At 50.6% G+C, this 68,840-nt stretch overlaps 2 protein-coding genes and 1 non-coding gene across 5 annotated transcripts in view; all 3 read left to right on the top strand.

The window, feature by feature from the left end:
• The first annotated feature begins 12,622 nt into the window (after positions 1-12,622).
• Positions 12,623-59,341, top strand: DCTN1 (dynactin subunit 1). Of its 3 annotated transcripts, XM_063309685.1 has the most exons (30): positions 12,623-12,871; positions 14,462-14,540; positions 16,574-16,605; positions 19,714-19,734; positions 25,792-25,809; positions 36,766-36,786; positions 40,398-40,583; positions 41,930-42,127; positions 42,463-42,667; positions 48,456-48,534; positions 49,173-49,332; positions 49,446-49,550; positions 49,730-49,921; positions 50,375-50,491; positions 51,165-51,317; positions 52,099-52,259; positions 52,355-52,523; positions 52,696-52,764; positions 52,940-53,002; positions 53,079-53,228; positions 53,353-53,514; positions 54,021-54,152; positions 54,311-54,439; positions 54,599-54,741; positions 56,722-56,888; positions 58,080-58,213; positions 58,425-58,614; positions 58,699-58,775; positions 58,969-59,058; positions 59,163-59,341. In XM_063309685.1, the coding sequence occupies exons 1-30, from the start codon at positions 12,644-12,646 to the stop codon at positions 59,298-59,300; spliced, it is 3,768 nt and encodes a 1,255-aa protein (XP_063165755.1). In that variant the 5' UTR covers positions 12,623-12,643; the 3' UTR covers positions 59,301-59,341. The 3 variants fall into 3 exon arrangements, with proteins under 3 accessions (XP_063165755.1, XP_063165754.1, XP_063165753.1); XM_063309684.1 differs by lacking the exons at positions 19,714-19,734; positions 25,792-25,809; positions 36,766-36,786 and having other exon boundaries at positions 58,702-58,775; XM_063309683.1 differs by lacking the exons at positions 19,714-19,734; positions 25,792-25,809; positions 36,766-36,786.
• Positions 59,342-64,771: 5,430 nt separating this feature from the next.
• NOP56 (NOP56 ribonucleoprotein) overlaps positions 64,772-68,840 on the top strand; it is a 4,718-nt gene continuing 649 nt past the window's right edge. Inside the window, exons 1-10 of the mRNA XM_063309892.1 lie at positions 64,772-64,888; positions 64,966-65,170; positions 65,253-65,414; positions 65,496-65,694; positions 66,154-66,341; positions 66,766-66,917; positions 67,452-67,552; positions 67,733-67,881; positions 68,184-68,305; positions 68,485-68,631. Of these exons, the coding sequence (XP_063165962.1) occupies positions 64,886-64,888; positions 64,966-65,170; positions 65,253-65,414; positions 65,496-65,694; positions 66,154-66,341; positions 66,766-66,917; positions 67,452-67,552; positions 67,733-67,881; positions 68,184-68,305; positions 68,485-68,631 (1,428 nt within the window). The 5' untranslated portion in view covers positions 64,772-64,885. The remainder of the gene's footprint in view (positions 64,889-64,965; positions 65,171-65,252; positions 65,415-65,495; positions 65,695-66,153; positions 66,342-66,765; positions 66,918-67,451; positions 67,553-67,732; positions 67,882-68,183; positions 68,306-68,484; positions 68,632-68,840) is intronic.
• LOC134502483 (small nucleolar RNA SNORD57) lies at positions 68,342-68,410 on the top strand. Its single transcript, XR_010068447.1, has one exon. It is a non-coding gene; the product is annotated as a small nucleolar RNA SNORD57 (small nucleolar RNA).

Genomic DNA, 68,840 nt, shown 5'->3' with positions numbered 1-68,840 from the left:
ACCCTTAGTCCAGTTGTAACTTTCTAAAATCACAGTTTTAATCATCCTTTTTCTGTTTATTCCAAAAAAAGGTGTTTTTTAGTTCTTCAACTTGTAGTTAAGACTTTCTTTCACTAAGGATTGAGGGAAACTCATCTCGTGCTGTCAGACTTGTTGATCCAAAGCTTCCTAATAGCTGAAAAGCAGTTAACAAGCGATTTCCAAAAGTGATTAGAAAAGGAAGTATGTGAACTTAGTGTCCTTTCAAAGGCGCCAACCGCGGTTTGAGCAAGATGGCTCTTCCCTTGTCTCCCAGAGCCGTAAACCTGTCTTGTGGTCTGCTCGTGAGGAGCAACTGTCTGGAGCACTTGTGGGCAATCTCAAGTCCTCCCTCTGTCTAGAGAGGTTTCGAAGAGCCGGTCTACTTGCCAGCTCTTCATTCTGCCGTGATCGGCTCTGCTTTTCAGAGCTGTCTTCAGTCTACCATTTCTTCCCCGGAAGTCAAGTCAAGTATCTTTCCTAATGTATCCAGACCTGAGATACATCTAGGTAAAAGCCTACTTCCACTGTCTGAAGCACTCTTGTAGGGTAGTTTTTCACATCCTCTGCCGTTTCCTGGAAGTCTGCCTATCTGAGACGGTGTGCTCAAGGGGTGTGTGGCTTGGGCAGGCCGTATGCTCTGCTTTTTCCTGGCTCTGATCTCAGTGATGGATTCCAGTCAAACAAAGGAACAGAGGATGCTTTCTTTCAAATTAGCTGTCAGCTTCTTCCCAGAAGCCTTTTCTGCCCTTCTTTTGCCTGTACGATGCTTTTTCTTGAAAATCTTTTGTATTTGATTTATTGATATTCTGGTTCAGTTAAATTATGTGCAATGATTCCTTTCTCATCCTGGGACTGTTATTGATCACCTTTGGTTTAGATGGATAATGTCATGCTAAGGAAAGGAGAATATTAAATAAAATTGTAGAAGTCTCTTGGAGTAGCTGGCTATTCTGTGAGGAAGACTTAATTGAATCCAGAAGGATTAGCCCTGAAGGTTTCCTGTAAGGTTTCATGGCTTCTTGGGTAACATGGTACAAAATTATTCACATCCATGTCCATTGTACTATTAAATCCCTCCCCAGTCTCTGAAGCCATAATTCTGAAAAAGAAAATTCTAAAAAACGCGTCTGCAAATGAAATGGAAGCCAAGTCATATGCTGCCCTTCCTGTAAATATGCTGTAATGCCCTTTCTGGGTGGACTCTGGACACAGGATTGTTTCATCCTGACTTCTCTCTTGACTTAAGGGTGTGGAGGTGGGTCATTTATGTATTCGTTTTCTAAACTGCTGCAGTCCAACAACTCTCAGTGGTGCATTATGATAATTACAAACAATACATCAATTACAAAAATTGAAAACAATAACTTACAGGAATATTAATATGTCAACAGTATTCTCTCAATAAAATTTAATTTTAAAAGCTTCCAGAAGGACAATAATGTCAAGGCTAATCTAGCTTTTGGAAGGAGGCTCTTCCATAGTATTTATTTTTGCAATTTATATGCTGCTCAATTTTAAAAAGACTGTGAGCAACATGCAGTACCACAGAAGTAAAACAAGCGTTTAAAAGTAAAGAATAACCAGCGCCCCAAACCCAATGATCATCAAAGGCCAATTTTCCCAGTGGTGCTGTTATTGCTGATAAGACCACTTGGGTCTTAGATGAGGGATGCGAGGCTACTGTTTTCCCTGCAGTATGCTGTGAAATGATCCCAGTTCCTGCTGCCTCCTTTCTTGGCATTAAAGGCCAAGGAAAAAATGCTGGGGAAATTCAAGGCACCTTCCTAGTTGCATCTGGCCATTCTCGTGTTTACCTAGTGCAGAGGTGAACAAATTGTGGGGGGGCTATAAGTGGACCTCCCGATCCCTTGGAGGTCACCCTGGGCTGTGATGTCACTGAATAGTGTGTCACTGAACAGACTGATTTTTTTCAGAGTTTTTTTTTATTTTTTTGATAAGGTGGGCATGGCCCCAAATGGCATCATTGAGATTTGGTCACTTTGATTCCGAACATTAGCTGAGTCCATCTGCAGTGGCAGTTGGGGGGTGCTGATACAGCAGTATGTCTGGAGAGCATCATTACATAGGCCTTCGGTAGGGCATCATGCGACCCTCACATCATGTGTCTCTGAGGAGCTTGGCTGCTGTCTTTCGCAGCAGTTGCAGTCCCAGACCTCTACAAGAGTGGTCTCCCAAAGAGACTGCGGACCTGCTAATATTAGAAGGTGGCTTTACTTAGAGATATTTTGTAGAACCGGGAAGAAGGAGGAGGAGGAGGACTCTATCAGTGTAAATGTAAATAAGTGGATGTGGCCTAATTCTGCTTACAGTCTCCATTGTCTCCTTTCCTGTGCAAAGATTTGTTCTTTACTTTGCCAAAATGGTTGTATTAACTAGGACTGAATCCTACATTTTTTCTCTGTTCAAATATATTGATTCTGCTAAGCTTTGCCAAATTTTATCTCTTTGCTGTTACCAAGTTCTGCCTCCTTTTTCCTTTAAATATGCCATTCTGCTAAGTGTTGCAAAAGCTTGTCTATCTTTTGAGTAGTCTGGAGCATGGCGGTATAAACCTTGGCAGGCTCCCATCAGTACATAGACTCAGTTTTGCTGTGTAGCAACAAAGGCAGCAATGAAGGCTTGCTTTGTGGCCTCCCATCCTTGCATGTTCAGTTATATACCTAGCTAGACTCTTCTGGCTCATCAAGGCCGCCTTATAATCTACTTGGTACCCTGAATGATCCATGTAATGGATTTGCAAGGCATTTTGAGGATGAAAATTGTGTAGCCTTTTGCTGGCATGAATGTTACTTTTCATATGGGCCATGCTGAGTGTCCAGCGTACTGTCTGTTCTAATGGAACGGAGTAGCTTTTGGTTTGTAAGGCCTGAGAACATGGACAAAATACTTATGGCTGTCTGACCTATGATATGCTCTCCTGACCCCTGCCCATCTGGAGGTTGACCAGGAGGATCCAAGGAATAGAAAATGTGTCCTTTTGTGATAGAATACTCCTGTTGGTCTTAAAAGAGGCAGTGGCCATCCATGCCTGAAAAAACACTCAGTGGATCCCCTGCCTCTCTCACAAATGCTCATTTTTCTACCAAGTGCTTGAGAAAGTGGTGTACAGTGCAGACATTTTGGAGAAGACAAATTATGTCAGCATTTTAAATCTGAATTCAACCTAGTTTTGGACAGAGTCATCAGTGGTGATACATTAATTCCTGTGTAAGAGACAGAGGGAGTGTGATCTTGTTGATTCTGCTTGATCTCTCCATAATTTTTTATTCAATTGAACTAGTTCCTTCCTTTCTTGCAGGGTTGGTATGTCAAACCCTGCCCTTGTTGGACAGGAACAACCTACAGTAGCTGTTGCCATTGCCATAGCTCTGTGGAAGCAATCGCATTGGCTGCCCGTGAGCTATTGAGGAAGGATGTTGCCTACTCAAACAGTCGGTGGACAAGAGAGGTGGACCAACTACTGAGTCACATTAGAAGCAAGAAGGGTGGGCCTGTTGCTTAGGGAAGATCAAAAGTGAAGTTTGAACACCAGTCCGTGTGACTTAATGGATGTGTTGGTGTGGTTTCCTTGCCATTGCTTTCCCCCTGGATTTGTTTTAAAACTTAACAGTCAAATCTACAGCCACAAGGTTGCTAGCAGTCTCCTATCCAAATACTAAACAGATCCCGTTTGGTTTTCTGAGATCTGTCAAGGTTGGCTTGTTGCTTAGGGAAGATAGTGAAATGCTAATAGGTGACAGAAAAATGCACACTGGCTCATTGTTTTCCAGACTTTTTCTGGGGTAGACTGGAACCAGTGGCTGGAAATTACAGAGAAGTAGATTTTGACTCAGCATTCAGAGGTGCAGGTTCTCCATTGATAGAGGTACACAAGGTGGGCACAGTATTCAGTTGGGCCTAATGCAGTGATTCCTACATGGCAGACCCTCCACTGAGGAAGGACGTGTGAGTAAGGGAACTCTTTAATATTTTTTTAAAACTGATGCTACATTTTTTTGAGAATGGCTGGGGAAGGAGCTTGGATTTATCAGAAAACACAGAGAATCAGTTGTGGGAGAGAGAGAGATCCAGTGAGCTGGAGTGATTCAGGTGTGTGTGTGTGTGAGAGAGAGAGAGCATAACAGCTTTAAAGGAAGAAAGGAGGGCAGCCTGCCAGGCTAAGGGCATGGATGCTGCAATGGGATGATGTTGTAAACCCCAAGAACAGCTTGACAGAAGATCTAGAGGTGGAACACGGAAAGGTGGCAAAGAATAGCAGTTGCCTGATGTAGAGCATGGCCTTTAGAAGGTTTTATCTGGATGATCTCAGAATAGTCCCACCTCAAGACCTTATGCTGGAGAGAGTCTAAGAAGCATCCCAGCAAGCAGATGTGAGAGCTAGTGGAATCTGTTCACTGTTGGCTTTGCCTGGAGGACCTCTGAGATAGCCTTGCTTAATTGAGCAGGGGGAGGAGCGGAGCCGTCTTAAAACTCTAGTCCTGCTGGTTGTTTCCCAGAGGGGCATGGAGGTCTTATCTCTGGTGCCCCCCATCATGCCATCGTTGCTGTGTGCAGCAGTGGTAGATGCACTTCACAGGCTTCTAGTGTCTTGCAGGAGGCCTGCTGGGGATGCCTTGACAGGCCCGTCTGGTACCGCATGTCTTCAGAATAAGGCACATTTTCTGTGGAGCCTGAGCATTCTCCAGTTGGATATTCCCTTTTAATCTGCTGGGAGAAGCCCATCTCCCAGAAAACCTGGCAGAGAACAACTCTGGGGTGGTAGCTCGAATACCCTGCTGGTCAAAAGGGAGGCCGGGGCTGGGTGTGTGCTGTGCCCATGAGGAGAGGAGCTCAGAACTGAGATCCGGGCAGGACGTTTTTGTCATCCTGGCGGTTCTCTGGAACCTTCCGGGTGTGAATGGAGCTTCCTGCAGCTGAACCAGGGCTGCTATTTCCTGCACCATGCTGGCGTTTGGGTTGCTTCCAGGGCTGTGCTGTATGATTTGGTGGGTCTGTGTTCCTGCTCTGTCTTGCCAAGCGTCTCGCCTTGCCTTTCTGGGTTTCAGGGCAGAATGGTCTAGCATTAGGACCCAGCGGGCTGACAGGTTCTGTGACAAGAGTCTGGAGCAGCTCTAGCGCAGAGTGAGTCTCCCTCAGCTGGGCAGGATTTTTGTGTGTGGAGGCTCAGCGACCTCTCCCACGAAAAGGCTTCTTTCCCTCGGCCTCCCCCGGGTGTGCACTCAGAGCCCAGGGATGGCTGCTGCTTCTCTGACATAAGAGCAGGCAGGATTCCCCCTAGACTGGCCCCTGGCGATGAGCTGAGCCTGTCCTTTCCAGAGAAAATTAGGAGGAAAAAACATCAGCATGGCCCAGGTCAAGCGACACGCGTATGGCCAGGTGAGTGACAAGAAGGGGCCTGTGACCACTCGGCCCTGAGCTCCTGCTCGGTGCTGCTGCGGCTCTCCAGGTTGGGGAGGACTGCCAGCAGTTGGGTGGGTGACTGAGGAGAAAGAAACCATGTTTTCTTTGCTCGTCCCTTGCCATGCATTGTGTGTCCAGATCAGGGATGTGGAGTTGGCTGGTTGGGCTAATGATCTTTGCTGGAAAAGCCGTTGCAGCTGGGATTTGCCTCCAGTTTTCTCAGCAGTTGCTGCTTATATGAGGAGTCATCTGAGCATCTGGTGACTGTGCTTCACCCTTCACATTCTGAGTTCTTTCTCCCTGGTCTTCCTCTCCCCTGAGACTGAGATGGGCTGTGGATGGTCCTTGGGGACCCAGACTGCCACCCCACTGCAGTCTGGGCATCCCCTGCAAACTCAGAACTGACCTCGGTGGGGCCTTTCTCTTGAGGGTTTTTGCCATTTTGTTCTGACTCTCTTTCTCCACCCACCTCCAGAGGCAGTCAAAGGGGCTAGCTTGGCAATGTGATTTGAGCTGCTGGTGACTTGGGAGTAGTGAATAGCTCTCTCTCCCTCCTCTTTTGCAAACCCTGGAAGGAGAGGTGGCTCGAAGAGGACTGAACCATTCCCAGACTTTCCAGCTATGCCCTTCTTGCCACGGCTGCTCAGTGTGGCTTCACTGGTAGCCAGGCCAATTGTTCTTCGGTTTTCCTGTGGTTACAGAGCCTGATTAATTGAGGTCAGAATAAGTTATCTGACCGTTAGAATGCAAAATGGGTCTCTGAGAAGTCAGCTTCACAGATGTGGTCCTTTCCCTCCCCTCCTATCTGCCTCAGCGTATTCCTCCCTTTTGCCATTGTCCAGGTCTGAAGGTGGCCTCCCTGTTGGCTGTGCACCAAAGGCCTTAGCTTAGAGGTGAAGAGAGGTTTCTCATGCAGAAGGTCCCAATTTCAGTCCTTGGCCTCATCACCAAATAGGATGGCAAATGACACCAGACAACCATCGCTGGCCAGTACTGAGCTGTGGTGTGCCAATAGTTTGATTCAGGGTAAGGAAACCTTTCAGCAAAGCATATGCCTTTGCAGATGATTTTAGAACATGTAGACAGGTGGTGTTTTCAGGTATGGTGTCCTGGAAGAGATGGGCAACTGGAAAAGTGAAGGGTATCTTGATGTGGTGCTTCCTCTCCATTGTGGTTTTCCTTTCGATTTCTCTTAGAATAGGATGAGGCTGTGCGACTAGACACGTGATACTGAACAGCATTTGGATGGTTTGCTTGCGTTTGGATTTGGAAAAGTCAGCACAGATAGTAATGCCAGTAGCCGTAGCTCCTTCGTTTGGGCCCTCCCAAGGCAAAGTGATTGAACTTCCTGGCTTGGCCTGGCTAACACAGTAACTGAGATTCTCCGTTTGTGGTTGGTACCAGTTAGTCTGTTACAGAATTGGCATATGTCCTTGGGAGGAGGTAAGACTGACTTGTTTGGTTTACTTTCACAATTTATATCCTGCCTTTCTGATCACATACATACCCATCAGGCCATTCCCTTTTGGGGTAAACCGTGCTATATAACGCACAGAAAATGAGTGAGAACTAGTTAGCTAAAGAAATTCAAGGCAGGGGTTATGGGAAAAGAAAAGGAAATGCAACTAAATGTAGTTTGTACCAACACGCTTGCTTGCTTACCCCACATTCGTACACTTATTCATACTTCGCTTTTTGTTCTTTGTTCGGCTTCTCACAGTAGAAAATAAAACAGTCACTTAAAATCTCATTAGAACAGCAAAATCATTCTTCCGTTAACTCACGCTGAAAATGCCTGACTGAAGATGAAGGTCTTGGCTCTTTCCCTGAAGGGGGAAAGATTGGGGTCTTGAGTGCAACTCCTGAGGCTGCACATTCACTCAGGAGAAGGCCCAAAACTGGACCTATGAAAATGAGGGCAGCTCCTCTGTCCTGGATACCCAGAGAGGTGCCTGCTGTGGTAGGCAGGCCCCCAGCCGCTGGGACTGAGGGGTTTGAACTGACCGCTTCAGTTGCGCCCGGGAAAGAAGTGGTAGGCAGCGTAGACCTCCACTGCTGCGGTAGGTGCCGCTCCTTGTGCAGTGGTGAAATCAACGTAACCCAGGCACAGTCCGTGTTCCCTGGCCTGCCCCAGGAGCTCCTCGGCTTCCTTCTAGAATCTGTGGGCGCCTTGGCGGCTCCTTTTTCGGATGGCTTTGAGCGTTTGTCCCTCAGTTTGGAGGCTGGAGATACCAGCTTTGATCCCTTTATCTACACTTCCGCATTGGTTGCCTTTGAGCCCCACTTCGGCTCCTCTTCCCTGAAGCCTTGCTGCAGCAGCAGAAGCAAGGGCTCCTTCTCACACTTTGGATCATGCTTGGGTGAGACGGCAGCCCTCCCCATCCTGTCATCTGTTAATCATTGAGTCCTTTTCTTTCTGGAAAGGGAAGAGGGAACACAGCAGTCTTGTGGTCCTGGAGGGCTGGTGACGGGGCAGGGGAGCTTTCTTTTTCCTTTGCCTTGTCTTCCAGCCTATCCATGACTTCGGTTGGAGGGTCAAGGTGTGTTTAATCTGCAGTCAGTACTCCCATGAGATGTCAGTTTGCTCTGGCGTTTGGCGAGATATACCATCTTCTCCTCTACTATTGCTGCAGTTTGGGTTTTTGTGGCTTCAGACACAAATTCTAGTCTTGGGGTGTAAGAAGAGATGTTTATGAGACTGATCAAAGGCTGCAACAGCATATGGCTTCCAGGTGAAGCAGGCTGACTCTACTGGCCTGAAAAGCAATGGCTTCCTCCTGCCTTCTGCACAAGGGGGCTTTCAGCAGTAGAGACAAAAGCATTTCTGCTTCAGAAGAATGAAGGTTACTTGCATACTGAAAAAGGGCTCTGCACTGGTAGACCTGAGTGGCGGTTGCCATGATTTCTTTTATGCATTCAAGACCAGGAGGTTCACTTTTCCAGTTGCTTAGTTGATTTTACTGGGAAATTAGTTTTTGTGGATGTTTTTATGATGGGTTTTATTGGGTGTTATGTTACGTTGATTTTTTTAATAATTCTGATGCTGTAAGCTTCTCCTTGTTTGCTGATCCCAGGCTGGGCGAGTGGGTGTGGATATTCTGAGGAGTTCTGGAAGGTGAAGTGGGTGAAGAAACGCCTGGAGTGATGCTGCCAGAAAATGTGTGAGTGTGACCAGATGTGTGTGTAAGCTCAAATTCAAGCCTACACTGGCTGTAAAAGTGGCAAAGCACTTATTGCACCTGTGGAATGTCACCGTTAGAGCACCTCAGCCTCATTAGGGAAGGATGGGCTGGAAGATCTGCCTAGCGTATGTGGTGATTGTCGGACTGGTTGCACATCAGATCTGGTTTTTGTCTCAGGACACTGGCAATGTGATCTGGAATTGGGGACATTGTCATCAGTCCCTTCTTATGGACAGATCCCTGCCTGCTGACCTTGGAGTTTCCCAGGGCTGCCCCTTGCCACAGGGAGGAAGCACCTGTTGGTCCACCCCTGGTACCTGATGGACCCAGTTGAGTTCCAGAGGGAACTTGGGGTAGTTCCTGAAGCTCTGGTGCACAGTTCAGTCGAAGCCTAGTCGCAGCTTGGAACGAGCAAGTGGCAACAGCCTTGGATGGGGTTGCGCCTAGGCAGACTCTCCATGGGGCTGGATCCCAGGAGCGGCCCTGGCTCTAAGAGCGACTCCAGGAAATGGTGGCATAAGAGATGCCTAGAGTGCTGCTGGAGAAAAAGAAAGAAAGAAAGAAAATTCCCACTTCCAATACTTAAATTTAAAACATAGTAAGTCATAAAACAATAATGAAACTCAAACATACTATAATGGGGCAGAGTAGGGTTCTGCTTCTCTGAGACGGGTTACAGGTGTGGCACTCTGGGGTAGGGGAGCAGCTGTTATTATCCGGGAGTCTCGGGTGGCCTTTTGGGTCCCTGCCCAGACATGACCGGACGTGAGACCCTCTTTGTGAGGCTGGCCATCGGGATCAGCTGGGACTGCTGCTTGCTCGCCTTCCACTTGCACCCTGCCTTGAGGGGCAGCAAGCAGTCCCAGAACCATGCAACTCTGGGGCTGCTTGCCATGCCCCAGGAAGCCGCAGCCGCCCTCGCCACCTCTGAGATCCCCGTTGCCCTGCCCTGCCTCTGCTGCCCCAGCTCACCTGGCAATTTGCCAGCGGCTTCTGCAGGAACCGGCTTTCGCGAAGGGGTAATAATAGCCCCCAGCTCACCTTGTGCAAGAGGGAGCAAGAAGACCGCAAGGTGAGCTGGAGGCTATTATTGCCCCTTCGCGAAAGCCGGTTCCTGCAGAAGCCGCTCTGCAGGAACTGGCTTTGCGTGAAGCCAGCAAAAGCACGCCCCTTCGCTCAAAGGTGCCCCTTCATGCCCCTTCTTGCAAAGAAACACCTCTTGTTGTCCAGTGTTGGTGAAAACGCTGACATATCACCCAAAGCTTTGGGGTGTGTCATCTTTGAGGTGGTTCCAGGTGGTGGTGGCGAGAGGTCCAGCCCCAGGCCCCTGCAGTGGGGTCTCTCGCTGCTCCTGTTTAACATCTGCATGAAACAGCTGGGTGAGGTTACTTGACAGCAAGGGGTGGGGTATCTTCAGTGTGCTTATACATCTCCACCCCTGACTGGGCAGGTGATGCTGTTTTGGTGTGGACCCAGTGCCTGGAGGTTGTGAGAGTCTGGTTGGGGAGAAACCTGCTCCAACCCAACCCTAGCAAGACGGAGTGGCTTTGCTTTTTGGGGCTTCTCTGAGTCTGGTGGTGCATTATCTCTGACTCTCGACAGGGTAACAATTTGGGGGTCCTCCTGGACTCGCAGCTCCTGCTTGAGGAGCAGGTGGCAGCTGTAGCTAAGGGGGCCTTTGCACCAGTTGTGCCCATTCCTGGTCTGGGAGGTCTTGGTCATTTCCCTGTTGGACTGCTAGAATGCACAGTACACGGGGCTGCCCTTGAAGACCACCCACAAGTTAAAACTGGTACAGAGTGTGGTGGTGCACACAGTGTTGGGTGCCCCTCGGTTTGCCCATATCACACCACGGTTGCCTGAGCTACATTGGCTTGCAGTTTCTTTCCAGGTGCAATTCAAGGTGTGGTTGCTACCGTTAAAGCCCTGTGTGGCCTGGGGCCAGGTTATTTGCTGTGCCTCTCTGTGAGGGTATCTGCCCACCCCACCGGGTTGGATAGGGTGGGCACACTCCAGGTGCCATCCTTTAAATGCTGCCACTTAGTGGGACCTAGGAAGTGTACCTTTCCCATAGCAGCCCTGTCCTGTGGAACACCCCCCCCATCCAGCTCCCCCCCCCCCGCCTTGTGGAAAGGTGCAAAGTGCTGGTCTTTCCCCCAGGCGCTGGGAGAAGGTGAGGTTGGAGCCTGAGCATTACACTGTTGGAGGGACTGGAGGTGGTTGGTCAGGGACCAGGGTTTTGGTCTTACTGTCTTTGGGTTTTATGGCTGTTGTGAGCCGCCCAGAGTTGTGTTTCATACGAGTGGCCATATAAGTCTTTTAAATTCATAAATAATGAAATCAATAAGAACAAAATAAAGATAATAACCTTAACTGTCAGTCCAACTGGCACCTCCTTTCCACCTCATTCACCCTAAATCACCCACCCATTCTGTCCTGCAAGGCCTCCAGTATGCTAAGAGGACGGGGTTCAGCTGCTCCAGAGAGGTGGGGCCTCCTGTCGCATCCTCTCCCTCTCAAATCTGACTGGATGGCCTGGAGATAGCCACACCACCTGAGTGGTTGACTTTGGGCCCCTTTAATGTTTCATCAATTTGGATTTGGATTTAGATGCCTGCTGCCTTGAGATCTTTGGGGGGAGGAAGAGTAGGCCATGGCATAAATGGATTAATGTGAATTGTGCTTCTCCTGCTCTCTTTGTGGGGCTTCTAGGCTGGGCTGGGGCATTTTGACTGGGGTCATGTAGGTCTGTGATCACTGTATGAAATAAAAATCGGGCGGGGAGAACCACGTGTTTGCTGCTGGGCACAAACTCATCTGAAAGGATTTCAGTGTTGAAAACAACAGCATTTGTATGTGTGGGGCCTGGAGAGAGAGCAAGCCTATGACAAAGCTGTTCCCAAGCACCAGGCAGTGGCAGGCATGTTTGGGGGGGGGCATTTTGCTGCCCACTGATGTTTCCATAGAGAAATTGGTCTTCTTTTCAAATCTACAATCCTTTCCATGAGAAGGCATCATTTCAACGCCGTAACTAACTTAGCCTAGGGAACCAGCTGGGGGAAGGTTCTCTGCACAATTCATCTCTGTATCTCTGATTACACAGACCTTTTGGGGGTGCTGGAAAGCCATCGTTCTCCATATCCCCTTTGCTGGGCAACTGAAGCTCCACACTGGCTGAGACGCCCAGGTTCCTTCTTACGCCAGGGGCTTCTAACCTCTAGTCTGAGCTGGGCCACTCCTGAACGAGGACCAGTTGGGTTTTCAAACTGAATTGGATTTCGCCAACAGAACCTCTATTTTGTTTGGAGTGAACCCTGGTTTATTCCCTTCCTGGCAGCATTTGGCCACCCTCAGGAGCCCTGACCTCCTTGGTACCAGTCAAAACTGAGCGAGTGCCTGTTGATGAGCTCCAGCTACCAGACTCCAAAGGGCGTTTCCACTGAGGCTTCCTGTAGGTGCCCGACGGGGAGAGGAAAAACTAGAGTCCTAAAGGGCCAAATCAGTGTCAAGGATGAGCAGTTGTTTTGGGAATTCTCAACCAAAGAGGTCCAGAGAAGCTCCGGGCTGCCAGATATGTCAGAAGGATAAGCAGAACTTTTGCCTTCAATTTAATGGGAAATTGCTCATTTTCGTGTCTTTCTTGAAAGGGTGAGTTCCTGCTTTCTCCTCTGGCGCTGAATGTGGCTTTTGGTCTCAGAGTGGCTGGAAGTGCTTCATTATTGCCACTGCCTGAGTCAGCGGTTAAGGTCGGGACTGGTGCTGGGGAGGCCCAGGTTCTAGCCCCCCCCCCCCCAAGCCACTGTGGTTCACTGGTGACTTGGGGCCGGTCACTCTCCCTCAGCCCAGTCTACCTCACAGGATTGTTGTTGGGGGAAATAGGAGGGATCACTGTATATGTTGCCTTGAGCTCCCATAGGAAAGATGGTATAGAAGTCTGCTAGCCACAAATACATATGTAAGTGGCCAACCCATTTTTCCTCTTTTGCTGGCTCTTCTAGGTCTCAAGCACCAGTGCCAGGATGAGTGCAGAAGTGAGCGGCAAGCCCCTAAAAGTGGGCACCCGAGTGGAAGTGATTGGGAAGGGGCACCGTGGGACAGTGGCGTACGTGGGCGCTACCCTGTTTGCCACAGGGAAATGGGTGGGCGTCATCCTGGATGAAGCAAAAGGCAAAAATGATGGAACGGTGCAGGGGAGAAGATACTTCACTTGCGAGGAGAACCATGGCATCTTTGTGAGGCAGTCGCAGGTGAGCTTCCCCTCATGTGACCCTTGAGCATGGAGCATGTGCTTTCTCACCTTATGTAACAGCAGCGTCCAGGTCAAGAAGGAAGAGGGCAGGAGTGCAGGAGAATCCCCTCGTGTTCTTCTCTTGCCTTGAGGAAGCAGGGGGTCGTGGCAGAGCTCCAGTTTCCCCAAGAAACACCTTTCTTTTCTCATTCCAGGGCTCTTGCCTTGAAATGTGCTGCTGAAAGCTAGCTGCATAATTGCACTCTCAGATTTCCTGCCATAGAATCTCAATCATGTTTCATGAACTTCTGACATCCTGGTCAGGCACAAATTGGCATGATCTGATGCTTGCTGGGACTCTGAATTGTTCAGGATTTTGATTTTTATGCTTTCCATATACATTCAAGACAGCTAGCAATCTAAAATAAAAGTATCAGTCATTAAACCAAATGGAAACATATAACATTATTTTTAATTCAATTCCTTCAAAGACTTGGCTGCTGCATTCCTACAAAGAGTGCTGGATTAACTGTCTGTGGTTTCTCTTCGGTGTCCTCCCTGACTCTGATCCTGGTTCATTTCAGTCCCAAACATTCTGGTGCTTAATATGGAAGACCCAAATGCCATCCAGCCCATGGAGTTCAGTCCCCTGTTACTTTTGTGCGGCTTCTCCTCTGCAGTTTGTCCAAAACGATCCTAGGAGACCTCCATTATGCCCCCAGGGCTACTCTGGATGATCATCTGTCCCAATGCAATAATGGCAGCTTTCCTCCAAACCCTTTTCCTGCTGGAGCTGTACCAGGCAGCTGTGTGGGCTCCTCTTCCCCTTCACCCAGTGCTCTAGACTGGGTCCGAAAATAAGCGAGTTTTGGAATGGGTATCCTGTGGGTGTGGATCACAGAAACCAGAGTGAAGAACTGGTTGCTTCAAGTCCTCAAGCGGTCATCTGTGAATCGTACCACCACCTTCCTGCCTCTACTGCTGTGGGTTTCATGTGGCTTTCCTGTTCTTTGCATCTGCCCTCTTGGCCTAAGGAATCGGTTTGGCGGCAGCTCTGCCAAGTTGCATGGCATGCATGGAGGGTGGGCTGTAGGCTCTAAAAGGTTCCAAATGAGGCTGCGTGCAGGTGTATAACCCATGAGGAATTCACATGACTACTCAAAGAACTGCAGCCACAGGTAAGTAAGCAGTGGCTTTTAGAAGATGACTTGCCCCTGTAAGTCTAATCTCATTGACTGCAGATGGCATTTGTAAAACACAGCCAGTTTTACTTCTAGGAGTTGCCAGGTGCCAGTGGAAATCCGGGATTACCCATTGTGCCTTGGCTACCTAAACAAGCCCTCAGGGATCTTCCAGGGCCCCAAGAAGTGCAGCCCAAGCATGAGCCCCGGTGGCGCCATCCTCCCTCACCAGCTCCTGTGGCTCAACTTTGAAACTCTGTGTCAGTCAAGGGCAAGGGGCAGTTCTGAGAACACCTGCCTTGCGGGCGGAGTCAGCGCCACGCAGACAAAGCCTGTTTGCTCCATTGGGGCAGGATGCTGCGGGAGTAAAGACAAAGGAGGGGGCCGTTTTGTTCCCTTGTTACAGCACTCCTTTCCTTTCTCTCTAGATCCAGGTTTTTGAGGATGGCGCAGACACCACCTCCCCAGAAACTCCGGAGGCTTCAGCTGCAAGGGTCCCCAAGAGAGGTAGGGTCCTTCTGACCTTTGCCATCCCTGCCTTCTCCGGAGGGAGTTCCCCCCGTGGCAGCTGTGATTGACCTGATAACATTCCCTGCCTATTTATATTTGTTATTTATTATGAAAAATGTCTCTACTGCCCCAGCTTATTTACTTATTTAGAAAGCCTGGGTGGCTGCCCATCTTGTACATCGTAACTCTGAGCATTGCCGCTCAAAGCGATTTCCATAATGATAAAATAGAATGCCAGTGGAGATGACAAAGCTAAGTCCTTGTGAATTGGGGCCAGAGAAGGAGGCCCTTTGCCTCTCCCAGCAGCCGCCAAGCACGGTGCCTTCCTTTATCCGCAAGAGGAGCCTTTGAAGAGGAGCAGCAGAAGGGAGGAAGAGATCTCACCAAAGCTCTGGCTGTAAGTGGCCACCCTTCGTGCTGCTTGTGGTGGTCATTCTAGAAGCTCTCCAGATGCTCGTGGATCATGGTTCACGTTATCCCTGCTAGCCAGGGCTAGATGCAGAGGAGAGGGCACTCTACCGATCGGCTCAGTGGTGCCAGAACGTGGGCTGGTGGAGCTGGGCTCCTAAGGGGCCCACCCACTGGACTGGGAAAGCAGAGCCAAGGAAAGGGAGGTGTCCACTTCAGGCACAGAAATGCAGGTGATTTTCAGGGGTGGAGCAGAACGTGAGATGACCTATTTAAGGAGGGTGAGGAGATAGGAGCTGGCATGCAAGAAAGATGTCGGCAGGGAAGAGGCATCAAAGCGTTGGATTTTGCAGGAGTTTTAGCCCCACAGAGCCCCACGTGGTACTGCTTTTTGCCGGAAGGTTTCCCTAGAAACCTGCCACGTACCATATAGGCCTAGACGAGCTGGCAGTTGTTGCAGCTCTGCGGATGTCTTGTTTTCTAGCTGTGGCTGCTACAGCTCCCGATAGTGGCAGGGGGGCTGCAGAGGGACCTTTAGCTGCCCCACGACCCAAACAACGGGAGAAGGGGAGCCGGTAAAAGGGTCGATCAAAGAAGCCACCCACCAGCCCTGGCTGTCTCTTTGGTCCCTGTGGTCTCCCTGAGCGGTTGGAACAAGAGCCTCCTGCCCCTGTCCCCCCGTGGCTCTGAGCCGGAGGCGAAGAGAGTAGCGTTGGGCAGCAGCCTCCCTTTTTCTGCTCTTCGGTGGGCCCTGCCAAGGCGCTGCTCTGGTTCTCTCCGTGGTTTGACCATGTTGCCTCCAGAGCATTCCATCCAGGCCAGATTCAGTTAAAGGCAGTGACGATGCTCATCACAACCACCCTGCAAGTATCTGCCCTGCATATGGACAGGTTGCTGTCCTGCAGGCTAGTGATGCGAGTTGGCGCGGGAGCCTGCACGGTGCAAAGGGCTGGACTAGGCTGGGGAGGGCCATGCTCAGGGTCCCCCTCAGCCCCAGAAGCCCCCTGGGGCCTTGGGGGCATTGAGGGGCTCCCTCTCTAGCCCGAGAGTCAGGGTGGAGCAGTGGTCCAGGTGAGGGACTGGCACAAGGGAGACCCAGGCCCTGGCCCACTCCAAGCTGCGGGTGCTTTGGGCCAGTCCCTTCCTCTTGGCCAGCCTACCTCACAGGGTAGTTGTGGGGAAAAGGTGGAGGAGGGAGCACTATGGACCAGCCAAACCCTAACCCTAACTAACAGTCGTAACAAATCAAAGAAACAATAAGCAAAAAGTATGATTATTAAAGGAAACATTACCAACAGGACAGTGGTGGAACAAAAAGCATCATAGAACTGTGAGCTACAAACAGAATTGCACACATTTTGGTTTAAGCCCTCTGTGATTCTGTGCCAGTTGCCAGTGATCTAATTGCTGTTTTCTAGGGACAAACAGCATGGACTGGTTCAGGGGAAAATCTGCAGGACTGGACTTTGTGGACTTCCTGCTTCAAAGCTCTTCTTTCCAAATGAGTCTCCAGAAGCTCATAAAATGTAGACTTGGCTTGTGTGTAGCTTTTTATTAGGAAATGCATTGCCCCTCACTAAAATCATTTTCAAAAATGTCTTTGTTTTGATTTTCCCCTCCAGATTCCTCAGAAGGTCCCAAAGCCAGCAAACTGGTGAGTAGTCTATTTCTGGCCATATCATCATTGGATGTCATCTATGTCTGTCTAATGTTGGTAGCAAGAGAAAAGTCTGACCAGACTCCTGAGACTTCCCATGGATGTTTTGCGACTGGCCTCCCTGCGTTCAGCGAGGGGGAGGGTGTCTGCCTTACAGCCTTAACCCTGACCCCGACTTAACCACCATGGCACTTGAAACACACCGTGGCACTTTGACCCAGGCCAAACTGTGGCACCAATGCCTCAGATTTTCCTTGTCCTTGAAATTCTTTGCATTAGACTACATTTCTGATCAGGAACGTACTGGTTGCAGTGTCCAAATTGAGATGCAGAGAATGCTGTCGCGCATGTGTGTGTGTAAGGACCTGGGCTTGGGGGGAAATTCCCTCTGCCACATGCTGCTCAGCTCAAAAGAGGCAGCTGGTTCCCCCTCAGCCATTGATGTAAATGACTGTATGGTTGCCAAACTGGAAAACATGAGAATTTGGAAGGTCTGGAAAGAAATTCACAGGTAATTGTTCCACCATTTTATTTCACATTAACTCAGGTTGCCCAATTGCAACTAAACCGTTACGTGCTGTCTTGCATTTGCTTGTCCATCTTCTTCTGGAGAGTAACTTGTGCCAGCCCGGAGGCCTGGCTTTCCTGCCCTAGAATGGCATCCTCCCTCCCTCCCTCCAGTCCACCTCTTCAACTGTGTGCTTCATGGCTTGACTTGAATGTTTCATTACCATCTCGGGCCTGTTCCCTGCTAATCTTTTGTGATTCCTGGGAGACCTGAAAGAGTTCTGACTTTGGGGGTGTTAATGCTTCATTTGCTTTTATATTTTTATGGCTTTATCCATCCTTGTAAACGGTTCATGGAATAAGATTGTATGTAACGAAATAGGTAACTGGAACCCACTTTCTCTAGGACTCAGCCAGAAGGTCCCACCGTTTCCTTTGTTAATTCGCTCTTTCTGTCCATCAAACTTCCAAGCTTTGTCTTTGTCCTTTCCATTCAGTCCATCGTCCAATCTGTTGCCAAGCCAAGCTGCTTCTCTCCATTTCGTGCTGCAGAAATGCAGCTGTTCCTATCTGCTTTCTCCAGATCTGCTCCTCCCCACTGGACTCCTTCAGTCCTTCCTCTGTGGTCAGTCAGGTCCTCTGCCGATAAGGTCCACTTTGTCCTCTCTGTTGTGGCATTCCTGTGCCCTTCCTTCAACCCCTGCCCCCTGCCCCCTCGCTTCGGGGTCCCTCAGTCCCAAAACTGTTGCAAGGAGTATCCCCCTCCCCCCCGCTCCTACTTCTCCCCCTCTGGATTAACTGAGCCCAGATCAGGGCAGCTAAAGGACAGGGAAGGGGCCCTGCTTTATTTATTTCATTCTATGTATTTATTAATCATATCTATATGGCCACCCATCTCACAAAAAGCGACTCTGCTTCCTGTCTTGCCTGCAGGCGTGTTGAAATATTGTTGAGACCTCTTTGATGCAGACTGCTGCATACTGTCCTGGCTCTTCAGTTGACGGTCAGAGCCACAGCCAACATCGGGGCCTGTCCAGACTGGAGCATCCCTTCATCCCGGGCAGCCAGCCTGCCCGCCCCGCCCCCCACCCCCGTGTCCATAAGAGATGCCACTCCTCAGGAGCTCCCTTGGGGCCTTTGGCATCTTACGCACAATGGGAGGATTCGGGCCAGGTGTTTCTTTCCCCTGCCCTGAACCAGGATGGCGGCAGCAGTGGCTGTAACGGCCTGAATTGGGAGCTCCGGCCAGAAGTTGCAAGTTGCTCTGCTTGGTGTCAGGAGAGCGGGGAGCTCGGAAACTTTTGTGGGTTTTCCAGAAAGGGTTAAAGAAGGAAGGATTGCAGCCAGGGCTGTCCAACTGTCTCATGCTCAGAGCAGCATGCAGAGCAAAGGCCTGTAGATAGTTTGGAACCTGGGCTGTTTGGGTTTCATTTTGTTTTCTGGTTTCCTGTGGGAACAAAATTCCCTCTTTTCACCAGCTGTGCTGCCTTGGTATCCCTCGTGCTCCTCAGAGAGCAGCTCGGCTGAAGGCAAAATCTCCCCGAAAGCCGAATGGCTGCAGAGTTAAGCATGTGGCTTGTGGCCCTCTGGGATGGGCTGCGTGTCATGGGCAGGCGCTTGTAATTCTATGGTTACAGATCAGAAATCAAAAATGCAAATGGGGCAACAGTATTGTCTATTTCTTGCATGTTATTTTCCTGTATGAACTTGGCATAGAGGTGACAAGCAGAAAAACTGGATATTGCTTAGTCAGATGGTGCTTTGCAAAATGTATTTACTGAGCCCATACAAATGAAAAATTGAAATAATTTTCCATAAAATGATCAGGATTTCTGGGGTTTGCTGTCGTCTTTTGCATCCCTAGGGGTTTCTTTGTTTTTGGAGCAAAATTGGAATTGGAGCAGCATTTCAGGTTGGGAAAGGGATGGGTGATAAATTGTATTTTAAATGAATCCACAGACATGTAATGCTCTTACATTTTTGCACAGATGATGTTGCTCTGCTGGGCTCTAGGCTGTATTCATGATTGGGGGTGGGGGTGGTTCGGATGACTTTTGGAGGCCTCTGCCCATCACATGGCAGCGTCTGAATAAATAAGCTGCCCAGAGTCACTTGTTGAGATGGGTGGCTAAAGACAATGAATGAATGAATGAATGAATGAATGAATGAGCATTTCTAGCCCTGCTTAATGTGGGAGGAGCATCATTTCTGAATGTCATGTCCAGGGACAAATTGGACTCTTTCCTGCCCTGCAAACTACAGCCTCAGAGATGTCGCAGAATGTCCTCCGAAGTTTTCTCTGGTGTGTGTGTGTGTGTGAATGAAACTCCTGGAAAGAGCTGGTGAACTGCGGTCACTAAAAAGGGCTTCGGCTTCAAGCCTTTCCCTGCTGTGCTTCCAGACAAGGCTTTAATCCTGCGCTTAGTCTGGATGATGGGGAAGCAGGTGGTGGGACATGGGTTTTTCTTTTTGCTTTCCACAAAAAATCCATAAACAGGAAAAAGTGGAATGTCTTTCAATTTGGAGCCATTGGTTTGCAAGCTCCCTCGGCATGGCCACAGCTGATCTAACCTGTCCTTTTGTCCTCTTTCTATGCAGCGTGGAGTGAAACCTAAAAAGGTGGTGCCTATTCTTTCTTATGCGCATGAAACAGTTGTGCAAAAGGCCATGCTCATGGCTGTCGTGGCTTCAGCCTCAGCTGCTGCATACACGCATGTGTTTCCCTTGCATGGCAATTCCCGTTACCGGCACCAGAGTGATCTTGAGGGGTTTCTGACTGTCTGAGGGCTCCTCGCTTCCTGGAACACTTGGGGACATCCACATCACAAGCTCAGCAGTGCCCTTAAAGGGGCTGCCAATTGACTTTCAACCTGCCAGTCTGACTTTGGGACTTTCTGGCCAGGCCCAAACTGTCCCTGCTGCTTACCTTTCAATCTTGACCCCATGTGGGCTTCTGGCAGCCATAAAAAAAGCTTTCAGCCCCCTCCTCCAGGCCCAACTCCCCCCGACCCTCTGTGGTGCTCATCACAGCAGCAGGTTTGGGAGAGCAGCAGCAATCAGTATCTCTCGCCTCACTCTGCGGTTGTGGGGGCCCTGCCTAGTCCCTGGTCCTCAGGCAGGGGTGGATTTCCCAAGGAAGGGATGTTGGACTGCGGAAGAATCTCGTCTGCCAAAGCCGGCTGAGGACCAAGGTCGCTTCCCCTCTGGCCCCTTAACCGTATTCTAGCATCTTCCAGCCATCGTTCTGCCAAAACAACAGGACAGGCTTTCTATCGCTTCAGTGATGGCTGGGGATGCTGTGAAGACGCTGCAAGGTATCAGAGGGGAATTCTGCAAAGAAACCCGAAGCATTTGTTGGGGCTGCACCAGTAAGAAAAGGAGCTCTTTGCTTGTCCCTGCTGTGAAGCAAGTGGCTGTTTCAGGTGGCGAAGGAGCAGGAGAGGCTGAAATCAGGCTTGAGGGAAAAGGTGAGGCCGCTAAGCCCATCAGGCGGGGAGGCCCCACGCCCGCAGGAAGGCAAGGCTGAAAAAGCCAGGTGGTTGAGTCCCGACTCCCCTCCCCTCCCCCTGGTTCTGGCCCTCAGTTGTGCCATAAACGGCTCGAGTCGGAGAGGTCCTACCTTTTCCAGGCGAGGTGGGGTGTTTCTTCCTGGCACCCGAGATCTAGCAGTGCGTCCGAGATGCGCAGCCCTGAGCTCAGTGGGCCAGGGAGAACAGCAGCCGTCCTCCAGCTCTGCCTCCCCGCTGCATGTGCCTGAGGCCTTGGCCTGCATGCCCGCTCTTGCTTGTGCCCCGCTGCCTGCAGCACTGCTCTCCCCTTGGCTTTGCATGAGGCCTGGCTCTCGCCCCGGCTCTCTCCTTCCCCTGCCTTGACAGGCACCCAACAGCCGCCCCCCACCCCCCATGTGCAGCGACGTCTCCTGTGTTTGGCTTCTGACAGCAGGTCTCGGCTTGTCTAGCTGCTGCTGGTCGGACGGTTTGTACCCTGGAGGTTTCCAGGGCAGTCCTGGCGGCCCAGGTAGCAATGATGAGGCTGGGGCGGGCTTTCCGGGGTCTTCCTCCTGCGCCTCAGTGCAGCCCCCCTGTGTTATCGAAGCCGAGCAGAGTCCAGCACCCCTCGGGAGGGGGCTGGGGGCTCTCGGCAGCCTGGTGCTCTGGCCCAGGCAAGCTGCTGATTGGGTTAGTTGCTCCCTCCAGCTGTCCTCCTGGTGACAGATGGCCCCCCTCCCCTCCTCCTTGCCCCAGCCCATTAGCCCTCCCTACCCTTGGCCTGCCATCTGTCTTCTGGTCTGGAAGGGGGGCAGGGTGCTAAGCCTCTACTTTCAGACTGGAGCTGACAAGGCCCTGGTGCCTGCTAGGGTTGCTCCAAGGTGGGCCTGGGCAGCCAGGAGTCCGCACAGGTGTTGCGAGGCCGAAGGTCCCGCCCTCTCCTTGCTTGTTCCCTTGCCAAGGCCAGGTTTCCTGGTTGAGGCCCTGGGCCAGCCAGTGCCCTTGCTCTTGCGGGTGCCCTTTTGTCTTCTGCCAGCCCCGACCCAATTGCCCGTGGCTTATTGGGGGAGGCTGAAGGGGGTCTGGGGACTGCTTCTGGCCTGCAAAGGGACCACTGATAGCTCCTGGTATGAGTGCTAAAGTAAACACGGATGCTTTTAGGTGGCTGTCTTTGCACACGATCACAACTTTTATGTTCCTTTGGTAAGAAAACCAAAATCTTAAGAGATATTTGGTGATCTTACAAAATTTCAGCCATTTAATTATATGAAGTACCGGTAGTCCTTACTTAACGACCACAATTTGTTGTTGTTGTTGTTAGTTGCCGTTGAGTCATTTATGACTCATGGCAACCCTCTCTATAACAGAACAAAATGCTGTTCGGTCTTGAGCCATATGCCTGGCTGTTCCAATGTTTGCATGCATTGTTGCGGTAATTGTATCCATCCATCGCATTGAAGGTCCTCCTCTTTTCCACTGCCCTCGACTTTACCAAATGTGATGTCCTTTCAAGCGATTGGTCTTTCCTGACGATGTGCCCAAAGTATGCGACCACAATAGGGATCGGAAAATTGGTTGTTAAGCGGTGCTGTCGTTAAGCAAGTCACCACGTGACTGGACCTTAAGCAAATCCAGCTTGCCCAATGGATGTTTTTTCCAGAAACTGCCAAAAAAGGTCACAAATTGTGATCACATGACTGCAGGACACTGCAACTGTTCGTAAATGCGAGCCAGCTGCCAAGTGCCTGAATTGCAATCACATGACCGCGGGGGTGGTGCGAGAGTTTGTGACAGTCATAAGTGTGAGTACAGATTGTAAAGCACTTTTTCCAAGGCTGTTGTAACTTCGGACCATCATTAAACAAATGATTGTTAAGCGAGGACTACCTGTATATTAATTTTTATTTAATCTATAGATGCCATCTTCAGAGGAATCACAGAAAGTAGACATTATGCTGCAGGGAAGTTTGTTTCCAAATAATGCTCACAGTCTCTTATTTTGAAATGGATAGAACTTGGAGGCCAGGGAAGGATGCTCCGTTGTATGCTCCGGTGGTTCCTGTGGGATTCTTTGCTCTTCCCTATAATTTACAGTAATCAGATCCCTTAGGAGAAATCCAACAAGTCTGTGCAGGGAAAGATGCATGTTTTTCGGTTTGTTTCTTTGCTTATTTGTCTGGGAGGGTAGAGGTTGTTTGCCCTTCACAGCTAATAACAGGATTTGCTAGGAAGGGAGGCTCTTTAAGAATAAACTATATTGGAGTAGACGGGCAAAGGGCCTTGACAATGGTTTGTGGTCTGATGTGGATGTTGCTTCCCCCAGCTTCCCCCCCCCTAGTATGGAATAATGTATTCCTGTTCACACAAACCCCTCCCCCCCAAAGAATGGGCCTTGTTTCTAAGCAGCAGCCTCCCTGGGGCCTGGCGTCCCTCTCACCCGTGGCCCTGTTTGTCACTCAGCCTTCGCCGTTGCTGTTCCAGCTGCCTTGTGCGACAGGACAGTCAGAGCAGCTGAGAAGGTTCGGGGTGTGGCTGGCCCTGCCTCAGTTCATTTCCAGGAGTCCAAACTGGGTGTTTTCTTTTTCAAGTGAAAGATGATTTTATTGTTCATAATGTTGATCTCAATTCAAATGCTTCTGAATTTTCTTCCTTCTGCAGAAGGGTGTGTGCAGTTATTAGTGCTTAAAACGTTAAGGAGCTATGGGTTGTTGTTTTTTTGACCAAGCTGATTAATAAAATTAAAATGCAGGCAATCCATATACCTGATGTTGTGCACACGAGCGCTTGGTGCTGTTTTGCCTTCAGCCAATTACAGTCAGGGCACATTATGCAAAAGGGAGTACACTTCGGTCAAATGCTTTCCTTTCTGAGGAGAAGGTGAACATTCTGCAAGCCAAACCAAGTATAATATCTTTAATTGTGGCTCCTGAGAGGTCTCTTTCAATTCTCTGTAAGCATTTTTATTTTGGGAGCAAAATTAAAGAAGCTGTCCGCTTTTTATTTTCAGCCCAATGGCCAGTTGTTAACGACTTGAGGCTCAGAAGATAAGCTTGAAAGTGCCAAGGAGAATTTGGAGAAGGAGCCTGTGGAAGCAGAAAGTATATGTATATGGCTATCAGATTCAGTTTCTCCTGGCACAGACCTGCAATGTGCCTTCTTCAGGAACATCCAGCTCCGTGAGGCTTGCAGTTGGGACCCTTTCTTAGGGCTTCTGGTCTCACTGCTTAGGAGCTATCTTGCTCTCCCCCCACCTTTTTTAAAATTATTATTATTATTCATAGAGCCCTTAGTAGACACAGAATGCAGCGCCAGTGCACACTGTAAACACACGGAGGTGTGGAAGTGCGTGGCCTCCAGACAAGTCCAGAAGGATCTCTGGGATAGAACCTGGGAGGTCCCATCTCCGTGGCCGACGCCAGCTTGTTTCCTCTTGGAGGACTTGGCGATTCTCGTTGGCTTCTCCTTGAGGCTCTGAAGGTGGCAAGGGGAGCCCTGCGACTGAAGTGCCCGCCCAGGACTTTGTGCAGTTGTGGTTTTGGTTGAGGGGCAAGGCGGGAGGGCAGGGCTCTTCCTTCCCCCTCCCTTTCCCAGACTCAGAAGATGTCTTCAAACTAGCAAACATGCTAAAAGATTGAAATGGAGCAGAATCTGATGCTCCTGTGCCTGAAACTTGTAACACCTCTTGTTATTTAATTCATTTCACCATGCTCAGCATTATTTATTTACTACATTCAAACAATTATTGTCTCCTAAAGCAGCTCACTTCAGTTATGAAACGGACAAAACTGCAAGGAATGGGGAGGAAAGGGAAGGGAGAGGAGGGAGGTCAGTTCTTCCAGGCCAGAAAGAAGGGTGAGTAGGAGGTGCCAGTGGTGTGCAGGCCAGGCTGGAATGACCTTTCTGGAGCTGCCCTGCCACTGGGGGTCCTCTTGCTTTGGCCGGTGGCCAAGCTGTTGAGGAGGCCAGAGCACCCGAAAGCCAGGGTCTACCGTGAATCCCATTGTATAAAGAGCCGGCAGGGAGGAGGAACCGAGTAACCCCCTCCCCCCCAAACGCTCTCCTTTGGCTGGGGTGCTCTGCCTGTTTGCCGTGACCTTCTCCCAGAAAGTGGGCGGTGCAGCCTCGCTGCGTGCACAGGGCGTGAGCCTGTGTCTGCAAGCGGCCCCCGGTGGGGTGGAATTTCCTGCATCAGGAAGAGATGGCGTTTCCAGAGGAAGGAGGAGTTAGGGTAAAGTTGCTGTATGCCATGATGATGGAAAGCGGTGTGTGTGTGGTTTTCCACCGGCCCTTGATATTCTTAACAAGAGATGGTTAATACTCAAGGTAGTAAGAGTGCTGTAACGTCCATATGTTTCCCCGCCAGCCGATACGACGACAGCTCTTGATAGGCACCTTGCAAGCTCTGGCTATTCTTCTCCTTCCCAGAAAGCCGGGCCTCTCGCCCGTTGGGGGGAACCACCCCCAGAACTCCTCCGTGGAGATGCGGCACCGCCGCAGCCTTGGTGTTGCACATGCCGCGTTGAACTGAGATTTCATGCATGTTAAGGAAGGAACTTGAGATAACACTGGGGGCATTTTTGCACATACCCTGCAGAGGAGGAAGAGCCAGCTTGCTCCTCGAGCCTCTGGCAGGGAGGCCGTAGGGGCTCTTTGAAGCATTCGGGTCAAGCCCGGCAGAGGCGGTGGTGGGGCGCTGATTAGCCAGGGAGGCAGCCGAACTCAAGGGGCCGCCGAGGCCCCCGAGCGCGCCCCTCTCTCTGGGGGGAGGCGTCCGTCCATCCCTGGTGCAGCAGCTGCAGCTCTGGGCCCGGGAGCACCTGCAGGGGCCGAGGAAGGGGGGAGGACTCTGGAGTGGTGATGTAATCGGCAGCCGGGGCGGTGGTTGGAGGCTGCCGGTGGAAGGGCTGTGCGGCCCGCCCCCCGCCCGCGTCTCCGGCTGCTGCTAGGATGCTCCCCGGCTGCCGAGCCCCGGCAACCGGTCTGGGATCCAGGAGCCGCTCCGGCCGAGAGGCAGCAGAGAAGCGACGACCGAGCGAGCTGCAGCCATTTGCAGGATCTCCGGGACCGGCCGTGCTGGGGAGCGCCGCGCTGTTGTGATTGACTGAATGGTCTAACATTCTGTCTGCTCTTCTCTTCTCTTTTCTCTTCTCTGTTTGCTCCTTCCTTGCCTTCTGCAACCATGAAACAGGCTGCGACCACACGGAAGGTACAGTCTAAGGCGTCTGCTGCTGATGCTGCGGCGGCGGCGGCTGAGCCTTCTGCCTAGCTGAGCTGAGGCAGGGGGGTGGGGTGGGGCGGGGGCGGGGGGGTGCTGGACTCTGAGGCACCGGGTTTGCTTTTCACTGCCTGTCCTTCGGGTGGGGGTTGGTGCTCCCTTCCCCTCCCCCTCCCGTTGTTGTTGCCTGCAGCACCAAGCAGCAGGCGGGGCAGTAGTGTTGCTGCCAAGGACAGGGTGGGCACGAGTGGGCCATTCTGGGAAAGCTGAACGGGAATTGTCCTCTTCCTCTCTTCTTCAGCCAGGCTCCCCCATCAGCCATTTTCCTTTACTTCTGACCTCTTTGGCCAGATGGTGGTCTTTGCTCCAAGGTGCTTTCTTTTTTCCAAGAGGTGTTTTGCTTGACAGCCTGCCTGCCTGCACTTTTGTGCCCACCTCGAGTTGCAGATCCAGCGGGTGGGTTGAGAGTGTGAGGTTCAGAGGCAAAGTGCACCTTTTTTCCTGCATTGCCTTGACGAAGTCGCTGAAGTGCTTGTTGCTGGATTTGAGGATTTGGGGCTCTGTGTGGCTGTTTGTCTTGGATTTGGTCTGAAGGGAAAGGTCTTCCTGGAAGCTAACTCTTCAGATGCTCTTGGGTCCCTTAGAGCCCTTCTGGAGAGCTGCACTGGGTGGCTTCTGCTGTAACCATGTCCTGCTAAGGGCTTTTGAGGGGCCTTTTGTACCCTCCCCCCAGCAGGTGGAATGGATCAAAATGGTTTGGCTTCCACTGATGGAAAGTTATAAACAGGGCACAAAATGGTGGATTGGTGGCTGATGGTAGCAACTTTAAGATGAAGGGGTCAGTTCAGCTATAGGAAAAGGAGCACAGATGCCATGCTTAGCAGGTTTAACCACCTGCAGACCTGAAGGTGGCCCAGAGCTGTGGCAAGCAGTAACATGGCAGAGAAGAACTAATTTGAGAGTGATGGTGATGGCGAGGCAATGGTCCAGAATTAAGTTTGCTTCTAATATATGCATCTTGCATGCTGCAAAGGAACCATAGAATCATAGAGTTGGAAGGGACGTCAAAGGCTATCTAAACCAATCCCCTGCTCAATGCAGAATCTGTTAGTTTGTTTTGGACAGATGCCCTCCACCCTCTGTTGAAGACTTTTACTTCAAGAGTCAACCTATTCCACAGGGTAACAGCTCTAACTGCATTATGGCTGTCTGTTGTCACTTTCTCTTCAGTCCCAGAAGGCTTATGCTGAGAGCAGCGCCTTGTTACTGCCAGAAAGTTCTTGCTTTGGGTACTGATTCAGTCTGTCCCTCACTCGAGGAAAGTTACGTCTGGGATTGTCTCCTAGAATTTAGGGAATTCAGCTTTTGTAGTGGAGAAACTTCTGTGTGCTTGAAATTGTCCCTGAATTAGACTTTCAGTGAACTTGCTATAAAAAAGTGAGCAAATGCAGGCTGCCCACATCTGCTCCTTGCTCTCACCTCTACAGCAAATGAGAACCTTCCAGAAACAAGCTAAGATTGTTGTCTAGGAGCTGACTTAGGCTGGGGTGCAGAAGTCTACCTTGGCATGGGCAACCAGAATGGAGAATGCCTGGCATTTCAGGAAACATCACGATCCATCACTGGAGAGGAGTCACCTCACTGTGGCCTTGAGGAAGTCACTCCAGGGGCTTCCAGAGACAGTTTGTTTGGTGTAGCCCCATGGCCTCCTTCACAGAATTTTATGGAAGTCCAGAACACAGGCTCTTCTACTTAAATCGTCCTGTGATTTTCACTGCTACTTCCATTTATTTTCTTTCCCCCAGAATCTGTTAAGGAATAAAATGGAGATCAGCTCCACAATTTTTGAAATCAGAGATGATAACAAATCTTTGTCTGGAGAGGTCTTCTCTGTGCTTTTGTTGTTAGGTGGACCCCTAAAGATGCAGCCAGTTTTAGAAATGTTGAAACTCTGGAAGAAATTTGGTAGTGGGGGCTTCCCATGCCTCTTCAGAAGAAGCAGAAATTTGAGGAAAATTGAATACTCTATATATGAAATACATTTATCAGGTCTAAACTTTGGGACATATACAATTGTCTTGTTTGTCATTTACATTTGCAGTGCAATCCTGCACATGGTATTTACTCCCAGCTACAGATTATTCATTCCTTTGTTGTTTATTCGTTTAGTCGCTTCCGACTCTTCGTGACTTCATGGACCAGCCCACGCCAGAGCTTCCTGTCGGTCGTCAACACCCCCAGCTCCCCCAGGGACGAGTCCGTCACCTCTAGAATATCATCCATCCATCTTGCCCTTGGTCAGCCCCTCTTCCTTTTGCCCTCCACTCTCCCTAGCATCAGCATCTTCTCCAGGGTGTCCTGTCTTCTCATGATGTGGCCAAAGTATTTCAGTTTTGCCTTTAATATCATTCCCTCAAGTGAGCAGTCTGGCTTTATTTCCTGGAGGATGGACTGGTTTGATCTTCTTGCAGTCCAAGGCACTCTCAGAATTTTCCTCCAACACCACAGTTCAAAAGCATCGATCTTCCTTCTCTCAGCCTTCCCTATGGTCCAGCTCTCACAGCCATATGTTACTACGGGGAACACCATTGCTTTGACTATGCGGACCTTTGTTGTCAGTGTGATGTCTCTGCTCTTAACTATTTGATCGAGATTGGTCATTGCTCTTCTCCCAAGGATTAAGCATCTTCTGATTTCCTGACTGCAGTCAGCATCTGCAGTAATCTTTGAACCTAGGAATACAAAGTCTTTCACTGCTTCTACATTTTCTCCCTCTATTTGTCAGTTATCAATCAAGCTGGTTGCCATCATCTTGGTTTTTTTGAGGTTTAGCTGCAAGCCAGCTTTTGCACTTTCTTCTTTCACCTTCATCATAAGGCTTCTCAGTTCCTCTTTGCTTTCAGCCATCAAAGTGGTATCATCTGCATATCTGAGATTGTTAATGTTTCTTCCAGCGATTTTAACTCCAGCCTTGGATTCCTCAAGCCCAGCATGTCGCATGATGTGTTCTGTGTACAAGTTGAATAGGTAGGGTGAGAGTATACAGCCCTGCCGTACTCCTTTCCCAATCTTAAACCAGTCCGTTGTTCCCTGGTCTGTTCTTACTGTTGCTACTTGGTCGTTATACAGATTCTTCAGGAGGCAGACAAGATAACTTGGTATCCCCATACCACTAAGAACTTGCCACAATTTGTTCTGGTCCACACAGTCAAAGGCTTTAGAATAGTCAATAAAACAGAAATAGATGTTTTTCTGAAACTCCCTGGCTTTTTCTGTTATCCAGTGGATATTGGCAATTTGGTCCCTAGTTCCTCTGCCTTTTCTAAACCCAGCTTGTACCTCTGGCAATTCTCGCTCCATGAATTGCTGAAGTCTACCTTGCAGGAACTTGAGCATTACCTTACTGGCATGTGAAATGAGTGCTACTGTTCAATAGTTTGAACATTCTTTAGTGTTTCCCTTTTTTGGTATGGGGATATAAGTTGATTTTTTCCGGTCTGATGGCCATTCTTGTGTTTTCCAAATTTGCTGGCATATAGCATGCATTACCTTGACAGCATCATCTTGCAAGATTTTGAACAGTTCAGCTGGGATGCCGTCGTCTCCTGCTGCCTTGTTATTAGCAATGCTTCTTAAGGCCCATTCAGCCTCACTTTTCAGGATGTCTGGCTCTAGCTCCCTGACCACACTGTCAAAGCTATCCCCGATATTGTTATCCTTCCTATACAGGTCTTCCGTATATTCTTGCCACCTTTTCTTGATCTGTGCTTCTTCTGTTAGGTCCTTGCCATCTTTGTTTTTGATCATGCCCATTTTGGCCTGGAATTTACCTCCGATGTTTCTAATTTTCTGGAAGAGGTCTCTTGTCATTCCTATTCTATTGTCTTCTTCCACTTCCGCGCATTGCTTGTTTAAAAATAATTCCTTATCTCTTCTAGCTAACCTCTGGAATTTTGCATGTAATTGGGCATATCTCCCCCTATCGCTGTTGCCTTTTGCTTTCCTTCTTGGGCTAGTGTCTCAGCAGACAGCCACTTTGCCTTCTTGGTTTTCTCTTTCTTTGGGATGTATTTTGTTGCCGCCTCCTGAACAATGTTGCGAACTTCTGTCCATAGTTCTTCTGGGACCCTATCTACTAAGTCCTGTCCCTTAAATCGATTCTTCACCTCCACTGCATATTCCTTAGGAATATTAGTGAGCTCATATCTAGCTGATCTCTGGGTCTTCCCTAATCTCTTTAGTCTGATCCTAAATTGTGCAAGAAGAAGTTCGTGATCTGAACTACAGTCAGCTCCAGGACTTGTTTTTACCGACTCTATAGATGTCCGCCACCTTTGGCTGCAAAGGATGTAGTCAATCTGATTTCGGTGTTGTCCATCTGGTGAAGTCCATGTATAAAGCCGTCTCTTAGGTTGTTGGAAGAGAGTGTTTGTTATGCAGAGTGAGTTGTCTTGGCAAAATTCTATCAGCCTATGTCCTGCTTCGTTTTGTTCTCCCAGGCCATGCTTACCTGTAATTCCAGGTGTCATTTGACTGCCCACCTTAGCATTCCAGTCTCCCGTGATGAAAATAACATATCTTTTAGGCGTGTTGTCCAGTAGGTGCTGCAGATCCTCACAGAACTGCTCTACTTCAGCTTCTTCAGCATCTGTGGTTGGGGTGTATATTTGGATCACTGTGATGTTAGATGGCTTGCCCTGAATTCGAATTGAGATCATTCTGTCATTTTTTGGATTGTATCCAAGCACTGCTTTAGCCACTTTACTATTAATTATGAAGGCTACTCCATTTCTTCTGTGGTCCTCTTGTCCACAGTAGTAGATCTGGTGGTCATTTGATGTGAAGTGGCCCATTCCAGTCCATTTCAGTTCACTGACACCCAGAATGTCTATCTTTAATCTTGACATCTCACCAATAACCACATCCAATTTGCCCTGGCTCATAGATCTTACATTCCAGGTTCCAATGGTGTGTTGATCCTTAGAACATTGGATTCGCTGTTCACCACCAGCACCGTCGGCCGCTAGCCGTCCTTTCGGCTTTGAGCTAGCTGTGTCATCACGTCTGGGGCTAGTTGAACTCATCCTCGTTCCTCCCCAGTAGCATTTTGACCATCTTCCAACCTGGGGGTCTCATCTTCCGATGGTATACCGACATATCTCTGGTTGTACTGATCCATTTAGTTTTCACGGCAAGAATACTGGGGTGGGTTGCCATTACCTTCCCCAGGGATCGCATTTAGTCTGACCTCTCTGTCATGACCTTCCCGTCTTGGGTGGCCCTTCACAGTTTAGCTCATGGCATCATTGAGGTGCTCAAGCTCCAGCACCACGACAAGGTAACAATCCTTTGCTGAAGATTCATTCCTTAGTGGGACCTTTATTTTCACCCAAGACTTCGATGCCCACAAGTCTCTTGCAGTGACTTCCCTACCTGCTTCTGATTTGTTATTTTCCAGCAAGGCAGGACAACCAGTGTTTGTTCCCCAGTTGGGAACAGCTGTCTGTGGCAGTGATTTCAGGGCACATTTGATGGGTTGGGCATAAAGAAAGGATGAGGCCAGAGAGAGGGAGGCATCCAGTCCTTCCTTCCAGCATCTCCATGAAGTCAGAAACCACCAAAAAAAGGCAAAGGGCCACTCACTGGCTGCCTGCCCCAGATGAATGATCTTCTATCAGTGGGCAAGGATCCTCTGGATTCCGAAACATATCACAGACAGGAGAGAAATGAACCCTTGGTGAATTTTAATGAGCAAAAGCAGATCCTCAAAAGCATTTTATTCAATACAAAAGAGAATAAAATAATGGAACAATTTTTTTTCCAGTGCTGTCCCAAATTTCTGATTATAGTTTTAAAACCAAGCATGGCTGTCCTTGGCTTTAGGAGGGAAAGGAGAGTCACCTTAGCCTGTGTGCTGTTCTTCCTGTGAAGGGAAAAGCTCGGGCATTCCTGTGAGTTGCCTTCTGGGCTCTGACTGTGTGAGTCCTTGGGTGGAAAACATGGACACAGCAGTCTAAACCACTGAGGGACCCTCATTCTGCAGCAGAAGATGCCATGGAAATCAGCTGTTCAAGACATAGCAACAGATTTTGGGGATTATGACTGATCTTGGCTTGGATGGCAGACGAAAGCTTTAAACACTCTAGCAGCTACAGGACCTGATCCTCTCCTGAACAACGGTTGTCTTGTGAGGAGGCTGAAGCCCATGTTCTGTATTCATTTCAGTTCATAAAGACTGCCTTGGATCCTGTGAAGGCTTCACAGCTGCTGCCAGTTGCTGTGGATCCTGCAGCCAGGGTCTTCTGGGATCCCCTGGCCTCTTCCTAGCCTGTTGGATTCTAGGATCTGGTAGCTTTCTGGGCTTGTAATCCTTACCTGACCTCTAAAACCACCAGAGTCCAGAGTCTCCACTGAACTGCCTGTCAAAGCACTTGCCCTTTTAAAGCATTTTACACTCCTCTTTCAAGCCCGGTTGAAGTGATGGGAGATGCCCCGCAGCCTTGCCTTGGGAAAGGAAGTAACGGGATTCAGAATGAAGTCCAGAAAGTGGCTTCTTTGCGGCACCCTGGATTGCAGCAGGCCATGATCCACAGAAAGCCCTGTGTTGTGGATTATTTTCTTGAAGCTGTCTGCAGAGGCAAATTGTCTAGCTTGTAGTACCAAAAAGAAACATCTGGGTTGTTTTATTGCTTTTTCTCAAACACCATGACTCGTATGTTGAATTATGCCTGCTCACTTCAGATGTTAGTGGACGGTTGTAGCATCCTTTGTGTGTGTTTGAGTTACTCCCTGCCCTGCCCTGCCCTGCCTGCCCACCTGCTTGCTCTGGATTAGATCTGGGACTTGTAACGTGTGCTGAGCGTGAGGCCAGATTTGATCCACCCATCTGGCAATGACCGTGTTGAGGCTCAAACTGCGTAGCTGCCTTCCTTTCCTTTGGGTGTCACGAGGAGAGTGGCTGCCCTAGGCTTCCCTCCGTCTTGCTTCCAGATCCAGAGGTCCTTGAGGCCCAGCTCCTGTTCATCCTTCAGCTGGAATAGCCCTAAATCGGCAGGAAGGCAAGACCGACCACTGAGTTGACCTGAGGTTGGGTATTTGTGATACTCTTTCTTGATTCAGTCTGACTTCTTAGGGCAGAAACAGAGAACCTGTTTTAATGGGGCCTTTTTTGCCATCATTATATTCACATGGAATTATCCAACAAAGTTGCTCTGAGTAGGTCTGGTGCATTAAACTGTTGGCAAATTGTGTGGAAAGCCAGTTGCATTGTTTAACTTCTTTTAACTTAGGCATCTTGATTTCAGCATCACTCGTCCTGAAATGAGAGGTGTGTTTCAGAATATATGGCCCAAGGATGGAAGCAAGGTCGGAATGCGTGGCCCTTTTTTAAAGCGGCAGAGGAGGCTTGGCTCAGCGAGGAAGGAACTGGTCAGCACACAGACCGTCACCATTTGTCCCTTAAGGGAAGATGTGGCCTTCAGGCGTTTTTTTTCTTGCTGAAAACTCCTTCACGTGCCGAATCATTTCTGGCATATGGAGTGTTCAGAGAACATGCTGCTTTCTGGCTTTGGGGGATTCTGGCTGCGGCAGATAATCTAGGCCCACATCAGTCAAGATGCCAGTTTAGTTTCGGACTAAACTAAGTTACTTCCTTGGGAGGCAGCCTATGCTACAAACTGAACCGAGGACACCGGATCAGTTTTCTTTCTTACAGACTTGCTTTGTGATCTAGTTCTGCTCTGAGTGTTGTTTACTGAGTGCCTAGAGCCTTTGGGTTTAGAAAGCGTCCAGGGGATTGGAGCACATTCTCACCTGCATCAGAGAGCGTGCAGCTGTTGCTTTTTATCCCGTCAGGGCAGCCATTGATCCTCCGATGCCGGAGATGGAATACTGAATGAAAGCTTAATCCAGATAAGGTGTCTCCATTGACTTTACAGTTTGTGACATTGGTTGTCAGAGAGTTTCTGGGAACAATTTGAAATGTTGCCGCTGTTGTGGCGAGTCCCAGACTGCTTGGGTCCAGGGTGCCCCGAGGGCTGGTCTGAGACCTCTCGGAAGGGTCTTCCTCTAGATCTTTGCTGGAGGCTCAGGTGTGAGGAAAAGGCTCTCTGGCAGCACATCGTACTGGATGAGATTCGCTCTTGTGACCCCCTCCTCTCCATTTTCGCCTGCTGGTCTAAAAGTTCTTGTTCCAGCAAGCGTTGTCTTGCCAGGCAAACTACTTTTTGTAGGTGTCCCTCTAACATGTTTTTCTCTGCTTAGCCTTTTCCTGTTTTGTGCTGTTAGTTTTTACAGTAGTAAACTACCTTGCGTGATACAGATTCATTGGAAAGCACCTTCTACCTACCATAAATAAACCACACATTTTACCTAGCTTCTTAGCTGCCATGAGGCCAGAGGGTCCCTGTTGAAATACGCTGAGGTTGAGGCCGGAGCCATCACGTCGTATCCTACAGAACAGCTTGTGTTGTAGGCAGAGGCTGCAACTGCAGGATGTGGTCAGAAAAGTCAAGATCAGCCACGATGCTGTGATGCCCATAAAAACCAGGCAGAGCTTTGATTGTACCTGCAGACGCCCTTGGGTGCTCAGTATGGCCTTCAAGAGGCAGAAGAGGTGCTTTCCCCTGGACTCGGCCCCTCCCCCCATATCCATGTGTAACAGGCAGCAGGGACATCTTTGGTGGCAAGGAAGGAAGAGGAGCAGCAGGTGGGGGGCAACACAGCCATTTGGAGCAGGAGAGAGAGCACTGAATGCAGGGAAATGGCTCTCTCCTTTTCCCATAGCGTTTGAGGTTTTATCACAAACTGCTCAGTTAGTTTGTCAGCATCAACAACTAGAAATCGATGTTTTCGGAAGAAAATAAAGCTTAGAACATCTGTAGGCTGAATTCTGGATTGGATGTTGTTTATTCGTTTAGTTGCCTCCGACTCTTCGTGACTTCATGGACCAGCCCACACCAGAGCTTCCTGTCAGTCGTCAACACCCCCAGCTCCCCCAGGGACGAGTCTGTCACCTCTTGAATATCATCCATCCATCTTGCCCTTGGTCGGCCCCTCTTCCTTTTGCCTTCCACTCTCCCTAGCATCAGCATCTTCTCCAGGGTGTCCTGTCTTCTCATGATGTGGCCAAAGTATTTCAGTTTTGCCTTTAATATCATTCCCTCAAGTGAGCAGTCTGGCTTTATTTCCTGGAGGATGGACTGGTTTGATCTTCTTGCAGTCCAAGGCACTCTCAGAATTTTCCTCCAACACCACAGTTCAAAAGCATCGATCTTCCTTCTCTCAGCCTTCCTTATGGTCCAGCTCTCGCAGCCATATGTTACTACAGGGAACACCATTGCTTTAACTATGCGGATTGGATAGCAAATGCCAATCACCCGTGGAAAAGTTGCTGCTGCCAAGGACACCCCCCCAGCCCTGGAGTTGGGCCTCCCTCTAAAAATGGGGCTGCGGATGGTTTTCTGATCCAGGCATCTGGTGCTGTCCTGGAGCCTCAGTGAGACATTCTCCAGGGTCTGCCCTTCTTATCTCTATGTGCTGCTGGGGGGGGGGGGGGCTGTCTTAGAAGTTGATATTTCTGTGGATGGCCTGGACTCCCTCCAGAGGAGAGCAGTCCAGGAAAGCAACCTTCTTTCTTATCAAAGAGGACAAAGCCTGGGGGCATACCTGGCAGGTGGGTGGGTGAGATCAAAGCCCTTCCCCAAAGAGACGACCATCAGGCAGCTCCTAGGGCAGTCAGCACAAGTGAGTGAGCCACAGCCCTTGCCTTCTGGGCGTGCCAGGTACAGCATCCGCCCTTTCAGGCCCAAAACAGTCTTTTGACTCCACTGTTGTCCCTAACGCTCTCCCGTTCCTCCAGTCCTGCAGACTCCAGCTGCTTTCTGTGGGGTTATGGCCATGGGGAGCAGAGTGCTAGAAAGCCCTTAGAAATAGCCTTGTTTCACTGGCTGGGTTCACACAATACATTGAGCCAAAACCAGATAAACCGCAGTCTGGCTTAGCTCAGTTTGTGAATCCAGGCACCGTGTACTGATTCAGACTCCTAAGCTGATCTTTGAAGCTTTTGCAAGAGAAGGGCCTTTCCTAATCTTGGCAGCAGGCTCTGGATTGGGATCTTGTCATAAATGCCAGGTTCTGCTTGGGAGGGGTGATCCATCCTTCAGGTTGCTTACCAAAGGTTCCAAGTTCAGATGGTGGAATGCCCAGGTGAGGAGAACCTTCTGTCTGCACTCATGGAGAAATGCCATCTCCTTATAGGTGGCCTGGGTCCTTAGACCCTTCTCCCACTGGAAGAGCACCCTCTGCAGTAGCATGGTCTGCTGGTTCTCTGGGTTCTGGGCGGTGAGCAGTGACCTGGTCAGTCCTTGAGCCCCATGTTGTTGTGCCAGATAGCCCAGGAGACCCAGAGCTGGGCAGAAGAGACCAACTCCCTTTGTGTGCACCCAGGGCCCATGTGGGCAGCAACTGCTCTAGGGAGACAAAGGCACCTTAGATGTCCTGCGGTGCATCCAAGGAGCCGACACTTCAGAGCTGGTCTTAGGGAGAGGCAGTGAAGTCAACCTGGCATTTCTGGCTCTCTCCACCTCAGGAGCAGGCTTACTTCATCACACACATTGTGATCTGTGGATGGGGTGCAGGATTCACAGTCTACTGTTAAGTCTGGCAAGGCAGTGTTTCAGTGCCCCTGCCTCAGGTTCTGCTATGGCACTTTGGTGGGCCAGGAGTTTTTTGTGGATGGCCTGTCAACTGCCACTGGGGCAGGGAGAGCACCAAGGGCAGAGGTTTGTGGGCTGATGCTGCGCACACTAATCACACTCCTGTCTCTCTTGTCATCCCCTCACTTTATACTCTTCTGCCACTGCTGATGTTGCCACCTGTATCTCTCTGTTCCTGTCTCCCCCGTGTGACTGTCTCTCCTCTCTGCTTTCTGCTCCTGCTGGCCTCCAGACCACAGCTAGGAGACCCAAGGTGAGAACGGGGGGTGTTGGGCGGCCCTTGTGATTTTCTTTTTTTTAATAGTAATTTTATTAAAGATTACACTTACAAAGATAAAAACTAATACAAACTAAAAAAAATAAAAATAGAAAAAGAAAAAAAAAGAATAAAGAAAAAGAAAGAAATTACTTCCCCCTTCATCGTAACAAGTATAAACAATTTTAGTAACTTATCTTCTCTTAAAATACAACAGGTGATCTGTTCTTCCCATATCCCATCTCTTATTTATAAACAAATCCTTAAAGCCTCGTCATTTCAGTTCTGATGACAGCAAAAGTCCATTAAGTGTTACCAGAGATAACAACATATCTATTTTAACCTCGATCAAATAAACCAACTTTATATTCCTTCCTTTTACTTTTAACAATCTTGATTGTTGTTCCTTCAAATAATGTTGTAGAATTGGACTTCTTTCCATTTTTTCTTTGTCTCTTCTCACAAGATTCTTCAAAGCTTTAGCAAGCCTCTTTTGTAAGTCCAATATAGGAAAATGATCCAGGTCGCTCTCTTGGTTTATTGTTTGTATGTCCCTTTTAATTATTAAAATGTCAGCTGGTTTCTTTTGTATGTCCAGTGTAACATCTTTTCCGTGTCATTCTTGTAACCTGTCATTTGTAAATCCATTTTCAGCTCAGTCTTGATCTTGTCAGTAACAGTTGTTCCTCTTCCATAACATCTTTTAGTCACAGTCTTTCCATAGAGGTAGACGTCTCTGTCGACACCCTTAAAATTAACTCCTGAGTCCACTGTTCAAAAATATCCTTCAGTATGTCCAATGTTAGAATATTTTGCTTCATTATGTAATTGTAACTCCAGTTTATGTGTTCTTTTACTTTAATTGTAATCTTTAGTTCCCTCTAGTGTCTGATTTTTAAAATCTTACTATGTTTTTTTTTAATTCAAAACAAAAGCATTTTCCCATGAGAAGGAGTTTTTATAATTAATTCCAAAATCTTATTTCAAATTTATCTGGACCCTTAGTCCAGTTGTAACTTTCTAAAATCAAAGTTTCAATCACCCTTTTGCTGTTTATTCCCCCCCCAAAAAATTTTAGTTCTTGAACTTGTAGTTTCATTCACTAGGGATTGAAGGAAACTCATCTGGTGCTGTCAAACGTGTCGATCCAAAGCTTCCTAATAGCTGAAAAGCTGTTAACAAGCAATTTCCAAAAGTGATGAGGAAAGAAAGTGTGCGAACTTACTTTCAAAGTGTCCTTTCAAAGGTGCCAACTGTAGTCTCCCAGAGCTGTAAACCCACTGGAGACGAGACGGCTGTCTTGCTCATGAGGAGCAGCTGTCTGGAGCACTTGTGGGCAATCTCAAGTCCTCCCTGTCCAGAGAGGTTTCGAAGAGCCGGTCTATTTGTCGGCTCTTCTTTCTGCTGCGGTCATCGGCTCTGCTTTTAGTGGAGCCGTCTTCAGTTCACCATTTCTTCCCTGCTAAGCAGGCAGCCCTTGTAATTTTTGAATGGCCTTCAATGCCAGGAGCCCCTTGCCAGGTGTGGCTGGGAGCGACTATCTGGAAAGAGCTTATGCATAGGATTACAGTCCAGCCCACAACAGAAAGAATCAAACCATCTGGCTATGTGCTGTTTCTTCCACGTGTGGCCTTCAAATGCCCAGGAGTCTTGATGGGTGCGTAGCTTGGCAAATAAGGGGCTCACTTGCACCTCCTGCCTTTTCTCATGCACAACTGGGAATATAAAGTGCCCTGTTTCTGGGAAACCAGGAGGCACCCTGAGAATATTCCAGTCTAGCCTGGCATCCCTCACTGCAGCCTTCCTGATATTCCCTACTAGCCAGGCATGTCCATGGAAAGGGGCACAAGGCTTGTGCAAAGGATGGGGATGGGGATCTGCTTGGGAATTGGGTTGATGAGAGAGACTGAGTGACCTGAGGCATCTGAAAAGGAGAACTCCATGAGACTGGAAGCGTCTGCTTGCAGAGAATCTGACTGTTCGTTGATCTGCCATCTGCTGTGGGCACAAACACTATATGTGCTGGTGTTGGGTGTTTGGTGGCCTTTTCTCTGCAGTTTATGTAAGGCAGCATTCTTAGAAGTTTATATGATTTTGGGGAAAGGAGGAAAATAAATCACATTTGAATCATGCAGTTGGTTGGAGCAGTCAAGTCCAGCACCCTGCTTGCTGCAGGAACCCAGATTCAAGCATCCTAGGCAGGTGGGCATCTACCCTGCACTCCAACATCCTCAGGAACAAGAGCCCATAATCTGAGTAATTGCAGTCAAATTGCTCTTTCTGTTGGGACGTTTTTGTCCTAACACTCAGTTGGGATCTGTTACTTAAGACCCTTGTTCCATGTTTGGTCCTGATCCCCTCCTTTGTGCATCCTTTCCAATCTGAAGAGTCCTGCCATGTCCCACTCAGTCATCTTTCCTCCGGGCTGATCATGTCCAGGGCCTTCAGTCCCTCTTTGTAGTACCTGGTTTCCAGTCCCTGTTGGCATTCCCTGAACCTGTTCTTTCTCTCTAGTTGTTCAGGGTGACGCCCTGATCTGGAGGCAGCACCTGAGGTGGGGTCTGAGCAAAGCAAAGAAACTTAGAACAGTTAACTGCCCTGATTTGGAAATATCCCTCCACTGAGACCGCCTAAAAGTTTGCCCTCTTTTTTTTGCAACCCTGTCCTACTGCGGCCTCATAATCCAGTTTGCAGACAATGAGCCTTGTGGCATCTTTTCCCCTAGTACTGTTATTGATCCAGCTGGTCTTCATTTTCCTGTGCATTTCTTTTTTCTAAGTGAAATATTCTAATTTGTCTCTATCACTTTCTGTTGTATTACTTTCAGTCTATTTTTATAACCGTAAAGATCAGTGTGAATGTTATTGTTTTCTTGGTGTTAACTATCCCACCCAGTTCTGTATCACCTGAGTCTTCCTTCATCTCTTCCTCCAAGTCATTAGTAAAGATACAGAAGAGAACATTAACGTTTGATTTAGTGTTTATGCAGTTATTTAATACAATTAATATAATTACTCTCTCTGTATTTTATAATTTTCTCCTGCCATGCTCGACTTGATACGGTGGCAACTCTGGGGGAGGCATTGGGGCCCTGGGTCTTTCTGAGGCTTTCTTGGGAGATAAGAGCCCTGAGCTGGTTCAGCGGAAAGACTGGCCCAAAGCCTCGGGTTAAGCCCTCCCTCGTGGATTTTGCCCCTGAAACACAGAAAATGATGGAAGAGGAGAACGTCCCAGAATGCGAAAGAGGACCCTCTTGCCCACTGGAGTGGTCCCCGCAATTCGGGGTGAGGTGGTGTTTCAGAGCAGTGGGGCGCTGGCTGTCTCCGGAATTCATAGATATTTTGCCAGCCACCAGTGCTCAGACGGTTCTTTCTGCAGACTACTCTGCTGCATACTTTTAATTAGCTGACGGTGAAATCTAAGAGTTTTGGCTTTTGCAGATAACTGGACTCAGTTTCTTGGCATTTCTTACAGAAGCTCTGGGTTGTGTACATCTGTGTGATGCCACTTGCAAAGGCAGAGGCAGATCCTTTGCCTGGCAGATCTCTTCCAGGGAAAACGTTTTTCTCACCCTTTCTCTTCCCTTCCTCTCAACGGTGGTCTTGCAGCCCACCCGGACCGGCGGCTCAGCCACATCCAGCAGCACTGCAGGGCTCTCTGGTTCGGCCTCAGCCGGTGAAATGAGCAGCAGCGAGCCAAGCACACCTGCGCAGACTCCTTTGGCCGCCCCTGTGGTCCCGGTCCCATCCCTGGCATCTCCGGTGGCTCCTCCGGCAATCCTATCTCCAACAAAGGTGAAGGGACGCTTTTCTCCTATGTGGCTGTGGGGATCCTTTGCCTCTTTGGAGCCCTGGGACATGCGATGGCCTCGGAATGCTCCGTGCGCACCTTTTGGGTATTGCTGGCGAGGCAAGAATGTGGGAAGCAAAGAGGGCACCCAGACATTGGCTTGCCCGGCTGGAGCTGCTGAGCCCTGGATGTGGAAGGGCTGCTCCATCTCCCCCTTTCCTCTGGAGTCCAGCACAGGTGCGCTTGCTTGCAAACGGACAGCCGAGACCGAGAACCTGGACCGAGGCTTGGCGTTGCTGGAACTGGCTCTCCTTCCTCAGGCCAGTTGGCTCAGTCCAGGCCCTCGGTCTCGGCTGTCCGTTTGTAAGCAGGAGCACCCGTGCTCTGAGTCAAGCCAGGCGCTGAGTGGTAGCCTCAGAGACCAGCTTTGCATATGTGGCCAAGGGCTGGGAAGAATGTTCTGCCCACTGAGGTGGCGGCCTCTGTGGCCCCTTCCTGGAATGTGCCAGGGCCAAGAGTCTCACAGACAGACTTTCTCACTGTAAAATCCAAGGCTTTGGCTGTCAGGATGGAACTTTCCAGTAAAATCCATAGATCCCAGCGTCAGCACCTCTGAGGGTCCTGGAAGCAGAAGGAGCCCTGCCCCGTAGGAAGGCGGTGGCAGGATGGCGCTTCATCCCATAGGCTTCCTCAGAGCCCAACTCTGGGTTCTGCTCAGTGGACACTGCGTGATTATTTCACTTTCCAGCTTAGATTCCTCCTCCTCAATTTGGGTCTCGACCTCCCTCCAGTACAGAGGGCACACCAAACCGGGCACTTAACATGGCCTACATCGACAGCAAGTAGACATATGAGTTTGCTGGTGAAAACGAAACCTGTGTCATCTGCAAATAAAGATGGTTGCATATGTTGGCAGGTCTGTTGCTCATGTTAGTGACCGTGTCAATGTGGCAACTCGGGATATAGAATGACATTCCCCCTTTTTTCCCTTAAAGCAATTAACACTTTGCTCTTTCCACCACAAAAAGAAGCGTGCCGTTATACTTAGGGAGCCCTTGTTGAAAAGAAAGTATTTTTATTTGTGATCTGTATTGCACATGACAGAAGATACTAGTTTTATTTAAGAAAAGATCCCACTCCTCATTAGAACTAGTTTTCTGAACTGGAATTTGTCAGGAACAGATAATCTGTTGCCACTGCCTCCATTAGCTGAGTGGGCATCTGGGTGCCCGCCTGCCTCTGGCTGCCTTGCCCCTTGCAAAGGGGGGTGGGGGGGTACTTCCCGAGGCCACAGGCTGGGCTACCGAGGGGGGCTCGGGCATGAGGGTGTCTCTCTCTCTCTGCTGTGCAGGAGGAGGAGGCTTTGCGTGGTCAGGTGAGAGATTTGGAGGAGAAACTGGAGACCCTCAAGATGAAGCGGAACGAAGACAAGGCCAAGCTGAAGGAGCTGGAGAAATACAAGATCCAGCTGGAGCAGGTCCAGGAGTGGAAGAGCAAAATGCAGGAGCAGCAGGCAGAGCTCCAGAAGCGCTTGAAGGAGGCCAAGAAGGTGGGTTATTCAGCTTCTGGGAAGGCTCCCCTGGAGGAGAGAATCGGGTGGTGGAAGCAGGGATGGAGAGGCCGATTTCTGTGGGCCAGTCAGTTAACTGACCCACCTTTGGACCCGCTTGCCGGCAATAGTTCTGCTTTTATTCTCAGCACAGTGCAGCTTGGCAGCACCTGAGAGACACATCTCTCCCCACCTCACAGAAAGGGTTTCCCTGAAGTTGCATTGACTTGATGGACAGCTACTGATAAGGGATCAGGCCCCGGGATATCGATCGGATTACAAGACTGCTGTGCCTGTGATTCATGAGCCCCGTGGCTTCCTCCCTTTCCTTCCAGGAAGCCAAAGAGGCCCTGGAGGCCAAAGAGCGCTACATGGAAGAGATGGCTGACACAGCAGATGCCATTGAGATGGCTACGCTGGACAAGGAGATGGCAGAGGAGCGGGCAGAGTCTCTGCAGCAAGAGGTGGATTCCCTGAAGGAGAAGGTGGAGGATCTCACCATGGACCTGGAGATCCTGAAGCATGAGATTGAAGAGAAGGGTGAGCACAGTGGGGCCTCAGACAGGCGTGGGTGTGGGCAGCAAGGAAGGAGGGCGCTATCACGAGGGCCTCTGTTTAGACTGTCTGTTTAGACCACTACACTGCCTTTGAGCATTGTGTGCTCCTAGGAACTTGAGCCTCTCAGCTGCAATGAAAGCAACTCACAGAAGAGACGTGACTGTCCAATGAACAAGCTTCAAAAATGGTCACCCCTTCTCTGTTTTGCCTCTAGGAGATAAATCTCCTTTTCCAAATGGGCCGTTCAGTGGGCTTCTCTCCCCTGCTTTGGGAGAGCCACCTGGAAGCATATAAATTATTGTTGGAAATGAAGGCAGCCGCCAAGGCCCTGAGTCCTGGTTGCTCTGGATCACCTGCCCCTGACTAACTAGGAAGGGATCTAAGGGTCATGGTGGATAGTTTGATAAAAGCACCAAAGCTTGAAAAGAAAATGCCAAAATCATGAAGCCTTTACACCAATCTGTGGGATGAGGATTCTACCCAGTTTGATCCTTGAAAAAGAGTATTCTTGAGCTGGAGACAGGGAAACAGTGGGCCACCAAAACAACAGACTAGAGCAACCTCGCTGTGTAGAAAAGTTAAAATCCTTCTGGGTTTTTAACTTAGAAGAAAGATGGGTGGGGATTTTCCAGAGTTATATAAAATTATGCATGGTGTGAAGAAAGCCCTTAGGAAGGACCTGACGGTCCTTGTGGGACATCCCGTGGGACGTTCTAGAAGATGCAGATAAACACAGGGTACTATCCTCCCCCAAGATGCCTTTGTAGGCAGCTCCATCCAGAAGAGGCATTTCCGTCCAGCCCTGGCATCAGCAACAGTTCAGAAGAGCAAAGCCCCTACGAATGGATGCCCAGCTCTCTCCAGTTCATGGTAGCAAAGCCACCAAGAGATCAGTAGGCCTTCCTACTGAGGAAAGGCAGCGCAAGAGTCCTGTTGCCCTGATGTTACATTTGGGGATGCAATCAGTGGGGGCATCCACCTGGGTAGTGCGCTAATGCTGTCTTTGGGATCGGCCATGGAAGCGTCCCTGACCTTTCTCCCCCTCCTCCTGTTGGTGGCAGGGATGAGGGGCGTCCTGCCCAGATAGACCCTGGATCCCCCTGAAGTTGTGTGACCATGCAGCAGGAATTTGGAGGGGTGGAAGTGTTGGTGGGCCTGTGGATGCAAGGGAGGGGGTGCTGCTACTACATCAGAGGCCAGCCTGCCTTCTCATTCACCATATAGTTTTTGTTGGAATTATCAGGGATCAACTCAGCATTGTCCCATAAGCATAAGGGGGATCGCCCTAGGAAATCACCCTTGCTATTCCACATAGAAAGTGTCTACAAAGAACCAGTGATGATTAAGTGCTTCAGTAAGTGCTTACTGAATAAAAGTAAGCTATCTCTATTTTTCTTCATCTAACTACAGTGTGAAGACTGAATTTATTTCTAAACGTAATTAAGCTTAATGTGCAAGTTCTCTTATTTGGTTCACGCTTCTACTCTGCAAGATTGCTGTGAGCTGCTTGGAGTTCTTTTATTAACCTTTAAAAACTCCATCAAGGGTTATGGGCCCAGTTCAGACCAGTGCAACCCAGCAGAGTCCAATATACTGACCAAGAACCGATTTTTGAAAAGGCTTTGGCCTCACAGCCAAAAAGAAAGCCTCTTGCACATTTAAAAAGGCAAAGTTCAGAAAGTTTTTTTCTTCTCTCTGAACAATGGAGAGAGAGGAGGGAGTTCCCCCCATACCAAGATTGACTGAGGATAATTATTCAGCGTGGCTATTCAGATGAAGGATGCAGCTAGATTTTGAAGATAGTTTGGATGCTCTGGATTTACCTGAACCTAAACCAGAGGATGGGGAGGAAGCCAAAAACCAATGGAAGAAAAAGGATAAGAGAGCGAAAATTCTTATTGCCAGATGACTTCCAGATCACAGATTAGCAGAGATTAAAGATACTGCTACTGCTAAGGAAATGATTGTTTATGCACCCTGTACTCAGAAGCTGATGATCAGAAAGTGACCTCTTTGGTACGAGAACTGCATGCATGCAATTTGGAAGACAATGTAAATGTAAATGACCACCTGATCCAGCTACAGTCTTTGACCAGCTGAGCACAGTCCAGAATCTAATGAATGAAAAACTTAAGATGTCTTTTGTGCTGAGTACTTTACCAAATAATTTTTTTCCATTTGTGCTGGTCTGAATATAGAAGGGAAAAATCTCTCTCAAATTTTTGGAATGATAAGATCAGAAACTCGACAAAATTTGCATAACAATAGAGAGGCTGGCAGAGACATTGGTTACCAAGCAACGAAGGGTAAACATGAGCCAGAGCAATCAGTGACACATCAGAGAAACAAAAGGAAAGAAAAGAGAGCGATTGTATGTGATTCATGTAAAAAGCAAGGACATATTGCAAGGTTCTGCAGAAACAAGGATTTTTTCAAGGATAAATTCAAGGAAAAATCTTTTAAAGGTGAAAAGGCTTTACACACTGTTTATAAAGCTGATACCAATAAGTGTCCTAGACGATGGGTAATCAATTTAGGGGCTGGCAAGCATCTATGTGGGAATAAAAGTGACTTTTGTGAGCTAAATGAAACCACAGGAGGAAGCATAACATTAGCAGATGGCAATTCAACTTTGATTCAAGGAAAAGGAAGTGTGCCATTGCAATGCATCAATGGAAATTAATACAAAGATCTCATAGCAGAAGATGTTTTCTATGTGCCAGACTTAGAAGTTAATTTACTAAGTGTTTTAACATTGAATAACAAAGGCTTTGATGGTGATTTTTAATGCTAACGGTGAATGTAAAGTCACCAGTGGAGAAAAGATTTATGTTACAGGCTTTCAAAAGGATGGCGTCTACCAGGTGCACTGCAAACAACTGCCACCAGATGTCAGCCTCGCCTGTCAGCAGCAAAAGGAGGACAACAGTGCCACCACCTGGCACAGACATTTTGCGCACCGTGATTTTAACCCAATTTAAAGAATAAAAACTGAAGGCATGGTAAGAGACTTTGAAATAAGCAACCATGATAAATGCCAATCAAAATGTGTGATATGCATCAAAGGAAAGGCAACAAGACCAGCCATACCCAAACAAAGGGGAAGGCAGGCAACCAAGCCACTCGAACTTATCCACACTGATTTGTGTGGACCTCTTCAAGCATCAGTGGGTGGAAATAAATATGTCTTATGCTTTATAGATGAGTTTTCCAGATACTATGTGACCTACCTAATGAAGGAGAAATCCCAAACAGAGGACATGCTGAAAACATATGTAGCCATGGTGACTAACAAGTTCAACAGAACCCCTCAAGCCCAAGGGACCACGGAGGTGAGTTTATTTCACAAACCATGCAAATATACCTAACACAGCTAGGTGTAGAACACAGACTAACCACTCCATACACACCTGAACAAAATGGAGTTGCAGAAAGGAAAAATTGCTCACTGATGGACATGGTAAGATTTGCTTTTAGAAGCAGATCTGCCTGACAAATACTGGGCAGATGCTGTTTTAACAGCTACATACTTACAGAATAGACTGCCAACCAAAGCCAACAAGGTAACACCTTTTGAGCTATGGCATGAATGCAAACCAAGCGTAAAGCATCTGAGAGTGTTTGGATCCAAGGCTTATGCACACATACCAAAGGAGAAGAGATCCAAACTAGACCCCAGAGCTGAAGAAGGCATCATGATTGGGTATGCTCCAGGAAGCAAGGGATACAGAATCCTGAACCCAAAGACAGGAAAAGTAAGCACATGCAGAGTGGTGTACTTAGATGGGCGCGAGAGAGGCTACCATAGTCGTGCTGATGATGACTGCAGAAACCAACAGTGGCAGTTAGCAGCTTGAGATGTTTAGCCCAACGTTCGAAGACACAACCACCACGCCGACCCAGGGGGAAATAAAAGCCCAGGAAGAAACTCCACTAGAGTCAGATGATGAGGCCACAGATGCAGAAGGGGTTGAACCACCAAGCGCCACTCCTGAACCTGCTCCAAGACACGCATCACGACCCAACAAAGGAGTTCCAGCCAAGAGACTCACCTACCTCACAAGGTCATCGTTACCCAAAGAACCTGCATCATGGAACGAAGTGCAGCAAATACCACCAGTTGAAGCAAGCACAAGAAAAGCTAGAGGCTCTGCACAAGAACAAAACATGGACTTTGACAAAACTACCAACAGGCAAGAAAGCCACCGGATGCAAATGGGTTTTCAAAGCCAAACAAGATGAAAATGGAGAAGTACAAAGATACAAAGCTAGACTAGTTGCAGTTCACAAAAATATGGACTTGATTACGATGAATGTTTTGCTCCCGTTGTAAAACATACCACAATCAGAATGCTCCTGAGTCTTGCAGCTTCCAGGAACGTGAGTGTTGAACACCTAGATGTAAAGACTGCATTTCTACATGGAGAGATAGAGGAAGAACTGTACATGCTGCAACCTCCAGGCTTCACCAATCCCAAGACACATAAATCCACTAGTGGGCATGTATTTTTCTATGGGGGTGGAGCACTAAGCAAGCTACAATGGCACATTCATCCACAGAGGTGGAGTATGTGTCAGCAGCAGAAGCATGCGAAGAGGTTTCATGGCTCAAGCTACTGCTTGAAGACACGGGAATAGAGGAATCTACCCCTATTCAGGTCTACAAAGACAACCAAAGTTGTATTAGACTCTCACAGTCAGAAAAGATTAATGGGAGAACTAAACACACTGATGTTAAGTATCATGTAGTAAAGGACTTGCAAGAGCAAGGTATAGTCAGACTAAACTATTGTCCCACAAGGAACATGACTGCGGACATTCTCACGAAGCTGTTGCCGAGGAGCAGTTATCAAGAACTGCGGAAGAAGCTGAACCTTGTGAACTCTGAGACATGCTAACTTGAGAAGTGGTGTTGGAATTATCAGGGATCAACTCAGCATTGTCTCATAAGCATAGGGGGGTCGCCCTAGCAAATCGCATCTCTATTGTGCTTGTGTGATGTCACATGGGTCACCTGACTTCCTCTTCCTCCTCCTCCTTGGGCTTGGGGATTAACAGTCTCCATTGCCTCGTGGGCAGACATGCAAGCAGGGGGGCTGCAGAATGCAGCTCCTCACCCTTGCTATTCCACATGGAAAGTGTCTACAAAGAACCAGTGATGATTAAGTGCTTTCTACTACGAATCTACTTGTATCCAGATATACTGAATAAAAGTAAGCTATCTCCATTTTTCTTCATCTAACTACAGTGTGAAGACTGAATTTATTTCTGAATGTAATTAAGCTTGATGTGCAAGTTCTCTTATTTGGTTCACGCGTCTACTCTGCAAGATTGCTGTGAGCTGCTTGGAGTTCTTTTATTAACCTTTAAAAACTCCATCAGTTTGCTGGTGAGCCCTGAAGAGTTAAGCTGGGCTACAAGGGGGTTCAGTGCATTGTGGGAATCAACCATAAAAGGTTGATTTGTTTGGAGATCGGTTATTCGGGTCATTCCCACCCTTATGACATTCCAGAAGTTAGTAAAAACCACATCATTTTCCCAGGCCTTGGGATAAGGTGGTTGTGTAGCCCTTTTAGTTAGTTAGCTTAGTTTTATTTAACTTAAGACGGCATTTGATCTTCTTCATTTTTGTATGTATCATCTTTACGTTATGAGCTGCTCAGTGAAACTTAAATAGACATTCAAATGTGAGTGCAGCAGTTGTGTTTCGGTAGCCACATTTAGTGCGCTGTGTGAACCCAGCTCTTGTGTGTGATTCCCAACTCTGCAGGTTCCGAAGGGGCTGCCTCCAGTTACCACGTCAAGCAGCTTGAAGAGCAGAACGGCCGACTGAAGGAGGCCCTTGTGAGGTACGGCACGTGTGCTTGGCGATGACATTGCAGCAGCCCTTAGACAGATCCCTCTGCTCCTTTTTTCTTCCTTTTGAAATATTTTTATTAGAATTTTACGGCACAGTAAGTATAAAAAATGAAAACAATGAAAAAGAAAAAAGATAGGAAATAAGAAAAAAAAAGAAAAAACAAAATTATGACACAATGTATATTTAACACCCATTCCCCACATTTTCTCCCATATATCCATATTTATATTATAACCAAAGTTTGCAGCCCATTTTACCATAGAGTCTTTAACCTGTGCCTCCTTTGTTTCAAACCTTAATAATAGTTTCTACATTTTAGCTATTAAATGATCATCGTTTGTACATAACTCTATTTCAAAGTCAGTTTTCTTCTCAATCCCAGTCGCAGTCCATCTGCTCTGTTCTGAGGAGCCAAGCTCTAGCTCACCCTGGATGTCACAGGAGGGACAGGACAGGGCCAGAGAAGCTGGAGAAGGCTGGGTGCGGGGATGGGGAGAGGCAGACTTCTGCCCAGGCGCCTTTCTCGGTCAGGGCAAGAAGCTCCCTCCTCCCCTGGTTTTGGGGGAGGCAGAGGCCACTTCCCTCCCTGTCCTGTGTGTGACTCCCAGCACCTTTTTGCCATGGAAGGATGCGGGACCTGTCTGCCTCGGAGAAGCAGGAGCACGTGAAAGTTCAGAAGCACATGGAGAAGAAGAACGCAGAGCTGGAGTCCCTTCGTCAGCAGAAGGACAAGCTGCAGGAGGAGCTGAAGCAGGCAGAAGGGACCATCGATGAGCTGAAGGAGCAGGCAAGTCGGCCCCGGAGCCTTCAGGCCACGCCTGGCACCATTTTGCTCTGGAAACTCTGCCCTGGAGCCAGCAGCTGTTTACCTGGTCCCCTTAATTCATACTCCCATCTCAGGTGGATGCTGCTCTGGGGGCCGAGGAGATGGTGGAGACGCTGACAGAGAGGAACCTCGATTTGGAGGAGAAGGTCCGAGAGCTCCGTGAGACAGTTGGAGATCTGGTGAGAGCAGGCAGACGGGAGCCTTGCTTGAGGTGGGCGGACCGTCTGATCTGGCCAGCTGGCTCGGAGCCACCGCTGAGGCAGGGGAGAGTGTGCCGCGTTTCCTCTCCCACACTGAACGCAGGGGGGGCTCGCTTGGGATGCCCGAGAGATCAGCTTTTTCCTGGCCCCTCCTTTAGGAAGCCATGAACGAGATGAACGATGAACTGCAGGAGAACGCGAGGGAGACTGAGCTGGAGCTGCGGGAGCAGCTGGACATGGCAACGGCTCGAGTCCGCGAGTCGGAGAAGCGGGTGGAGGCCGCGCAGGAGACGGTGGCTGACTACCAGCAGACCATTAAGAAATACCGAGAGCTGACGGCCCACTTGCAGGTACTGACGGGCTTCAGAGGTGGGTGCAGAGAGAGGCAGGTCAGAGTGGGATGGATGGATGGATGGATGGATGGAGCGAGAGAGGCGTGAGCAGAAGGAAAAGTGCTTGAGGATCTGTGTGGAGCAGGAGTTGGAAACCCAACCAGAGACTTCCTCTCTGTATTGTAATTTATATGGATACATTTGTTAGCTGTTTGAAATATTTTAACCCCACCTGTATGAAATGGCTAACAAAAATAAGGAAGTTGACAATACAACACCCAGAATAATACGCATTTACAGTATGTATTTAAAACACCAGTTTTAAAGCCCCATCTTGCTGGGGCGCCGCTCCTGGAGGTTTTCAAGCCAGGGTTCATTAGCCACTTGTCCGGGACGGTCTGAGAATTCCTGCCCGGGGCAGAGGCTGGATGAGAAGACGAGCCTTGGTGACACTGACCCTCCTCCCTACAGGATGTTAACCGAGACCTGATGAGCCAGCAAGAGGCATCTGCGGAGCGACAGCAGCAGCCTCCCCCGGAAATGTTTGATTTCAAGATCAAGTTTGCCGAGACAAAAGCTCACGCCAAGGTACGGGTAGCCTCTGCCTGGATGGCTGGCCCTGGCTATGGCTCTGGCGGCTTCTGCAGGAGGCGCGCAGGTGGGAGAGGCTGGGTAGTCCGTCGGCCAGTCCGTGTTCCCTTGTGCGGTTGCAGGCAAATGACCTCGCCCAGTGGCAGATGTTAAGGGAGGGGGCGCAAAGTAGGGGCCTCTGGCTCGACCTCTCACCCCCACCAGCAACAGGGTTCCTTTCACCTTGCTCCAAGCAGCTTCTTCCTCTCCTCTCCTTACATCTATTTTCCACTTACTCTGTTGGGGATTAATAGAAGAGAATCCCCGCGATGCAGGGTTGAACTGTGGAGTCCTCGGTGCTCTCTGAGCTCGGCTGTTGGCCTGCAGATGCTTCACTAGCTGACTCGGCAACGTCGTCAGTGCGTGTAACCACAGTGCAAGCCCCACCCTCCCTCGCACTGACGATGTGACCTAGTTGGGCACGAAACCGCCAGGCTCAGAGAGCACCGAGTACCCCCCGTTAACCCTTTAACGCTCCTTAATACAGGCCGTGAACGTCCTCCTTTTGCAGCCATGCTAGCCACACTCCTCCCCTCCTTTTCTTCAGTGTCCTTTTTTTCCCAAGACCTCCGTACGCAATCCGTCGTGCCTTTTGATTCATCCATTTTCCTTGCGCATGCACACATTGCAGGCCATTGAAATGGAGCTGCGCCAGATGGAGGTGCAGCAGGCCAACCGGCACGTCTCCCTGCTCACGTCCTTCCTGCCTGACAGCTTCCTGCGGCACGGCGGGGACCACGACTGCGTCCTGGTGCTGCTGCTCCTCCCACGGCTGGTGGGCAAGGTACTCGAGGGCGCTGGCAGCGGCTGCTAGAATCTCCCCCCCATCTTTCTCGTAGGTCCCGATGCTCCCTTCTTGGCTTGGGCTGCATTATGGGTTGCCTTTTTCATTCAGACATTCCCCTTAGTATCTGTGGTTGAAAAAGACCTTGAACTGACTTGTGACGTGTCAGTAGCATTAAAAATGCTCTGCTTTGGATAAACGTGTTGCTGGTCTTCCTTCTCCTGTTTTTATGAGGTTAGCTTGTTTAATCATGCATACTCGGGATGCGCAACAACTCCAATTCTGTTTATGGAGGAACCTTGTTTTTTAAATTACGAGTCATTTTTCAACCTGCTTTGAAGAGGCAAATTAATATTTTCCTATTTTTCAACAAAACAGTAGATTTTAGAAAGCTGAAGAAAATTATAGGTGATCTAGTAGCAAACTATGCTCGGTAATTTCTTTTAGTTGTGATTCGGGGCTGACCCCAGTTCTTGGAGAAGCCCCCCAGTCAGAGGAAGCCTTCTGGGCAGGGCTAGATCAGAGGGGCCTGGTGTGAAGCACTGCTGAGTTGTCTAGGGGTGCCCTGCGCCCCAAAAGAGAAGGGAGCCAGACCATGTTTCCCGTAAGTGCCCAGGATTCTAGCCACCAGCTGCAGCAGCACAGAGATCTGCAGGTGAAAACGGGGCTTCCAGGAGGGCAGGGGCCTCTCTTGCCCTCCCGCCTCCGTGGTCTTGGGTAGGGTGTGGAAATAGGGGTCCTGTCTGTGGAGGGCTCAACAGCTTCTGCCTCCCTGAAACAGGCCGAACTGATCAGCAGACAAGCGCAGGAGAAATTTGAGCTGAGCGAGGACTGTACCGAGCGAGCCGGTCTTCGGGGGGCACCGGGAGAGCAGCTGAGCTTCGCTGCTGGGCTGGTCTATTCCCTGCTCCTTCTGCAAGCAACACTCCACAGATACGAGCAGTGAGTGGGCACATGCCAGGCCTGGCAGGGGGGTCTGGAAGGGGGCCGAGAGGCCCCTGGGCTTGGCCCAATGGTCTGTGCTCATGCCGTTCCAGGGCCTTAAGTAAGTGCAGTGTGGAAGTCTACAAAAAAGTGGGGATGCTTTATCCGGAGATGAGTGTGCACGAGAGATCCTTGGATTTCCTGATTGAGCTGCTGCACAAGGACGAGCTGGACGAGACGGTCAATGTAGAGCCCCTGACCAAAGCCATCAAGTACTACCAGGTGAGTGTTGGCAGCACCAGCCTCCCAGAATCCGGACCACAAGGAGGGCCCTGGTGCCTTAGTTTGGCTCCTCCCCCTGCAGGCCCGATGGCTGGGGGTGGCAGGGTCCAAGAAGGGCGATGCTGGCAGCTTTGGGTTCCATGGGAGTGAAAACCTTTGCTTCCCCCCCCAGCATCTGTACAGCATCCACCTGGCTGACCAGGCTGAGGATTGCACTATGCAGTTGGCTGACCACATCAAGGTAAGGGAAGCTGGGCCCCTGCACAAAGGGCTCCTGTCGGGGGGCTCAGGCCTTGCTGCTCCTGTTTGCCCCCTTGGGGGCAGAAAGAACAGTGCTCCATTGGTGGGGGAGGCTCCCAAAGCCTCCTGGTGGTGCTGGCTCTGCTCCAAGCTGAGAGTGCTGTGCTTCCTTGCAGTTCACCCAGAGTGCCTTGGACTGCATGGGCGTGGAAGTGTGCAGGCTGCGTTCCTTCCTCCAGGTAAGACACCTGCCTCACCTGGCCCTCGAGGCTGCTTGGGCCCGAACCTGGCTGACTTGTCCCTTCTCATCTGCAGACTGGGCAGGAGGTGTCAGACTTCGCCATCCTCCTGAGGGACCTGGAGACCTCATGCAGCGACATCCGACAGTTCTGCAAGAAGATCCGGCGACGCATGCCTGGCACTGACGCTCCTGGCATTCCTGCAGCCCTTGGCTTTGGACAACAGGTGGGTGGTCTGCCTAGCCCAGCCCTGCCCCGCTGGCAGGATTAAGCACTCCCCTTCCAGCAAAGAGCCCCCTGCAGAGACTGAGTTGCCTGTTGACCCTGTGCCACATTCTTTAATCTTACAGGTCTCGGACACACTGCTGGACTGCCGCAAACACCTGACCTGGGTGGTGGCCGTGTTGCAGGAGGTGGCGGCGGCAGGGGCTCAGATGATTGCTCCCTTGACCGAGAATGAGGGCCTGCAGGCCGTGAAATTGGAGGATTTGGCCTTCAAGGCCAGCGAGCAGGTGAGGATGCTCTGCTTCCTTTGGAGGGGTCCGATCCCAGGTTGCCCCTTCCTTTCCCTTCCTCCGCACTGCGCGTTCCTCTACAACTGAAGATCGGCGTTCCTTCTGGTGAAGCTGGTTTTCCCGATTTCAGCACAGACTTCAAGGTAAGAGCCTGATGGCGATCTCAGCACCCCGGGCCATGCCAGAACTGATTGTCTGCTTGTGCCGGGGATCCTCTGCGGAGTATCTGGCAGGGAGGTGATTCCTGCCTCTCACGAGGAGAGGACGCTGACCTTCTCTGGCACCCAGACGGTGATGAGGGGAAGGGCTGCCAGTCGCGTCAGTGGTCTGGACTGGCCGGGGCTACTTCAGTTCATGTCCCTCCTGACCAAGCAGGGTGTGCTTGGAAGGCCACATTTCTGAAGCCTCTTGAAATGTGGGCATGGCACTTTCCTCTTTCATGGCTGCAGACTCTCTGGGAGGTGCCGATCCAGGCAAGGACTAGCTTTCAGATTCCTTTCCAGATCTACGGAGTGCAAGGCATCAGCCCATACGAGTGCCTGCGACAGTCCTGCAATATCCTCATTGCCACCATGAACAAGATGGCCACTGCCATGCAGGAGGGGGAATATGATGCAGACAAGCCCCAGACCAAGGTGAGCTCCCCACTGGCTACAGAGCATCTGCAGGCAGCTCCTGGATTCGCCTCCCCAGCTAAGGACTGACTTAGCTTGAGTAGGCAGGTAACTGGCAGCTCTGAGTTTGGAAGTTTATTGCCAGATTCTGAGCAAATGATAGCCAATTCTTCTTGCAGCCCCTTCCTCCAGTTGAGCTGCGGGCAGCTGCACTTCGGGCTGAGATCACCGATGCTGAGGGCCTGGGACTCAAGCTGGAAGATCGAGAGACCGTCATCAAAGAGCTCAAGAAGTCTCTTAAAATCAAGGTACGTTTGGCAAACTGTTTGCATCATTCAGCTTGTGAAAGGGAGGTAGGCCAGGATTGCTGCCTAACTCTACAGAGCCAGTGGGGCATCCATGGAGAACATCCTGCACTAGACTCAGGCCCCTTGGCCACACGCCCATCTTTCCCCTCTATGCCCCAGGGTGAAGAGCTCAGTGAAGCCAACGTGCGTTTGAGCCTCCTGGAGAAGAAGTTGGACAGTGCCTCTAAAGATGCTGATGACCGGGTGGAGAAGATTCAGACCAAGCTCAACGACACCCAGGCGTTGCTGAAGAAGAAAGAGAAGTAAGCGAGGGGACCCAGCACAGTGCTTTTTGAGGCCCTTTACCTCCTCCAGTGGAAAGGGTCTCAGAGCCACTTATTGATCACTGAAGTGAGATGGCCCCTGATTTCAGGCCTAACTGCCTACAAAAACCACAGGGAGAAAGGAAACACGGAGTAGTCAGAAACTGAGGTTTAACATGTGTGTGTCGTAGTGGCCTGGAATATCAGTCCAGACTTGTAACGCAACCAGATCTGTACCCCCATCCCAAGCCTGCCGGAGGTCATCCACAGGTGCGATCAGTGCTGTCTCAGTATGTGACCAGAGCTGAATCCTGACCGAAGTGGGTCCAGGGTCCTCTGGAGCTGTAGACCAACCACCTTCCCTCAAAAGGGAAGCTGGGTTAGGGTTAGGGTTGCCACGGCATCTGTGAACTCATGAGCCGCCTCTGATCCGTACCCAGGGACGGTAGGTGGAAGTGCCCCAGAACCATCTGCCTGGGGAACTCCACCGCCATGTGGGCCACGGATGCAGGCAGCTCAGGGAGGGAGGGAGGGAGGTTGCTATGCAGCAGGGAGACTGGTACACAAGTGGGGTCCCTTCTGATCTCAGCAGCCCAACTCCTGGCTCAAACCCAGGAATCCAGCCAGCCAACCACATCACCAGGAAGCTGGCACCAGCCTTGGAAGCGCTCGTGCCCCCGCATCCCTTGGCTCAGGCACCGGCTACACCCCCCCCCTTCCTCAACCAAACATCCACCATTTATCCACTCCCTACAATCCACCCCATTCTGCTTTCACCCGAGTGGGCAGGGGGAAGAGCCACGCACAGCAGGAGTGATCTGGGGGTCTGTCCTTGCCACCCGTCCCTCACCTGGGGGACAAACCATAACAGTACCCTAGAAGACAACTCTCCCGCTATAACCCTCACCAAAAAACCCTCAGACCAAAAGTCCAACGTTCTGCAAGTACAAACTCCAAACGGCGAGGGAAGGAAAATCCTGGAATTAGTTGCAATTAGAATAGTAAGCTAACTGCTGCTTGGTGAGATGTTAGTCTGTAGTGACTGCTACCAACTAGTCAAATTGCAGAAAGATTGGTGAAAGGGATGATTAAAACAAAACAAAATCTAAAAACACAGCCAAAATATTGCAGGCAGCTCTGACTGGCAGAATAGAAAACTCTGTTTGTACCCTCAAACAGGTAAGACACAGAGCTAATCTCGGCATCCTGCAGTTAGCGGCTGCTTAGCACCTCTCAGCTGGAACTGCTCTGTCCCTGCCAGGCAGGCACAACTGCATGTCCATGCTACAGGTTTTTAAAAAGATGTTTCCAACCTTGCCTAGGGATGCCTGGTAGGCTGCAAAAAGGGACTTGTGCTGCTTAATTGCATGAACAGTAGTCATTAATGTTACAGGACCAAAGCAAAGCAAAAGAAAACAGCAACACCAGCTCTGCCAAGAATATCAGCATTTAATTAAATGGAACCCAGGAATTTGCTTACTTAATGCACCGTGAGCTTGAGATCAAAGCATGGAAGCATGAAGAGTATGTACAGATCCAAGCCTCAGCAAACCAGCCTAGAACCTTCTCCTTGCGACACTGCTTTAAAACTAAAATGCAAAGCAGCAGCACCACCTTTGAACTAAATTGGGATGGGGTAGTCCAGCTGAAGGTCCAGCACAGCCCTGGTCCTCTCTGCCTCTTCCTGCCAGCAGGGTCAGATCCAGAGCAACTCCTCAGCGGACTGCACACTCTGCTCCTCCAGTACCCAAGCAGCCCACCTAACCTCAGTCAAAAGAAGTAGTCCTCTGATGTGGTCCAGAACTTTGGCACATGAGGCTAGAACAAAGGGCGTGTTTTGCTTTGAGTGTGAAGCTCTCGAAGTGTTTCCGTGCAAACGGTTTTGCCCCCTCCCCTCAAAACCAAGGCCCAGAGGAAGAGCGATCCTCCAGGGATGCCAGCCAGACTCAGTGCCGGTGCTGCGTCTCCTTCTCCATGCAGGGAGTTTGAGGAGACAATGGACGCCCTCCAAGCAGACATCGACCAGCTGGAGTCGGAGAAGCTGGAGCTGAAGCAGCGACTCAGCAGCCAGTCCAAGCGCACCATCGAGGGCCTGCGCGGGGCCCCTCCCTCGGGCATTGCCTCAGTCATCTCCAGCATCGCAGGAGGTGGGTCCTTGGATGGCGAGGCAGGGGGAGCTGCAATGGGCCCCGGGGCCCTCGGCGCTGGGCAAGGGCCTGGGCCAGGCAGCCTCCAGTCGGCTGCTTTGCTTGTTCAGGCCATGGGGTGGGCAGTGTGGGCAGGCGGGGCAGGGGGCAGTGGGCCACGGGGCAAGGGGAGCCACTGCTTCAAGCGCTGGACTGGGGGCTGGGGGCCAGAGGACAGATTTCAGCAGCAGGGGGTGGACGAGGCGCACCAGCTGGAAAGGCTGCTGTGGCGAGCTGCTGGGTTGGGCTTCAGGGTGCCAAGGTGCTGGACCTCTGTGGGTGCAGCCCAGCCCTGAGGAGTTGGTGCAGCTCCACCCACCGTAGCGCTTGGGATCTGTCCTGGCTCATCCATGCGTAACGCAGCCGCAAAGCTTCCAGAGAATGGGCAGGATCCCCCCCACCCGGCAGGGAAACACACCACATAAACATGCCCATAAAAGGAGGTGCCCCCCCCGCTGCCTGTATCCCACCTTCCTACTTCCAGGGCCGGTGGGGGAAAGGGGGGTAGAGTGGCTGCCATTCTGGGCTGTTCTTTAACTGGCTCCTCCTTGTCTCTTTCACGCACCTGCTGCAGAGGAACAGCAGAGAGGTACACCCCTGGGAGCGGTGCTCGGCGGGGAGGGGAGAGCAGGGTGGGGCTGCAGGGAAGAAGGGGCCTCTGGAGAGGGGCTGGGTGGGGCTGTCAGTCCCCCTGGCCTTGTCACAGCAGGAGCAGTGCTGAATGGGGAGGCGGAAGCTCCCCCTGCCCCAGCCCAGGGCTTGAAGCATGTTAAATCACCCTCCCTCCCCCGTTTGCCGACATTCCCCCCATCCCTACAACGTGTTCTCGGGATGTGAGAAATCTGGCCTGGACGCTCCCCCAGGAAGTGGATGCCCAACGAGGGCTAAAGCTGGATGTTTGGCCCCCCAAATGCCAGGATGTGTGTGTGGCAAGTGGTTGGTGGAAGTAGCTGCCCAGGCTGTTCCCTGACCTCTGACCGCACGTTGGGTGCCAAGCGTCCTCCCGATGGCCGGGGCCTCATCCAGCCAGCAGCGCCCATGGTGGGACCTTGCACCAGAGAGGTTTCACCACTTCCTCCGGAACAAAGCACCGCGGCATCTCCAGGGAGACCCCCTGCTGACAGCCTTGCCTGTCTGCTCCTCTCCCTGCAGGCGTGGGTGCCGGCCAGGCGATGGTGGGGGGTTCTGGCCCCGTGCAAGTGAAGGATTCCCCTCTCCTCCTCCGGCAGATTGATGCCCTGCAGCTGTCCATTAAACACCTAAAAAACGAGAATAACCGGCTGAAGGTGAGAGGCAGAAGGTCCCCTGGTGCCAAGGAGAGGCCGCAGCAAGAGCCTTTCCCCAGTGGCCCGGGCCTTTGGGAGCGGCTGCTTCGCGCTCCTTTCTGCTTGAGTTTGGACCCCCGCCCCATCCCTCGTGCTCGGAGGCGCTGGGATGGGAGGGCCGCTGAGTCGCCTGGGCTGCTCTCAGCTGCTCCTGCCTGACCTCCTTCCTCAGGGCGCCCAGATGAGGAGGGAGCTGACGTCGCTGCCCCCCCTGCACGTTCCTAAGCTCTCGCTGCCCAAGGACAGGCAAGGGGATGAAGTGGTGTCCAGTTCGCTGTATCGCAAGACAAGCCGGCTGCTGGAGACCCTCTTTCAGATGAGTGCAAATGCCCGGGTAGTGGATATCACGCGGCGGAAGGCAGGTGCGCCGGGGCACAGGAGGAGCAGCGGCCAAAAGGCGCCCTCCCCCCCCCCACTCCCTCACCTCTCCCCCCTTCCTCCGGCAGCAGGCAGTCCGGCAGCTCAGCTCCTGGAGCAGACGGCCCGCCTGGCATCGCTGAGCGAAGCCATCGAGAAGCTGAAGGTAATCCCCGGGGGCTCTGAGGGCGCAGCTCTTCCCAAGGAGTGCCCAGAGAGATGGGGGGCAGCACCTCTCTCTCCGTCTTGTGGCCAGAGCTGCCCTGGGTCCCCCGTGGGAAGCCCTCAGGCGTTGTTAGATCTTAGTGGATCTCCATCTCTACTACAGGACTGATGGCTGTGTTTCTCTCCTGCTCCAGGATGAAGTCAGGAAGGAGACGATCGTGCAACACCCTGGAGCCAGTATTCCTACAGACTTTGGCACATTCCCATCGGTGCCCTTCCTGAAGGTGAGGGATTTTTCCTGGAGTCAGAAAGGGAGGTGGCAGGGGGAACTCGCTACGACCCCATTTTGCATCCCTGCCTGCTCTTCTCTTCTCCCTCTTCTCCCCAGGCCAAAGAAGAACAGAAAGACAACACTGTCTACATCGGCCGAGTGACCTTCCCCTGCCAGCCAGGCCATGGGCAGGTGCACAAGCTGGTGTTGACGCCAGAGCAGCTGCACAAGCTCCACGCCCGCCTCATCTCTTAGGCATGCCCACCTGCCCCGCCTCTGGCTCGCACGCCCTGCCAGCTTCCTGCCTCGCCCCCCCCCCCAGGTGCCAGCCTCATTAGCCGGAGGCTGCCCTTGGGTAGGAGTCGGGGTGGGGCGGTCTTTCTGGTGGCCCTGGGGGTGCTTGGCCAAGGGGGGCGCTTGCTTCCATTAAGGCCAGGCGCTTGTTTTGCACCCCTCCTCACAGCCCAGCGGCCTCTGGCCTCTTTTCTTTTCCTCCACTGTTTTTGTTAAGGACCCTGAACAGGTGTCTTGGTGGGAGGAGCCCAGAAACCTGCAAGCTCTGTGAGGCAGACATCTTTGTGCATGTTGACTTCCTTGGAGGACTGGAGATACACACAAATAAATCTCTCTGAAACGCAACCCGAGCTGGGGCCATCATTCAGGGGCTTACCGGGGGCTCGAGTGCAGGTGCCCAACACCTCTCCCTTTGCTGCTGCTGCTGCTCTCCAGAGCTGGGCTCCCTTCACCCAGGCAAGCCTCCCCCACCAAGAGGAGGCACGATTGCTTTGGGAAGGGCCAGCTGCGCTCCAGACTTCTGCTGGGGATGCAGCAAGCACTGGGCTTAAAAGGAGGGCTGCCCTGCATTCAGTGGGACTTGCTGGCTGCAGGCGTGGTGGCAAACTACAGCCTAGCCCAGTTTGTGGGCCAGGCCAGTGTGTTACAGTGCTTTGCCTTCAGGGTAGGGACTTGCAAATGGACCATTCTTTATACAGAACGGCTGGTTTGGGGGGCGGGGCTGGACTAACCTTAAGCCCATTTAGGATCTCAGTCCCCAGTGGTTATGCCAACCACAAGAGGCAGCCAAATGCCCGCCTCAATTCCAGCATGAGCTGCCCCTGAGACCCCCAGGTATCTCACTTCCTTGCGGGGGGGCATTGAAGCATCAGGGCCCTCATTAAGGCCACTGGGAACCAGTCTGCTGTGCCCTCAAGTGATTACAGTATAGGTTAGTACCAGAGGTGAGCCAGCATTCAGCTCTTTTCACCAGCTGTCCCTTCTCTGCACCCCTCACAATGCCCTATAGAATTCAGAAGGGAACAGGCTTGCTTATTCTCCCTCACCAACTCCCCGCCCACCCTGAGTGTTCCTATCCCCATGGTGCTTGGGTGAATGCAGTTTGCCCCTGGAGGGAGGCAAGACCACCCTTGTCCCTGGATCACCAAGTGTGGAACTGGGACAAGCCAGATCCCACCAACACATGAGAAGAACTGTAGATCCTGCACCCCAAGCCCCCCCAAGTCCTTTTACTCTGCTCGCTTGCTCTTTGGATTCTGACCCCCAGCGCCCGTCTGAGTCATTTGCCCTTATGTGAACACTTTTGTGCACGGCTCACACAAGCAAGACACAAGAGTAGCCACTTTCCCTTTGCAACTGTTATATATTGGGTATTGCACTTACAATCCTGAATGTCCTGAGCAATTGTTCTTACACAAGAATGAATAAAATAGTTATAATTTCCCCCAAAATTGAGTGGTCATGTAGAATGGATGGGAAAATGGTAAAAGATAGCATGGCGTCCTTCAAAGGATCGTTACCTTGTCGTGGTGCTGGAGCTTGAGCAACTCAATGATGCCATGAGCTAAACCGTGAAGGGCCACCCAAGATGGGAAGGTCATGACAGAGAGGTCAGACTAAATGCGATCCCTGGGGAAGGTAATGGCAACCCACCCAGTATTCTTGCCGTGAAAACTAAATGGATCAGTACAACCAGAGATATGTCGGTATACCATCGGAAGATGAGACCCCCAGGTCGGAAGATGGTCAAAATGCTACTGGGGAGGAACAGAGGATGAGCTCAACTAGCCCCAGACGTGATGACGCAGCTAGCTCAAAGCCGAAAGGACGGCTAGCGGCCGACGGTGCTGGTGGTGAACGGCGAATCCGATGTTCTAAGGATCAACACACCATTGGAACCTGGAATGTAAGATCTATGAGCCAGGGCAAATTGGATGTGGTTATTGGTGAGATGTCAAGATGAAAGATAGACATTTTGGGCGTCAGTGAACTGAAATGGACTGGAATGGGCCACTTCACATCAAATGACCACCAGATCTACTACTGTGGACAAGAGGACCACAGAAGAAATGGAGTAGCCTTCATAATTAATAGTAAAGTGGCTAAAGCAGTGCTTGGATACAATCCAAAAAACAATAGAATGATCTCAATTTGAATTCAGGGCAAGCCATCTAACATCACAGTGATCCAAATATACGCCCCAACCACAGATGCTGAAGAAGCTGAAGTAGAGCAGTTCTGTGAGGATCTGCAGCACCTACTGGACAACACGCCTAAAAGATATGTCATTTTCATCACGGGAGACTGGAATGCTAAGGTGGGCAGTCAAATGACACCTGGAATTACAGGTAAGCATGGCCTGGGAGAACAAAACGAAGCAGGACATAGGCTGATAGAATTTTGCCAAGACAACTCACTCTGCATAACAAACACTCTCTTCCAACAACCTAAGAGACGGCTTTATACATGGACTTCACCAGATGGACAACACCGAAATCAGATTGACTACATCCTTTGCAGCCAAAGGTGGCGGACATCTGTACAGTCGGTAAAAACAAGACCTGGAGCTGACTGTAGTTCGATCACGAACTTCTTCTTGCACAATTTAGGATCAGACTAAAGAGATTAGGGAAGACCCACAGATCAGCTAGATATGAGCTCACTAATATTCCTAAGGAATATGCAATGGAGGTGAAGAATGGATTTAAGGGACTGGACTTAGTAGATAGGGTCCCGGAAGAACTATGGACAGAAGTTCGCAACATTGTTCAGGAGGCGGCAACAAAATACATCCCAAAGAAAGAGAAAACCAAGAAGGCAAAGTGGCTGTCTGCTGAGACACTAGCCCAAGAAGGAAAGCAAAAGGCAACAACGATAGGGGGAGATATGCCCAATTACATGCAAAATTCCAGAGGTTAGCCAGAAGAGATAAGGAATTATTTTTAAACAAGCAATGCGCGGAAGTGGAAGAAGACAATAGAATAGGAAGGACAAGAGACCTCTTCCAGAAAATTAGAAACATTGGAGGCAAATTCCAGGCCAAAATGGGTATGATCAAAAACAAAGATGGCAAGGACCTAACAGAAGAAGAGATCAAGAAAAGGTGGCTAGAATATACAGAAGACCTGTATAGGAAGGATAACAATATCGGGGATAGCTTTGACGGTGTGGTCAGGGAGCTAGAGCCAGACATCCTGAAGAGTGAGGTTGAATGGGCCTTAAGAAGCATTGCTAATAACAAGGCAGCAGGAGACGACGGCATCCCAGCTGAACTGTTCAAAATCTTGCAAGATGATGCTGTCAAGGTAATGCATGCTATATGCCAGCAAATTTGGAAAACACAAGAATGGCCATCAGATTGGAAAAAATCAACTTATATCCCCATACCAAAAAAGGGAAACACTAAAGAATGTTCAAACTATCAAACAGTGGCACTCATTTCACATGCCAGTAAGGTAATGCTCAAGATCCTGCAAGGTAGACTTCAGCAATTCATGGAGCAAGAATTGCCAGAGGTACAAGCTGGGTTTAGAAAAGGCAGAGGAACTAGGGACCAAATTGCCAATATCCGCTGGATAATGGAAAAAGCCAGGGAGTTTCAGAAAAAAATCTATTTCTGTTTTATTGACTATTCTAAAGCCTTTGACTGTGTGGACCAGAAGAAATTGTGGCAAATTCTTAGTGGTATGGGCATACCAAGTCATCTTGTATGCCGCCCAAAGAATCTGTATAACGACCAAGTAGCAACAGTAAGAACAGACCAGGGAACAACGGACTGGTTTAAGATTGGGAAAGGAGTACGGCAGGGCTGTATACTCTCACCCTACCTATTCAACTTGTGCGCAGAACACATCATGCGACATGCTGGGCTTGAGGAATCCAAGGCTGGAGTTAAAATCGCTGGAAGAACCATTAACAATCTCAGATATGCAGATGATACCACTTTGATGGCTGAAAGCGAAGAGGAACTGAGGAGCCTTATGATGGTGAAAGAAGAAAGTGCAAAAGCTGGCTTGCAGCTAAACCTCAAAAAAACCAAGTTTATGGCAACCACCTTGATTGATAACTGGCAAATAGAGGGAGAAAATGTAGAAGCAGTGAAAGAGTTTGTATTCCTAGGTGCAAAGATTACTGCAGATGCTGACTGCAGTCAGGAAATCAGAAGACGCTTAATCCTTGGGAGAAGAGCAATGACCAATCTCGATCAAATAGTTAAGAGCAGAGATATCACACTGACAACAAAGGTCCGCATAGTCAAAGCAGTGGTGTTCCCCGTAGTAACCTATGGCTGCGAGAGCTGGACCATAAGGAACGCTGAGAGAAGGAAGTTCGATGCTTTTGAACTGTGGTGTTGGAGGAAAATTCTGAGAGTGCCTTGGACTGCAAGAAGATCAAACCAGTCCATCCTCCAAGAAATAAAGCCAGACTGCTCACTTGAGGGACTGATATTAAAGGCAAAACTGAAATACTTTGGCCACATCATGAGAAGACAGGACACCCTGGAGAAGATGCTGATGCTAGGGAGAGTGGAGGGCAAAAGGAAGAGGGGCCGACCAAGGGCAAGGTGGACGGTTGACATTCTAGAGGTGACGGACTCGTCCCTGGGGGAGCTGGGGGTGTTGACCGACAGGAAGCTCTGGCGTGGGCTGGTCCATGAAGTCACGAAGAGTCGGAAGCGACTAAACGAATAAACAACAACGCATGGTGTCATCAGAAAGAAAGCTGAGTATGGAGTTAGTGGAAGAGTTGAAGTAAATAGCCTTTTTCCTCCATATCCGGGCACTGGTTTGAACGTTACTGTTTTGGAAAGGTGGTGTTGGGGCAAATTGTTTCCTTTTCTCCATGGTATCCCATCTTCATGCAACAGTGTTATTTCATCTTCAAATAACAATATTCCATAGTGTTTGCATCAGAACAGGGGCCTAGCTTGCTTATTCCGAAGCAGGACTTGGCATTTCCGTTAAATCCCTTCCTGTTCATTTCAGCCAGTGGCCTCCATCTACACCGCCAGATCCCCCTTCCAGTTCTGGGTGAAACCTCAGAGTCTCAGCCCCTCATCCAGGAAGGGCGGCCGGGGCTCCCACGGCAACCCAGGCGTGGAGCGGGACGGCCCCCAGCCCCTTCTGCCTCCGTGGCTCCCCTCCCCGGCTTCAGCCTTCCCCCAAGGCCGCCCCTTGCGTCTGCCCCGCCCCAAGGCTTTCCGGGCGACCCCACCCCGTAACCCCAGCTCTCCACGCGTAGAAGGAGCGACTCCCGTGCGGGCCTGCCGGCCGAGGCGCAGCGGAGCCGATTCCCGGCGGACGCGCAAACAGGCCGCGGGAAAGAGTCTCCCTCGCGCGGCCCAGCACGGGTCTTCCCGGCAGGCGCCGCGCGCGCCCGGAGCCGGCCCGGCGCGCCATTGGCTGGCGAGGGGGACAGGCAGCCTCGCTCCCGCCCCATCGGCTTGCCATTGGCGGCGGCCGAGAGGGCGGAAGGGGCGGTCGTCCGCAGGGAGCGTTTCCGGCTGCGTGGTGAGGGCGCGTGCGGCCATTTCGTCGGGAGCAGCCATGGTGAGTGGGCCGCAGAGCGCGGGGGCCGGGTGGCGGGGTCGTGCCCCCCGGTTGACGCTTCGCGCCGTGTCCCGCAGGTGCAGCTGCACGTGCTGTTCGAGCACGCGGCGGGCTACGCGCTGTTCGCGGCGCGGCCGACGGAGGAGGTGGGGCTGCTGCTGCCGCAGGTCGAGCAGAGCGCGCTGGACCTCGGGCGGTTCCGGGCCCTGGTGCGCCTCGAGGCCTTCTCGCCCTTCCGCTCGGCCCAGGCCGCGCTGGAGAACATGAACGCCGTCTCGGAGGGTGAGCGCGGGCCGGGCGGGGCGGGCGGGGCGGGCGGGGGTCTCGGTGGCGCCCCGGGCTGACCGGCTCCCGCCCCGCCCAGGGCTCCTGCACGAGGACCTGCGGTTGCTGCTCGAGACCAGCCTGCCGGCCAAGAAGAAGAAGGTACTGTTGGGCGTCGGCGACCCCAAGATCGGCGCGGCCATCCAGGAGGAGCTGGGCTACGCGTGCCAGGCGGGCGGCGTCGTGGCCGAGCTCACGCGAGGTGAGGGGGGCCGGGCGGGCGGGGCGGGGCGGGGCAGGGGCAGGGCGGCCGGCGGAGCCCTAACGCCCGGCCGCCCCGCAGGGATCCGGCTGCACTTCCACAGCCTGATCAAGGGCCTGACTGCCCAGGCCGCCTCCAAGGCTCAGCTGGGGCTGGGGCACAGCTACTCCCGCGCCAAGGTGAAGTTTAACGTGAACCGGGTGGACAACATGATCATCCAGTCTATCAGTCTCTTGGACCAGCTGGACAAGGACATCAACACCTTCTCCATGCGGGTCAGGTGAGCGAGTGGCCCTTCCTTTGGCTCCTATTTGGGGGGGGGAGCCAGCACTCCCTCCACCATCCTCCCTGCACAACAGCTGTGTGAGGAAGGCTAGGGCGAGAGAATGGGTGGCCAGAGCGGGTCTGGCTGGTCTTGAACCCGGCTTCTCCCAGGCCTGGTGGGCACCTTAGTCACTGTGCCCCGGGCTGTGGGGGGAGAGGCTTCCCCGTCTCCTTCAGCTTACCACAGGCAGCTTGGCTACCACCAGTGCTTGTATAGAAACGGGAGCTACAGCAAGGGTCCCTCCATGCATTCCAGCCAGGCCACCTGTTGCCTAAGCTGTTTGGTTTGTAGGGGTACAGGCTTTCTTTGTGGAACGGAGGAGGAAGTCTGGCGTTTGGCGCCATGGAAGGCTCTGACCCTTGAGGGTTAGGGCGGGTTCCCTTTCTGCCATGTGCTTGACTCTTTCTGGTACAGGGAATGGTACGGCTACCACTTTCCAGAGCTGATCAAGATCGTGAGCGACAGCTATACCTACTGCCGCTTGGCCAAGCTGATCGGTAATCGCAAGGAGCTGAGCGAGGAGAGTCTGGAGGGGCTGGAGGAAATTGTCATGGACAGCGCCAAGGCTCAGGCCATCCTGGACGCCTCCCGCTCTTCGATGGGTCAGTGCGTGGGGGAGAAAAAAGGCTGGAGGCGTTTTACTGCGGTTTGTCAGGGTGAGGGCATTCCAGAGCAAACACGTCCTGTTGATGAGTGGTTAGCAACTGACATGATCTCTGTGAGTGCGGCTGGCCAGCACACGGCGAAGTGGACTTTAAAGGCTGTGTGCTCTTTGCAGAAAGCTTGTGCGGCTTGTACCGTAAAGGAGGAACGTAGGAGGGGAGGCTGAATTGCTTGCCTATTTGAAACTGCCTGACTCAAAGAGCCAGAGTTGCCTGTGGCAATTTCCCGCTTCAGCGTTAATATGAGATGAGTGACCAGGTCCTTTGCGGGTTGCGTGCCGCGTCCTGATTAAAAGCCAACAGGAGACCCCCTCACCCCTGGCCAGTGTCCTTACTCCTCTCCTCTGACTCTGGTTTGGTACAGGAATGGACATTTCTCCTATTGATCTCATTAACATTGAGAGCTTCTCCAGCCGGGTTATCTCCCTTTCTGAATATCGCAAAGGTTTGCAGGAGTACCTTCGCTCCAAAATGAACCAGGTGGCTCCTAGTCTCTCAGCCTTAATCGGAGAAGTGGTGAGTTGGTTTTGTGCACATGTGTGTGGATAGGATCTCCCAAAGGGCTCCCTGGCTGCAGATGTGATGTGCATTTGGAATCTGTCAATCCACTGAATCTCAGTGCTGAAACCTACCAATGCTGATCTGTGCCAGGGGAAGGGCTTGAGCACGTTTTGCTTCTGGCTGCTCCTTGGTATTGAGAGACAGCCAGATGAGCAGGAGGAACAAGACTCATTTCTGCTTTAAGCTGAGCGGTTTCAGGCACACTGGGTGGACAGGAGTAGGGTGGATTTATTTGGGGTTTACCAAACCACAGGGCTGAGAAGGCTCGGGGGTCAAGTAGTTAGAGCCTGTGTGGCTGTGGTCGGAGTTATTGCTGACTGGTTTTTTTTTAATCTTTGCTGTCTTTATGGGCTTTCTGTATTTGTTTTGACTGGATTTTAATTTTGCTTTTATTTGTTGTCAGCCACCTAGCATCAGTACGCCAAGATGGGCAGCTGTACAAGTCAGCGCTAAGGAAATAAAATAAACCAGTCTGCTCTCTCTCCGCAGGTGGGTGCCCGTCTTATCTCCCATGCAGGCAGTCTGACCAACCTGGCCAAGTATCCAGCCTCAACAGTCCAGATTTTGGGGGCAGAGAAGGCCCTCTTCAGGTAACCCTCTGGGGGCACTGGAGCGATGGCAGGCAAACCCCTGGCAGTTGAGCTCCTTGATGCTGGCCAGGCACTGCTGGCCATGTCCTCTCAGCCTGCAGCCAGCCTACCCCTCTCCCGTGGGGATGGCCAAACCGGTGCCAAGGAGGGTTGTTTGTCTGATTGTTTCCTGCCCCGCAGGGCCCTGAAGACCCGGGGAAACACTCCCAAATACGGCTTGATATTTCACTCTACCTTTATTGGGCGAGCAGCAGCCAAGAACAAGGGGCGCATCTCCCGCTACTTGGCCAACAAGTGCACCATTGCGTCCCGCATTGACTGCTTCTCAGGTGGGCCGCAGAAGCTGCCGGTGCCTCCACTTTCTCCCCTTTGCCCAAGGGAGGAAGGGAGCAGAAGCGGGCAAGACTTGCCAAGATGCTTTGTGGCTTTGCCGTGATGGTTACATTTTTCGTCAGCAGCATTTCACACACGGTGAATGGTGACATTAAAATATCTGAGCAAGGCCAGCAGCTTAAAGAAGGAAGAGGGAGGGATAACCTCTGGGCGGCTTGCTGTTCCCCTTTTACTGGTGGCCGTTTCGGGCACGGCAGCGTGAGCGGCTTCAGCTTTGCTGCCCTCCATTCCTTTGCAGAAGTCCCAACCCCCGTCTTTGGAGACAAGTTGCGAGAACAGGTGGAGGAACGCCTGGCCTTCTACGAAACCGGGGAGACCCCTCGCAAGAACCTGGACGTCATGAAAGAGGCTGCTGTGGAGGTGAATACCGAGGAGGCCCGTGCCCGGCTACGTTGTTGGGCGTGATGAAACTCTGAGCCTGACCAATGATGGTGGAGGCCAAAGCTGATTTAATGAGTCTGATCCAATGTGTGCTGGTCAGAAACTCAGCTCGTGTGGGGGCGGAGTTGAGCCCTAACGACAGCCCTCCCCCTTTACAGGCATCAGAAGCAGCAGCCGAAATCAAAAGGAAGCTGGAGAAGAAGCAGAAGAAGAAGCTGAAGCAGGAGAAGAAGCGCCTGGAGGCTTTGGCAGCAGCTGCAGCAGCAGCAGAGATGGAGAACCCCGTCCTTGAGTCTCCAGGAGAGGTTGGGTGCTTTTATCCCTCCTCGGTGGTTCGGGAACTGCAGTTGCTGCCAACCTTGAAACAACAAAGAGGCCAGGGAAACCTCAAGGGGGAGGTTCTCAGACTGCCCTAAACATCATCAGTTTCTATTTTGCGTGGCTGTCAGCAGGCAGGTTGTGAGTAGAGTTGTTTCCTTGTGGTCCTGCCAAAGGGTTGCACTGCTGACATGTG

Source organism: Candoia aspera, chromosome 8, assembly GCF_035149785.1.
Source record: "Candoia aspera isolate rCanAsp1 chromosome 8, rCanAsp1.hap2, whole genome shotgun sequence".
Lineage (NCBI taxonomy): Eukaryota > Metazoa > Chordata > Lepidosauria > Squamata > Boidae > Candoia > Candoia aspera.
The sequence above is the reverse complement of the archived record's forward strand: the minus strand, read 5'-3'. Positions and strand labels throughout refer to the sequence as shown.

Coding starts and splice junctions, on each gene's coding strand:
- DCTN1 (XM_063309685.1), top strand. CDS start 12,644: ATGAGTGCAGAAGTGAGCGGCAAGCCCCTAAAAGTGGGCACCCGAGTG. Junction 53,003..53,078: donor GGCTGCGTTCCTTCCTCCAG/GTAAGACACCTG, acceptor TCTCATCTGCAG/ACTGGGCAGGAGGTGTCAGA. Junction 53,229..53,352: donor CCCTTGGCTTTGGACAACAG/GTGGGTGGTCTG, acceptor TTAATCTTACAG/GTCTCGGACACACTGCTGGA.